Here is a 70,531-nt window from a genome sequence, read left to right as displayed (position 1 = left end):
GGGACCTCTGAAATGTGAATTTGATGTGCTGAGTGAGACATCCGCCTTTCTGTCCTACAGGAGGCGTGAGGCTGGAGGTGTTTGTGTGGTGAGGTAAGGGATATTGATATGCAGCAGTGTCCTTTCTGTAGGCAGGTGTCAGGCCTCGTAAAACTGGCCCGGGGTCTGATTAGCAACCAGAGGGGCTTTAACACCCACAGGGCTGTGGCTCAATGAAATGGATAATGTTACACCGTTTTGGGGATGGAGACGAGCGTGGGGGTGTGGGGGTTGCTTGCTGTTGGGAGTTTGAGTTTTCAGCACGACTGTTTTATCGACTGTGGGCTTTGTCTTCCATGTTTCAAGCTAGTGCAATCTCTCTCTCTCTCTCTCTGTCCTCTTTCTTCATTATTCCCTATTCCTAACCCACCGTTTCTCCTGTTGCTTTGCTTTTGGTCTTTGTTGTACAATACTGTTATCAGATGTGTATGGTGAAAACCACCAGTTTCACATTATTTGGCAAGACACCATGGTATCTTGCAAAGGGTATGGGAGTCAGTAGGCTACACAGTGCGAACTATACACTGGCAAACAGCCCAGATCAGTGCATTTACCCCTGGGTCAACTATGGATCTAGTTTAGTGTTGTAAGCGAAGTTGAGCTACGTCACTCAGCTTATCTGAATGCATTTTCCCACAACCCCTTAGCACTAAGGAAGTTCACCAGATTGAGTGGGTTGACTTGAGCTTAGAGTTTTATTGTGGGTTTTTGGTAGGCCTGTCTATTAATAAAGTCTTTGACCATGTGGCAGTCTAAATGGCATGCTCTGTAAACCCCAGAGAAACTGTGGGAATGGCTGTTAGCCTATTCTATAAAATGCTATGTAAAATTATGTTAGCCCTATTGTAATTTCTTGTTACGTTTGAATTGAAAATCAGACTTCTTTGATTATTTATGTTCTTTCTCAGGCTTTCAGAGTGATTACCAGCATAGGCCAATAGGAAATGTCATATAAAACTAAAGGGCTGGCTGTTGTAAGAGTGCTGTATCAAAGAATATTCATGGAATGTTGACCGGAAGGGGAAAGTATGGTAGGAAAATGTGCATCTCTTATTAGAGTTTATCCACCTCTCAAACAAGTTTATTCACCAATTGCAACTTTTGACATTTAAAATATCACAAAACTAATCAACACTCTAGGAATATTTTAATACCATTGGCATTGTTATAAATATTGGACAATAACCATACCATCATCAAACATGTTCTGAATGCCTTTTTAAAAATCCGATACCACATGGCACAGTCCACCGTACCATGATCACAGAATTCATAGTTTACCCACCTCTTATTTTTAGATGCACCTGTATGCCTCTACACGAAACCATTTAATGTATACTAAATTGTCCTAATGTGGGACACTAAATTGTCCTAATGTGGGACACTGCCTAATGTGGGACACCTAAGCTCCAGGGGTGTGGCTCTTCCCCAAAATAATGAATATCAGTGAAAGTATGGGAAAGCCCAAAGCTGTGGGGCCTGTCATCAAAATTGGATGTGGATTTCATATCCTCATATTGTAGCCTAATATAGCCTACTACAGAAGTCAGACGAGCAAAAAATGTCCCACATTAGGGCAATCCGCCCTTTGTAATTTCCAGGTAGGTAGCCTAGTTCTTTGGCCATGGATCAACACTTCACCTGGTAGTAGGCCTGTTATCAGCAAAGATTCTAGAACAGAGCTCCGCTCTAGAATCTTTGATCAGGGTAATTCTATTGCTATGGAAACCTCGAGTTATTTGAAGGTAGGTATCCTCTAGTTCCTCTTCATGTTTTTTATTGGCGTTAATAAGCCAGTAAAAACGCCCCTGTGGTGTTGTGCAAGACATGTTTTGCTACTTATTTCAACTAAAATCATACAATTGGATAAACTGGGTAGTTTGTGATCGCATACGCTGACGGAGATCTACAGTACTGATATTAACATACTATCGTACAGCTAGCGTTAGCTAATGTTATGACGTGCATGTTATGGTTATGATAACTTAACGTTAGCCATATTAGTTGACCTAACATGCTCTGACCTAACGTAACCCTGCTAGCTAACTTCAATTATTGATACTAAAGGTAAAGTAACTGTTACAACTGTTAATGTAACTGCTAAAATCAAGATTTTGCCTTTGTGACTAGGAGGACAAAACACCTTTGTCAAATATGTATTGACTATTAAGAATAAGATGTTTCTTAACGTAAGGACTGTCGAGGGAGAACATATTAATGCCTACTGTGAAACAAGAACTTTGAACATGACTTTGTTAAGATTTCTCATTCTTATGCAAAACATAATGCATCATTTGCATATGGGGAATTATATTTACCTTATGAATTTGTTACAGGATTATAGGAACTGGTGCACAAGATTTTCCAACAGTAGACCTACCTGAGATGCAGCATGAACAGTGCACATGTTGCAGTCTTGTCCTCGAAGTTCACACCTGAACGAGTTAATATGGACAGTAGTTACCAGTCTTCTATGGACAGAGAAAGGGAGATTCCACAGAAACTTACTTCATCACCTAGCAAAACATCCACACAGGCTTGGTCCACTGGAGCATATCCCTGTGCCAGAGAAAACAGTGCAGGTGATAGTAATAAGACAACTAACACCAGTGCCCAGCAGATAGAGGAGCTAGAAAAGTTAATAAGCAGGTTAAACAATGCCATGCTGACACTTGAGGAAGACAATTTGAAATTGCATAAGAGGTTACGAGTGGGCAAACCTGAAATGAGTACCCAGGAGGCAACACCAGATGATCACAGTTCAAATAGCAGTTTCAGAGACAAGGGGGTATTTTCCTCGGAGAAAACAGATAGAGATTCAAATGCACCTGTGTTACAAGAAGACACATACTCTCAGTTGACAATGGAGAATAACAGCTTGAAGAAAAAGCTTAAAGAGGCAGAGAAGAGCTGCAAACAGTGTGCCCACGACCTTCAGAGGCTCCTGCAGAAGTACGAAGATCTCAGAGCCCAGAATCAAATCCTTGAGCAGTACAACAAGCAGCTAGCCACTGACAAAAAAACTCTTCAAGAGAAACTGGACAGTCAGAGAAGCGAGAAGGTCCCAGATGAGAAGTTGGAGACGTCACGGGCCAGTGAGAGAGCTGGCACCAGGATGGGTGGCCAGGCAGGGGGTTGCCGCAGGCTCTCCTTCAGGGATGAGAAGTTCGCCACAACTGCCAGCTTCTCCGTGAGCAGTCACGCCACAGGCCAGCGTGAGGAGCCAGAGGCTGTGCCTGAGGCCGTAGCCCGCCTGACGGAGGAGAACCGGCTGCTGAAGGAGGAGTTGAGGCAGAGCACCGAGAGGGGCATCCACGCAGAGGACAGCGCTCAGAGGCTGCGGGAGGAGCAGGCCATCATGGAGAGCTGCCTTTGGACAGTGCAGCAGGAGAAAGACCTGCTCCAGCAGGAGGTCAGAGCTCTGCACCAGGACTACATCAACCTCAGTGACAGCATCACACTCCAGCTCAGGGAGCGAGCGCAGGGAGATGACAGAGCCCCAGAAGCTCGTGGATCTGGTAGTCCTGCTCTTAACCATGCCCCATCTGCTTTTACGCAGAGTAACAACAATAGCACTGAGCTAAAAGAGAATGGTCTCAGAGCTCGCAGGTCCACTGGCTCGGTAACAGAAAAAGCCCCTTCAATGAGACAGTGCACTAGTAGTGACAGCATCACCCTCCAGCTTAAAGACAGGGTGTCTGGTGCGCGTAGGTCTACTGGCTCTACACCTGACAAGGCCCCTGATGACCGCAAGAGAACCAGCAGAGAGGAAATGAAACTATCCACCAAGGGGAACCCAATGCAGACCGTCAAACAAGACCATATAGGTGGGGCGTGGGTGGAAATTTAGACAAAAAGTAGAGTCCGAAATTATCAGCCATTTTTAGCCACTGAGAGCAATGGTTGTTCATCACTGTAAAATAGAGCTTAAGTAGTTTATAGTTGTCACATTCACTGTGAGGCTAAAATAATAATAACCACATAGATAGGGCAGCCGTGGCCTACTGGTTAGCGCTTCGGCCTTGTAATCGGAGGGTTGCCGGTTCGAACCCCGACCAGTAGGCATGGCTGAAGTGCCCTTGAGCAAGGCACCTAACCCCTCACTGCTCCCTGAGCGTTGCTGTTGTTGCAGGCAGCTCACTGCGCCGGGATTAGTGTGTGCTTCACCTCACTGTGTGTTCACTGTGTGCTGAGCGTGTTTCACTAATTCACGGATTGAGATTGGTATACTTATACTTACTATATAGATTCAAGGTGCAGTCAGTGATTTCTGTTGAAAAAAAAATGGAATGCCTGTTATGCATAGATGTTATATGCGTAGCATAACATAGTTGAGAATATTCCTGTTATACATTTTCTATGCATGTTTTTGGGTGCCTTGAAGAAAATGTATTAGCCTACTTCATGTGCAAGGGTTGATTAATGTTGCTTGAGTGTGTGATGTATACTTTCTCACACACACAGATAAAGACACAGTCGAAAGGATTAGGATCCGATTTGAGGAAGAAGAGTTGAAGAGAGCCCAGAGACTCAAACGCCAATAATTGCAGTCGCATTGCGAGGCCTGTTTCTTCTTGTTTATTTTGTGTCAAGTGTCAAGCCATCTCCCCCTTACCCCTGCCCTGTCCTACAGGAATTTAGAATAGGCAGAGGAAGAGATTTTTAGTAAAACAGTAAAATCGTGTAATTCAGGATGATTTTAAACATGAAATCACTTGTCCTTTCATTTGTGTGTGTGTGTGTGTGTTATTCTTAGGCTATTAAAATGAAATTAGTTTCTGATTCTACACCACAGATAAGTCTAGTCTCTGCAGTTGCGGTATATTACCATTTGTAATTGTAAAGACTCTTACATTTCCTGAGCAATAAGACTTCATATAACATCAGACAATAAAGAGTAGCTCAACAAGACGGCATGTGTGCTTCTTTATTTCTCTCTCTTCACTGGCAGCCCTTGAGGAAAAGTGGGCGGAGACTTGAAGGCAAAGCCACGTTGATTTCCGGCTGTCAAATATGGCGGCCTCCTGATGTTTACAGTCAGAGCTATGAGTCTTAGTCGGTGTCTGACATTTTAGACATTAATGATCGATAGTAACACTTAATAGTTTAGGTTTTTGCTCATATCATGGTGCGTATATTGCCGTAGATTACATGTGCTGAGTTCGTAATTATATAGCCTAAAGGATAATCAGATAGCATGCATCTGTTTTTCAGTAGATCACGTTAGCCTGCATCTTTATGCTACATTACATTGATAACCCGAGGGAGGGAAATCTGTAGGCTAATATACGTGCAGCATTGATTTCTCTTTTCTTTGGTCCAGGCTCCGTCTGACAGCACTGTCATCTTCCGTGTCTGCGGATCACTGGAGTTTTCGTGTTGGTTGGAGAACTCTAACGGTAAACCACAATATTGACCAGCTGTTTGATGTTTTACATCTCGGTGTTCGATATATCACGAAATACTACACATGATTTAATCACGACTCCCATCTATTTCCTGTAGTCTTACAATCACAGAAATCGGTGTCAACGGCTTTCAATGACTTGCGTGCCAAAGTGAGAGAGGAGTCATTAGTTTTCCATGTGTGCAACAGTCCATTATTTATTTGGCCAAATCACGACTGCCAAGCCACTGCAGGAAATGTTACAGCCAATACGCCATGTGGAGACCTCCAGAAACATATTGAGTGAGTATCACAGTCACGCTATTTGTGAGGTTAGCCTAGGCTATACCTAATCCAGTTTGCAGAGCATATATGTTTACCTTTCTTTTTTCATCACAGAGTGGAGGACTGGAGTGGAGGGGGTAAGAAGAAAAGGAAAGACAAGACAAATGTGTTGGTGAGCTTTCATAGATAGCGCCATGTAATGGATGTTGGTGAAACTGATGCGTTTAAGGAGGGTTAAGCAGCATCATATGGTCTTTTCTTATCCTCTCATATTCCTTTATTTCTGACAACCCACAGACAGTCATTAATTTAACTTTGATGGCGGAGGTGACAGTACCAGGAGAAGAGAACTGTCCGGCTCCTTACCTTTCCACAGACAAGAAGCGCCACTCTTTGAGTATGATCCTCCCCATGGACTGTGTGATTTTCACAGCTGCTGATGAGAGTCTTGTGATGTGAGTCCTCTTTTGCATCTGTCTACATACTCTCTCTGTCTACTCTATAAACATCTAATATTTCTGGTCGGATATGAGAATAGTATACACAGGTTTACAGTAAAGAGGTGGCAACATCTATCCTGTTGTCTTCCCCCTGCAGTGTTTGTGAACGTCTCATTGGGGCATTGTGTTGTCAGCTGTCTGACATGGAGGAAGTTGTCACACAGCACATGAAGGGGACCGCCATTCCTGTTCCTCAGCCATTGCACTTCATGTTACCTGAACCTAACAGACTGGTCAGCGTGGTCCATCCTGCTAATATTCCTGACAGCCAACTGGAGTCATATAGAAAGGCAAGGCATATTTTTTCTTTTAGTCTTAAAAGTATCACAAAATGAGATTTTGAATAACTGACAGCAATGGTAGCAGCAGCTATGTGGTTTGCTTTCTATATGATGATTGCTCAACAACACACATACCATTTGAAAGTCTGTTAACTGCATGTTTATTGAATTTATCTGCATTTTTGCTATTATTTTGAAAAAATATGTCTCTAAAATATAAATAGTTAATGTCATGAGTTTAGCTTGATATTCATATTGGCAATTAACTGTCACCATCTAGTGGTGATATGACATTTTAAGCTACAATTACAATACACTGCACTATTACAATATGTAATATTATACTTCCTTGTCAAATTATGTTGTGAGGTAGGTGAAATAGAAGAGATATTTTTTTTTTAAATGCATCTATTTATATTTAGGAGCTACACAAAAAATACAACCTGCCAGAAGACAGACCATACTTCAGACGTGCAAATGCTTTTCAGTTTCCTGACCAGCCTTACAAAGATGGCTACCTCCGCAATCCTCATGAACACCTCAATCACCCAAACTTAGAGGGGGCTAATGTAAGTTAACTTCATTAGACATCAGCATAATTAGAAGGCTTAATGTAAAAGTATTTGTTATATGTTTATTATATGTCTGTGTTGGAAATGAGCAGACTAACTGTCACATATGACGCAAACGTAAATGTTGCAATAGATGTCGCTTAGCCGCTTGTTTTTATCTCTAGCTTTTAACCTAAACATTTTTCCTCTGTCTTACATGTACACATTTAAGAGTGCTTTATTGGCCAGGGCAAAAATCTACTATCTGAGTAGTCATCACATACACTACCTACTGTAGATGCATAGAAGCAAAGGGAGAAGAGAAACAAACATCCACATGTCACTTCCTCCTTCAGCTCTATCTGGTGCAGGGTGTGTACAGCTACCACCACTACATGCAAGACCGTGTGGATGATAACGGCTGGGGCTGCGCCTATCGCTCGCTGCAGACCATCTGCTCGTGGTTCCAGCAGCAGGGTTATGTGGAGCGGGCAGTGCCCACCCACAAGGAGATCCAGCAGGTATGTGCACACTTGAATTTCCCCTTGGGGATCAATAAAGTATCTATCTATCTGCATGGCCGATAGGTACGGGTCCTCGGGTTCAGAGATACTGACATCAAGGATTATGGCATTCCTGCTCATAGATATGATCATTACAATAGATCATACAGGAAATACATGCACAGACGTCTTACAGGTGCCCTCTCACCAGTGTAACTGTGCTGATTACAGGTGCCCTCTCACCAGTGTAACTGTGCTTATTACATGTAGCTACTCCTTACACACACTCGCAAACCTGGACACACACACAGAGCAAATGTCCCCAGTTTGCTTGTGTTGTGTTGACAGGGTTTTTGAATACATTTGAGAAGGGAGATACAATGTATGTTGGGTTACCTTCCAGATATAACCATTTTGTTATATATATATATATATGTGTGTGTATGTTATATAACATATATGTGTGTATGTTATATATATATAACATACACACATAGTATTTTCTTACTGTTGTATGGGATGTCTGTGAAGTTAAACCAGGTTTACTCTGTGCCTGGTAGGCACTTGTTGATGTGGGAGACAAGCCTGCTGCCTTTGTGGGCTCACGTCAGTGGATTGGCTCAATTGAGGTGCAAGCTGTGCTGGATCAGCTGCTGAAAGTCACATCCAAAATCATGTTTGTCAGGTAAATATAGTTTCACTGCATTTGAGCGTAGAAATGAATGCTGTCAGACATTAGTGTCTTTCACTTTATCAGTGAAATGTCTTCAGTCAGGTCAGTTTGTTCTTGTTTTTCAAGCCAAGGCTCTGAGCTAGCCACAAAAGGACGAGAGCTAGCAAACCATTTTGAGATTGAAGGAACCCCAATTATGATTGGTGAGTGGCCCATTGAGATGAATGGCATTACACATGCCACAGACAACAGAAATTGTTCTTTTTCACTTATTAGAGAACCTATTTACATTAACTGCATGTTGCTGTTGTCACTTCAACAGGAGGTGGCGTACTAGCACACACCATCCTTGGTGTTGCGTGGAGCGAGAGCTCGGGGGAGATCCGATACCTCATCCTGGACCCTCACTACACTGGCGGGGAGGACCTTCAGACCATTACTGAGAAGGTAGGATTGAGATTGAACTCAGCCAGGCTAAATGGTCAGATGTGATGCCTCTAGAAAATGATTAAGAAATGAGAGCAAGAGAGGATTGTAAGTTGACTGAAACTTAAGCTCTGTAATAAAAGCTGATAAAACTCTGAGTGGGAGTTTCCCTTGAAAGGTGACAGTCGAACTTTCGACTTTCAGGGCCCTATCATGACATTCTAAAGTGCATCGTCACTCATCAAAAGCTTATTCAAATTTAGTAGGATGTTCAGTCCACATTGGGAGGGGTTTCGTTATCAAACGTCGAGCGCATGGCGCAACAAGGTGTTCCTAGGTTTTTTTAATCAGTCATATGGGTGTGTTTGGGGCGTAAAATCATTTAAACCAATGAGAATGACATCTGTCATTCCCTTTAACGGCGCAAAGTGCGATATGTCAAATAAATGCATCGGTATTTTGGCATTCAATGGCGCATTTGAAGGAGGCTGCTTGCGAGACCGTATGGAATAGTAATTCCACTAAACCATGCTTTACTAAAACCTAGCATAGCCTTCACGCATTTGCAGTCGTCTATTATTTGAACTCATTGGCAAAGTGAAACTAACTTCACCAAGATGTCAGTCAACGACAAGACAGTTATATGCAGTTACTTTCACTATTGACTGACAATGGGTTACCATCGAAAACATAGGTTGAAAAAAGCAACACTTACCCAAATATTGCTCAAATGACTAAACAAAACAACATTTATCCTGCAGAGGAGTTGCTTATATCTCGTGACAGTGCGTCTTCAGCTGTGCTCCATACGTGTCTCTCGCCTCTCCCCTAATCACTTTTAACCGTTATTACCAATTTGCAAATGATGGTGAATAACTATCATGAGATGTACAGTATTTCGTAATATCCTTATTCTAATTATGTTTCCCATTGTAATCTTGCAATTTGTAATGTTTTGCATGGACGTGCGTTGGTGTGCGTTCATGAATGATAGAAGGATGGTGCGTGCACCTGCCAATATGACTGTTGACAATGCACTCTTAAAATAACATAAACAACTCGTCATAGACTTCTGACCAGGTGTACAATAGCGATTTTTAGACAATGCGCCAGGCCCCTCCCTAGGTTGTTAATTCCCACACCCCTGGGCGCATTGTTTAAAAAATAAACATGCAAAATACCGAATTAAACTGCGCAGGTGGAAAACGAGTTTTTACGCCATGCGCCAGTGTGCAAAATACACCCCTCACCCTTCTTTTTCCTCCTCCCCTTTAAGACCGGAAGCCACTACATCTGGGTGTGACTGATATGACTGTAATTGAGCTGAAAACGAGTATGAAAATGATTTATGAAGTTGATTGAACATAAAATACCTTTGAAAGCAAAGCTCATCGGATAGCCTGGGCTGCGTTGCACATGTATTTCTAGTTGAGGTGTCAGCTGAAGCTAAAAGTCAGGGATTTGCTGCCCAGTATCTGTTAGGTTTGGACATCTGTTAGGTAGTGGATAAGTTCAGAAGGACAATAAGAGAGTATCAGAGGGGTATTTTTTTCAAATCTCTGACCAGTGCTATTTTGCTTGGGAGGTCAAGCATTACTTTATTACATCATTACATTTGTATGTTGTCAGACAGAGTTTTTATGTCATGACAAAATTAGAAGTATACACTAATGAAGACAGCGCTGCAACGTTGGAGGACAGTACACATTGGTCGTAGTGTTATCCGATTGCGTCGAAGTCCGAAATCATTCAGAGTAAACATGGTCTAGTGTTATCCAATTGTGTGCAGTGAGATTTTTAAATGCATGCTTGTTGCCGCCCCTCGAGTTGGGCCATTACATTGTTCTTCGCCAGACCCTTACTCTTTCTAGATTATCAGGGTCTGGATTTTCCAGGCTAGAAACTTCTACTAACCCCAGCTAAAAGACAAGAGACAGAGGTTGAGACTGACTTACATAATAGTGTGTGACACTGACTGCATAGCAGACTGTTATAGTAATTCATTCTGTTATAGTCATGTCATTCATGCCCACTGCTATAACAATTCCCTTTTGTGTCAGGAGAGGATTATCATAGTTTATAATCAGTTTCATATCCTAAATATATTTATATTTTACTTGTGTGTATGTGTGAAATATGTTAATATTATTAATTGCTGCTAAAACATCATAATATCCCTTTGGGGATGAATAAAGTAATCTATCTCCACCAGTAAAGCATACACTATGTGTTGAGAAAGTGCTTGTTTTTACAGGGCTGGTGTGGATGGAAAGGGCCTGATTTTTGGGACCAGCAGGCATACTACAACCTTTGCCTTCCTCAAAGACCGAAGACCATATGAGTGTTAGTGTGAGCGTATGAAAGAACTAGAGAGAGGGATGGAGAAATCTCTCTCTGTAGGGCCTGTGGTGAAGTATGTGTGTATTGTATGTGTTCACGCTTAACCCACCACATGGATCATCAACACAAAGAAATTGCGAAAGGAAGACATATCATGAGGCTGGCTATTTTTAAAAACAGAGTCCTGTTTTATTTCACAATACTGTACAGATATTTTCAGTTTTCTCAATCCAGGACAGGTGGACGCTCTGGCCCCAGCTGTAAGCTGGCACTGCTACTGTCAGCGGACTGTAAAATGCCAACAGGCAGAAATGTTATTATAAAAAATGCCCATCCGTCTTCTCTGAGGAGTTGTTCCAGTCCCATTAAACTTACATTTCTACCTTATTCTTTACCTTGTCTTAGACTTTCACCTCGCCATTTTTTACCCCTTTCCACATAAAACCCCATCTCAGAACCAGACATATTGTCCTCCCTCACATGGGATCGAATCTCCTTATTGATAGTGCAGCCATGGGGATGGACTGGGCGGGTAGAGTGCGTTAGCAGTCCTTCCCCGCGGAGCTGGGGGACACTTCCTCAGCTGTGGTGCGGAGCTATTATGGCTGACACTTGCTCAGTTTCCCTTTTTTCTGGTGTAGGCTAATACGTCACCAATCACGAGATTTCTTTCCGTCTTGGGCGTCAGGACTGACCCGCGCCCTTTTCTGTCCGGCCGCTGTGCAGCTGAGTGTATCGGGCCGTGCTACATGCGCGCTCTCCCCCGGCACACCAATGCAGCCTTTGCGGTGTCGCGTGAGACGCATCGTGCTTAGGAAGCGACCGCACTCTGTGAAGCCGTATTGCAACGCCACATCCTCCGCAGTCTTACCATCGTTGTTACAAATCCTGTTGGAAAAAGGTATATGGTGAATATGTATGTGAAGGTAGCCTAAATATTTATTGACAAGTTAACAGTTAAAGATTCCAGGAGTCCTTATGATAAAACGCTCTGGCAACACATACTCAAGTTGGGCATCGCTGGCCACTAGAGCGCTGAGGCATTCTAGGCTCCCCGTTCGGGCGGCTTTGTGAACAGGCGTCTCCCCAGAGATGTCCTTTAACGAATCCAGGGAGAAATACAGAAACAAACATACAATACATTATTTTAGTGGTGTGTCGAGGTTATGTCCATACATTTTTCATAAAAGCTTGATTACGGTTCTGCGTTACGCTTTATAACATTTTAAAGAACAGCCTGAGAGCTCACCTGTTGGTTAGCGTCTGCTCCTGTCTGCAGAAGCCAGAGCAGGCAAAAGGCCTGTCCGCCGAAAGCTGCTAGATGCGCGGGAGACTGTCCCCAGCTGTCCCCACCGGAGTTTACTGCGTACCCGGCTTGAAATAAGTTGTCAGAACAGCCCATCTGCAGACACAGGGTGCAGAGACAATAAATGTGAATGATGAGCTGATGTTTTTTCCCCTCAAGATAAAAATTCTGTCTGAAGCAACTGCTCTGTTAAAACCCAACGAATTAGCTGCAAAATCACACTAAATTCAGCACGCCTACAAAACAGCATTACATGCAATCTTACAATCTAGACCTATACAAAAATAATTGCAGTTATACTGCAGCTTTTTTCTAATGCACTGCGCTATACTGCAATTTTTTCGAAGTAGGCCTAGCCTACAACAGTACAGTAATATTTGAATGTCCAAAATATTGCATTTCTGCAGTAAAGTACATGTAGTGCGATGCAGTTTTTTCATGTCCAAAATATTGCATTAGAACTGCAAATAATTCCTCCAAAACTGCAGTTTTGACACATGACACAATTATGTGTAAAGGGAGGGAGCGACCATATGCGCCACTGTCATTCACTCATTGGACCTCTTGTCCATATAAATTAGTCATCTTGACAACAAACGTTTACTTTTCTTTTCTTTTCTTTTCTTTTTTATTTCCCTGGAAATATCAACCAGCGCAACGGGGGACGCTAACTTCTTCCAAATGTTTACAGTAGGCAAGGTGTACTAACACGTACTTGGTAACAATTCTCATTGCCTAAATTAACCATATATCTTAAAAATATTAATTCATACCTGTGAATCTGAATCCAGCAGCAACATGGTGCAATCGAATCCCTTTCACACAAACAAGATTGAACGTATTAAAGTCTTGAGAAGCTTATTCCTAGAGATGCGTCTCGTAGAAAGGGTCTTCCTCCTCTCGTAGCTTAGGTATCTCTGGCAGAAAAACAGATGCACATGTAGCCTAGATTTTGCCGCGCCCCTGGACAGTTGGCAGTGTGCTCTGGTTGGACCACGTGACCGGTCCTATTAGCCCATAGAGCGAGAGCGCATGCTGCTCTCCACACGTAACCGGCAGCGCGGCTTCCAGAGAGTTGTGCGAAAGCTCACGTACGCACTGGCTGAGGCTGGGCGATGTCAATCTTCATGGGGAAAACGGGGGAGGTGTTGGCGTTCTACATTTAGCGCAGAGAATCTGGATGTTAATCATTCAAAGAAATCGTTTTTTAGAAGGGCTGTATTTACAAATATTAAAAATGACATGGCATCGTGTTTCATTATCTGTAGGCTATAAATGTACCATTCTTCATGTCTTTACAGACGGTGAGTGTTGTAGCTTGACCCAAGGCCGTAGTCATGATGTCAACATTGGGGGGGACCAAATCTGTGGTGGGGTCTGTGGGACCACCAAACAGAATTTCAATACATTTCCTACCATGCAAAAAGTATTATTAAAAATCACAAACAAGTCGTTAGTTAAGTCAGTCAGTTAGAGTATTCCAAACTTTTGACGGATATAGGCATGGCATGGATGGATTATGAACCCCTGGGCACAGATGCCCCCCACCCCTCCTCCAGCTCCAGATAGAGGGGTCCTGAGGCATTCTCCCTCGGAAGATTTCTTTTTTTTAAATGACCCTTTAAATTATGACTTCTGGTGCAACTTCACACAGAGGCTTGGGCTTCAGGACCTCCTGAGCTCTTGGGCCCAGTAAGCCCATTCAGTAGTCCATCCCTGGACCTGTGGTATGACTCCATTTGTCTTCAAAATGTATACTTAAAAAGAAATGACAAACTAGAGTATCTTTGTTAACCTCTATATTATTACACAGAATGTGGTTCTTTGACTTATTACTTACACCTGAAGGCTTAGACTCATAGGTTTAGGCTCATAAGATTTTGTCTTTTAATTTAGATTTTATTACGCTGGCGGCTAATCACACAATTTTAACGTTGAAGGGAACAGGATTCAGGAATAGGCTACTAACACAGGCCCTCTTCTGTCTGACTCACCTCATGTTACCCCCTGCATTATAGACTGGCTTCTGACAGAAATTACGTTTTGTGCCAACATGTATAAACACTAGGCCTACTACAGCCTTTAATTGGTGAATGGAGGTGCAAATTCCTTTCTTTGGTTATTGTCCGTGATTCACATTAACTGTAGGCTTTCACCGCCAGTGCATTGTAAACGTTTTTTCTAACTTGTGTGCCATCGCCACATTTAATTCCTACGTTTTGCCTGCATGGATGCGCGATTGAGTGCGCATCTAAATAATATGCAAGATGCAACAACCATTTCTAAGAGCCAACGGCAATTTCTGGCAGTACTACTAGCATATGAATGCATTATTTATGACCTTTGAGTCTGATCGGCTCCAAAAATGTATGGGATTTCCTTAGCCTGTACACCTTTCCAACAAGTTTTGTGAAAATTGTACCGGCATAGCTTTTGCGAAATTGTTGACAACCCTACCTCACGCAGTAGGGTGCAGTAAATGGAAGCTTTCAATAGCGCACGCCACTAACGAAAAAACGGAAAACCACCAGGCAGGGGCGGAGCTAATGGTTCACTATAGGGGGTGCGACGATCTTTAGTGGGCCCCTATACTGTCGGTGTTTAATCCAAATTCATGTTTTTATTTAGTCCACTTCATATTATGCTTATTAGAGGCTGAGGCATTTGGTTTATGTCCTGATGACCTAGCCTACCGTTTAGTCTGTGCATCGGGGCAGCTTAGGCCTGCGACGATGCGAACTGTAGTGAAGGCGCGCCTGCAGGTGTAGGCCTACGGCCGTACGCACTGTGCGTACCATCAGGCAAGTCAACGAGAGAGAATGTTCCCTGTGTGTGTTCACACAAAGTTAGCCCACCATAACTTCCCAACTGCTTCACAACTGTGCAGTATCCCATTAACTGCTCGACAATAGGCTATTTACAATTTTCTTTAAAATTTGTAAACACGTTTTCAAAATCAACTTTAATGTGAGCAGGAGAGGGAATAATAGCCTAACAAACGCACGCAGCAATTACAGACGTTGGGCTAGGCTACTTGTTGCTTTCTTTTACTATGGTTGCCTGTTATCAACACACAATGTTAAGCTAATTCACTAACTCAAGACTTCAAGGCTATCATGGATATAAAACGTTTTTTGGAAACAATGAAAGGGTGGAGGTAGCAAGGATGGAGGCAGCAAAACTAGAGGAGTTTTTTCAGATGAACAAGGTAGGCAAAATGCTTGTCAAAACGTTAGCATTACATCTGGGTTGTACTGAATAATGTTTACTGATGTTAAAGCACGAACGCTGTTTAAAGCCATACACAACGGTAAACTAGAACAAAACTAAAGGTAACTTTACCCTTTATAGGGCCGTATAAAGTTGTCCAAATGAATAGGTCGTTATTAGGCGTTGTTGTTGTATATTGCATATGGATTTTGTAGGCTACTTTTTTTGTAGGCTACTTTTTAGGTGACCAATGCACGAACGAAACCGGGAAACTGACAAATATTATTAAGCCTTTCAATGTTTTGTTGCGCGCGCTGAGGGGTAGATGGTGCGCTTACCATTCATTCCTGCTGGCGCGCCTGATAGTGACTGCTGTTGTCGCGGCAAGTGCACAGTGTAGGCACAGTGTAGACTAGACCTACATGCTATGTCGCTGATTTTCTGTAGGCTAATAAATGCAGCCTGTAGCATAGGCTACTTCGGCAAACCCAGTCCGGTTGTGGCATCAGTTTCGCTTTTAAAACGCAACAGTGTAGCGAGAGGGAGAGTGGGGGCTATTTAATTTGCAGCATGACAGACGAACTCCCATTGTGAGCGCACTCTACGGACCAGTGGCATCTTTAGTAGGCCTAACATTTTTCATTATTATTTTCCCCCAGCAATCAGTACAAATAAGCATCGGTAAATATAACAATTAATCAAGATAGATTTGGCCAAAAATGGGCCCCGTTTGCGGTCGTGGGCCCGGAGCGACCGCCCCCCCTGCCCCCCCGCTCCCTCCGCTTATGCCACCAGGACAAACCACTCAGGGGTGTAGACTACTCTGGAACCATCACTAGGTCACTAATTTGTGCGTAAGTTACGTTTGATTACATTTCAGATGGTGGTGCGTGTTGGTTTCCTGTAGGCCTATATAGCGCTTTTTTCTTTATTTATTTTTCTATGTCCGTATATTGGGGGGGACATTTTAGTCATATTTGAATATTGGGGGGGACACGTCCCCCTCAATGTCTATGGTGACTACGGCCCTGGCTTGACCTTAGGTTTACTGTGGTGAGTTATTTTTGCAACAAGATCTGACCCATTGTCTATTAATCAGAATATGAAAAACCTAAATGAGTCTTACATTTAGAAGAACTATGTTTAGGTGCTGCTGACCTTGGTCATACCTTTGTCATGCCCTGTGGCCCTGGAGGGTTTCATTTGCACTTTACATAGACTGTCAGTGAGTCATCCCTACCCAGGCAGGTTCCTTTATGTATCAATAGGTGGTTTTAAAGGGAACATTTATTTAAACCGTGGATCTCTGTGTTACAGATCTTTTGTAAGAAGAGATCCCAAAATGAGAGGTAACTTTACCCTTACATATCTCTCATTGGATCACATGACTGCTAATTGTCAGTCACAATGTAAGTGTCCTGCAAGTGTCAACTGTCCGAGCACACCAAGATTCCATTGACATCAGTGGATGGGTGTCTCGAGTAGAGAGAGCAGGCTATTAACCCTGTTCTCATTCCTGTGCCCATGTCCCTTCTTGGTTATTGTATGCCACATCCACACACCAGCTTTCTTGGCACTCTCTCCCCTTTCTGTTTCACAACACTCTACCCACCCACTAAATGCGTCCACGGGCATTCAGAGGATAAAATGTTCTCAATGCCTACGACCCCTGAAGCTACACACTCATCAAGGCGAAGTTGTCACACTTACACACTCATAGATACAAATACCTGCAAGTATACTGCATATTTGCATTTATACCATCTGGAAGGTGTTTTATCATATAATTTAGAAATGCTATTTTTGTTTACAGAGATGTGTGGGAGAATGAGAATAAAAGAAAATAGGATGAAATAAAAAAATAAAATAAGATATAGTCTAATGAATAACCCAGAAATAAAAGGCAGTAAGTGAAGAAGAGAAGTGGTTGATTTCATCTTGCCGTGGCCCGAACACCGACCGCTGTTGTTGCAGGCAGCTCACTGCGCCGGGATTAGTGTGTGCTTCACCTCACCGCGTGTTCACTGTGTGCTGAGTGTTTTTCTCTAATTCACGGATTGGGATAAATGCAGAGACCAAATTTCCCTCACGGGATCAAAAGAGTATACCGGTATACTTATACTTACTTAAATAAAAGGACAAAGGAAAAATCTTGTTTGAAAGATCTGATGTTGGTAGGCTAATTAAAACAAAACCATACAAATCAACACAAAGAGCCAGTAATATTTTATTTGGAATTTATTTCAAGTTTTTGTATAAAATAAATCTCTGCCTCTACACATCACAGTGATGCATCAAGACATACAAAATAATAACGTAAAAGAATGCTTTAAGTCACCTCTTTGAGTCCAAAATGTAAATTTTTTTCAAACAATTATACAGAATAAATACATTATACCTTCCAAGGAGGTTTCATGCAACATCCTCAAATTAGTTTTAAAATGAAACAATAAACTGAACAAGTGGTACAGGTTATCTGTGCACATACAAAAGCAGAAACATTAGAAAAAAGGAGGGAAAACAATATGTAAAACATGACAATAAGACAGTAGGACCTGCTTCCTGTAAGGACTAGAAGAAAGGGCACATACCCAGCATTTAAAAATAATTCACTCAAAACAATTCATGTTGCCCAACAGTGAACGGTGATCCAAACCGTAAAAGATTCAAAGACAGGGCTTCACCCACTGGGGTAGGCTATGGGCTAAGGGGCGAGGCGCTGCGCTGCGTCTGGCCAAAAGCCAGTCAGCTAAACAAAACAAAACAAAGTGAACACCTGTGCAGGAAAGTGCATGCCCTCAGTCCATCTAGCTTTGCATGACTGCCAACATTTAGCAGCCTTGCAACGCTTTTTTCTTTTGAAAAAAAATATTATTCAGTATAAGCGTTTGATTTGGTTATTATTTATGCATGTGTAGTTTGAAGTGCATTAGTGTGATCAGAAAGGTGAGAGGTGAGCTGCCACTCTGTGCATTTCTTTTTGAATGTGTACGTGGGGTGGGGTGGAGTTTGGGTCGGTCTGTGATTGTGTGCAGTGATTAAAAGAATCTGTTTGTGATAAGTTGGTGACAACTAGGAGAGTTTTGTTATCGTTTTCTCGGTGAAGAGTGAATCGGATCCAATCTGGTCCATTTCAGCAGACAGCTCAGGACAGAGCTCTCTTAGCAGCATTTCCATAAGGATCTAGAAACAAACACACACACAACTTAAAGTCCTCAATTCTCAATTCAGTTCTAAATTCAAACAAAAAGTTGTTGATATGCATGCTCAAAAGGCATTCAGATGACACCCCTCCCTTCCATGCATCTGAAGCTACATGTTGATTGGCTGGAATGGCTGAATGACATTTCCTGTTTCCCAGATTTTCTTTCTTTTCTTTTTTTTTGCACTGAATGGCCAGCTAGAGGAACATGAGAAGATTGTTTTTCTTTCGGCAGTGTAAACACAGCAGATATCACTGGTCAACTCATTTGTTAAGTTTGTAGGGAGCCAGAGCTGAAGGACAGAATGATTAAAAGCACATAGATTTTGTGTGACCGAGATCCTTCTTAATGAAATTAATGATATTTCTTTGTATACTGACATAGTTCATACTGCTAATATCCCATGCTGCAAATACTGCAGTCCCACAAGTTGTCATTAGATGGTAGTGTGGAACATTCCATTTACTTTTGACCTCAACAACCAATACAGCAATTCAAACATCATCATCATGTTAGAAATGTTAGTAAAAGCTTTTAATATTTAAGGGGAAAACACTCTATGCTCAATCTTTGACCCCATTGCTACCTGAAACACAATTTGGAACAGGCACAATATAACCAATTACACAAACATCCACATTTATCTCAATCCAAAATGACCAACCAGTCAAAATATCTGTTAAGATAATTTAAATAGCAGAGAATGTCTAATAAGGGGACAACTTTCACTCTCGGGAAACTGGTTGCAGTTACACTCTGGTTCCCATGTGGGGGTGCTCCCGGGCGAGTGCAGAATGAATGGAGGTCTATGGAGCTGTACCAAAGTCCTTTTAGGCAAGTCCCTCCACTCGGCGGCCATATTGTAACGCTTTTTGGGCACTCATCGGGCATCTATTTCGGCAGAAATGCGCGTGCGCAAGGCTTCATGACACCAATCTTGCTCCAGCAGCGAGATCACATGATTGGCACGATGTCTTCACAACACACCACATTATTGGCTCAATGTATTCACAACACAGCACATGATTGGCTCAATGTATTCACAACACAGCACATGATTGGCTCAATGTATTCACAACACAGCACATGATTGGCTCAATGAATTCACATGTCAACGTTTTGCCGCGGAAGGGGTGTGATATGTGTAGACAACTGCCATATTGGCGTTACAAACTAACCCCATGCATTTCTATGGAGGATTTTTTGAGTGCTGTGTCCCCTCATTAGAAATCCTCTGGCTCTAGTCATAGTCACCAATACTGTTAGAGAAAACTATCCTTAAATATAGTACAGATAAAGCAAAAATATACTAGAACAGATAAACAAAATAATCAATAACTGCTTACATAAATTAGGTGTCGGTTAGCATTGACCTCCTGTAGGGCATTGAAGACACGAATGACCCCAAAGCGGGCATTTTGTTGCCCCACTAGGTTCTGTAGGGCATCTGAGGAGAGACCATAGACGTATTAAAACATACTGCTTTTTTTGGACAAATGGCAGACACTGGCTATTCACTATTAAACTGATGAAAGTGTAAACTTTATGAAAGACCACAAGTTTCTTACAAAAGCCTATACAAGGCTCTAACATGTAAGGGATAATGTATAGAACGCCTGTCATTATTGGGAAAATAAGTCTCGACAGGGCGAACCGGACCCCGACGCGCCAGCGGAGGGGTCTTGCTTTGCCCTGAAGGGACTTATTTTCCCAATAATGACCGGCGTTCTATACATTATCCCGCTTATGATAGGACTACTTGCCAACACGACAAAATAAACTCCACGATATGTCTCTTTACATTAATTGTTATCGTTTCGTTGTAGCTTTTGCTGAGAAACAAATAGTTCGCAAAACACACTCAACTTGAATCAAACATTCTTTAGAACACAGCTGATCAACCGTCTGCCTTCACTTTTGAATGAAAATCCGTTGCCATTGACAGCGGTTATTATTTAGAGGTCCTTAGACGAAAATAATGACCGGTAGAACTTTGGGAAATCCCATTCAATGGAGTCAATGTCAATGGAGCATTCTACTTGCATTGTGAAGAGCCGTATAATAAACAGTGTAAATACACAATAAAGACTTTTTTGAGTCAACAATTCTTAGGATGTTCAGTCTTACAACAGTTCTCTCCTAAAAGACAAGACCTACAGTAGCAAGCAGCGGCTTTCCTAAAGCAATGTAAGTAGCTGCTATGAATTATTCAAGGTATTGGATCAATTCAGGTTGAATAGACTGAAATGTTTCTGTTAACGGTAGTTGCAGTGATATATGTTGTTGTCAGAACTGAGGTTTCTGAGTGTGTGTGTGTTTGTGTTTGCATGGATATCTGTTAGGAAGAGGTGGCCTGGCAACAAGCTCGAACTAAGTCTAGGGAAATTAGATGTGCTGCCCAGACCAGAGTCCCTAACCTAAGTGTGTGCAATGGTGGGGCAGTCAGTGTGTACGAACTAATAGGAGATGAAATGCAAGAGGACACCAGCTTAACTCCAAGTCCTGGACCAGCCCGCGCATTGCCTTCTCTAGGCGACCAGCCCATACGTAATTCCTAATTCCAAGAATGTTCATAGAAAAAAAGTGTGGAAAACCCCAACACAAAGACAAAACAACGAAAATGTGTCCAAACACAAAATATATCCAATGGAAGAAAGGGAATATTCATCAAAAGGGTCCAGGTGCTGGTAGGCCCCAAGCAGGCCTTTCCTCATGCCAAACTGAGTTCCCTCCATTAAAGCCGCTTCATGGCTTTTATTGCTAGCTCACAGCTACCAGGTCAAAGAAACAAACTGGTGCCCCCTTGAGGATGAGATGTGTTTGTGAAAGTGTGCTGTCTCACAAAGTGCAAATCACAGGCAGCACATCGTAACAATATCTGTGTCTCACTCAGTGTTTTGTTTTAATTAGTGAGTTATGAATCTGTGGTAAGCAATCATTATAAACACAGACAGACACACACACACACACACACACACACACACACACACACACACACACACTGTATGAAGGGAGCCATGAGTAATCCAATGCAAGTTTGATTAACCTGTGGGGTTAACTAAAGTAATAGGATTTCAGAAATGACGCAAACTCTACATCTGGTCTAAGTGACTGAACACTTCTTTTAGACATTTAGAATCTACTGAATATTCCACGAGTGGAGTGCTCTACTCATGCAGAAAACACCTTTCAGGCACAATAAGGTACTTGTTTTGCATGCCAGGTTGTATTTTTCCATGTACCTGGAACACTTTCTAGAAGTTTCTTCTGAGCTCGCTCTCTGGTCTCCTGCCTCTCCACCTCTGTCCTCGCGTTACAGAGGAGAGCACGTGTTCCGTCAGGCCAAAAGGTGTCTCGAAATATGCTAATGTAGTAAGCGATCATCGGCTCCCCAAAGATCCAGCTCACTGTGTCGCAAATCTGCCTATAAATCCAATCAGAAAACAAAGGCAGTTTGAGGAAGCACACAAGTGTATCCATTTTTTACTTTGAAATCAGTTAAAGGGACTCTGATGACATTCCTCAGTGACTAATGGTGGCAGCACAAAACCATCATCTTCAGTAGTCTGACATTTTTCTCTCTCTCTCTCTGTTATTTACACATTGAACAGCATAGCTCTGAGTAAAATATGTCCACTGTTCAGTGGACCACAAGAACTCATTGTGTCATCAGCCCATTGTGCACATGATTTCAGCAACTGGGAAGTGAGACCAATTTGATGACGTCCTGAGCATCCAGTGAGAACACACACACAACTGTACTAACTCCAACAAACTAATGTCTTTTTAAGAAATTCATCAACAAAATTTAACATAAATATGAAAGACCAATAGCACAAAAAGTCACAGGTATACAGACACTGTATGAATAAGTTTATATTTTTGACCTTTGCAATGAATTGTAACGAGAGTAGCTGTGACAACATTAACTTAGTTATGAATAAGCGTAGTGACCCAACAGAATCTAGATTCTTTGAACAGCTGCTGGGGAAACACAGGTGACACTGGAACACTCACTCTCTGAGGCAGGCTGGCCCAAATGTTTAATCTAATTCTACTATGTCTTCCTCACAATGGTGCTCTCTCTCTCTCTGTGTGTGTGTGTGTGTGTGTGTGTGTGTGTGTGTGTGTGTGTGTGTGTGTGTGTCTCAACACAATGAAGTGCCATTGGACATTTATCTAATTCATGTGGATGAAGACACTAGGATAGTTAGAGTGTTGCAGATGGCATCTGCTTAGCTGTTTGTGATCACTGTGGACATTGAAAGAAAGAGAGAGAGACTATGGACGGATAAAATCTTCAACAACACTCACTTGTTTATGGTGCGTCCGAATGTGACCTGGACCAGTGAGATCAGAGTCTTCCTCACCCATTTAAACACTACAGGAAGAAGCCAGGCGCACGCACACACACACAGACACGCATACACACACACACTGTGTTACCCACATTCAAATAGATAGATTATAGAGCTATTACATACTAAAACCCTGCAGAAACAAGCAGGATGCCACAAATAGACAGAACCGATATAGCAAGCCAACTGTGGATAGTCAGTTATATGTTCTTTAATAAGGTTCTGAATGGAACCATGAGCTATCACAGTACACACAGCAGTATACTTACTGCCCCTGAGCTCAAAGATCTCTCCTATCAGCATGAAGGAGGGCTCGGCCAGTAGATCCCTCCTGCCCTCCACCTCCTCACCATAGTCGGACAGGTCACTGTCGTCATCACCATCATCCTGGCAAGCCACAAGCATTGAGTAAGCACAGCAGTGTGTGTGTGTGTTTGTGTGTGTATATGTCTGATTATGTGATGTGTGCACATGGTCATCAGAAACTGTGTTATATATACAATGTTCATACAGTAAATGATTGGTGTGTGCCTTATTTTTGATTTGAGTTGTCTGCATGTAGCGGTATTTGTCAGGGAAAGAGAGTGTGCGTAACAGTGCTTATGGGATATTGCAACATTATCACAAATGTTGGTCTATTGGCATATCTTTGCAATGTTAAACTGGAAGAGATTTTGTGTAAATACAACAACATACACAACTGTGTGCGTCCATGAAAGCATGAAGAGAGAGTGAGCGACAGAGACGGAGAATCAGTGAGCGTGTGTGTGTTTGGTGTGTGTGTGTGTGTGTGTGTGTGTGTAACAGTGTGAGGGACATAGACAGAAGAAGAATCAGTGTGTGTGTGTGTGTGTGTAACAGTGTGTGTGGGACATAGACAGAAGAAGAATCAGTGAGCGTGTGTGTGTTTGGTGTGTGTGTGTGTGAGTGTGTAACAGTGTGTGAGGGACAGAGACAGAAAGAGAATCAGTGAGTGTTTGGGTATTTGTATTTGTATCCTTCACCTCCTGGTGCGAGAAGAAGTCTCCAGGCAGTCTCTCTAGTAACGAGGCAAGGGTGAAGTTGGACTTCTTGTGTGTGTCGATCACTTTCAGGTGCTCAGGGGACGGGCTAAGGAACGCATATAGGGCCTCACTCTGACACAGACACTCGTCCGACAGCATTTTCTAAACACACACACACACACACACACACAGTTACAGAACATACACAGACACATGTGAAATGCACACGTGCACACAGACATTTTGAATTTGGTTTAACATCAAGTGTGTGAAAGCTAATAGCATTGAGGTTTTTTTTACTGGTTTGATTTGAAAAGCATGGCCTATTGTCGGATACCTGCAGGAAGTTGTTGAGCTGGTTTTTAGATTTCTCCAGAAACTTCTGGTCTATGGACTTAAACGGAAGCTTACTGACCGAGGGGAGCTGTACCTTCTTCAGCACAGGGAAACACTTCAACAGAGAGAAGAGACAGAGTAAGAGGCACACACACAATTATTTACACACACACACACACACACACACACACAGAAATATAAACACAAAGATGTGCGAATTAGCACCTGATGATCTATACCCTGCTGACACAATAGTGTTCCCAGTTGAAAATATACTGCAATCATTTCATAGTATCCTGTAAACATTACAATCATATTTTAATATGTTTTATCAAATATATACCTTAGAAAATCATAGCTGATTCCCATGCACACCTTAACGCAGTAAAACCCCTTCAGAGAGAGAGGGGGGGAGGGGGTTGGGGGAGAGTGAGTGTGTTTGCGTGTGTGTACCTCTGTGAGTTTCCTGTGTAGTATCTGGAACTCGCTGAGCTTGCGTGAAACAGCCCAGCGGCTGTGTGTGGAGTCGTCTGCATGTGGCAAACTCACACAGATGTAGAAACAAGCCGTGTGCTCACCGTTCTCCTCTACAGCCTGAGAGAGAGAGATTGAAATTGAGAGAGAGAGAGAGAGAGAGAGAGAGAGAGAGAGAGAGGGAACAGGAGAAGAGGGTTTTACCTGACATGACCCAACATGAATGTACAAATGCACTACAGTGCAAAATATAATACTGTATGCCTAACATGTCCTAGCTACACACAAACACACACCATTACCTCTCCACCAGTGACCGAGGCTCTCCACATGCCCAGGTTGGTGCACCACCAGTCAGTGCGCGAGATGTGTACCTGGAGGTCAGAATGCTCCTTCTCCATGGTGCTGATCTCATCCATCAGCTTGCATACAATCTACACATGTGCACACACACACACACACACACACACACACACAAACACAAACACACACACAGTTAATGCATAACACACACAGACATCGGTAACACATGAGATGTGTAGCTAAGTCTGCTAGCCCCGCCACCATTATGCTGTTGTAGCAGAAAGCAATATAAAGCAACAGAGTGTAAAAGTGACAGATCATCAGCCACAGAGGAATCAGTTCTACTCCCACGTCCTAGGACACACACACACACACACACACACACAAACACACACACACACACACACAGTGGTCCCCTCTTAAACTCACACTCTCCCCTGCACGGCTACATCACTCAAGCCCTGGTGTAGATTGATTGATTAATTGATTGATTGCACTTTATTAATCCCCAAGGGGGAAATTCTTTTGCTTCCTGGCAACCACAAACAACAACATACATCAGTAGGACAGTTGACACTTAAGATGTACTGTATATTGTTGTGTGTGGTTGCCAGGTCAGAATAGAGGAGTGCCTAGCCTCCAGCCTCTCATTCTGTGCATGGAGGACCAGTCACTGCGCAGTGATTTAAAAGTCCAGTGGCTACACTGTGTCAGTTAGATAGAATGATTTCCTCGTTGTTGTGCTACTGTGCCAATCAATATGCCTTTTGTCATTTGTATTATAGACTTCTAAGTAGTCAAACAAATGTGGAAAGTACTGCATAAGTGCGCGATCATGAGCGTGCCTTTTTGTCGGGTTTGGGGGAGTTCTGGATGGAGCCCAGGGCCTGGCGCTTGTACTCCAGCCGGTCGGTGATCTGGCGAAGGCGCGTGGCAGCGTGGCTCGCCTGCTCGTTAATGCCCACGCTGTCCAACGACGTGTTGCTACCCGACAAGGACTGGCACTGTGGGAGGAGGGACAGACAGAGGGGAAAGAGACAGAACGAATGGAACGGAACGGAACGGAACAAAAGGGTTACAGTCAGGTTCCACGCTTGTATTTTTGGACAGGGATAGACTTTGTGTCACTTAGCAGAGCAATTACAGGAATAGCAAGGATCAATATTTGCAGGCCTTAATTAGTGACTTGATTTAGCTAATGGAATGCTTACTCCACTGTGGCGTTCACAAAGAGAATAGGATGGTGACCTCCTGGTTTTGACCTTATTAGATTCCCCACAATGTTGTGATTTTATTGCTCACTTAGAACTGAGTTTTCCAATTATAAATAATGATGACAACAGTTCTTACACTCACCAAATCAAAGGACTTAAAATCATCAATAGTTTCAGTGCTTATGTGAGTTCTTACTTTCTTGTGGCCACACCTGTATGTTATTCTGCAACAAACCTTTTTGGATATCCTGATCCTGATGCTTGGTTCTGTTTATAATTTTTTCCCCCTAAACTCTTAAAATTATGATCTAACAAAGAACTGTTGACCAGATAATGTGCATGACATCTATCTACAAGTCCATATGTACTGTATTCCATTGTGCTGGACACATGCCCAGGGTGACCGGTGTTTGTGAGTGTCTGACGCTCTAATGCCACTCACCATGTCCTCCTTGTCGTCGTGCGGTGGCACAGGTGTGGCGGCGCGGTCACGCTGCCCCTGCCGGTGGATGAGACGCTCGTAGAGATCGCTCACCAGGAAGGAGGGGTAGTAGCGCTCCCTCATGCTCTCGTAGACCTCCGCCTGCAGCCGCACAAACACCTCGGTGCCCGTGTCCCCCACCAGCGCCTGCTGGATCTCCCGCAGCAGGGCGCGCTCCACCGGGATCTCCCGGCTCTCCACAAAGAAGTTCTGGTAGATCTCCCCCACCAGGTACGGAACCTCATTCTGAAGCCAGATGTGCAGGATTAGATGCGTATTCGACCAGAAACAACACCACATTGCATTTATATAGACCCTTTCAACAAGAAAAACAAAAACAATGCTTGAACGTTCTATTTTGTTGCCAATCTACTTCCGAGAAGGGTCTGTCTGCGTCCTGCAAGACGGAGGCGCAACTTGTAGTAGGCGTAACCTGTGGGGCCAACTATGATGCTGATAATGGAACTCTCTTGAAAGGGTCTATAGACCCTTTCAACAAGGTAAACAAAAACAATGCTTGAACGTTCTATTTGGTTCCCAATCTACTTCCTCTGTATTAAGATAACATATGGAATGTTAAAACGGAAGCCTTGTGGGGCCAACTATGATGCTGATAGTGGAACTCTCTTGAAAGGGTCTATAGTCAAGTCAAGTCAGATTTATTTATAAAGCGCATTTAACATGCACATAGTGCAATCCAAAGTGCTCCACAAACAAGACACATAACAACAAGACACAAGATGCCGGATGGAGCGGCGTAGTCGCCAGCGTACCCATGACATCAAGACAAGACATTTAAAAAATAACAAATACAAAAAAATGCCGGACGGAGCGGCGTAGTCGCCAGCGTACCCGTGACACCAAGACATACAAGACAGACAACAAAACAAATAAACAAATAAAAAAAGAAAATATATTTTAAAAGGGGAAAAAGTGATGTTAAAATTAGTCCAATTTCCAAACCAGCTGAAAATGTCCAAGGGCAATGATGATCCGTGAAAACTGTGCACAGAGCTGTGTCTTCACAACCGATGCAATGCCAACAAAGTTCTTTAGCAACTGACCAACCCGGTGAATTCACTGGCAGTCTGGAGATAACGTTAACGTTAGAAGCTAGGCCTGCTAGACTGCAGTCTGGAGATGATGGAAGCACAGTCCAAAGTACTGAGCGATCGTGTAGATCTTTTATACAATATATCTTTTATCTTTCTATAGCACTTTTCAAGTCACTCAAAGCACTTAGGGGAGCTACCTGGGTGATGCATGATGGCCATTATACACCAAAACACTCACCACACACCAGCTTGAGGAGTGTGAGGAAATGAATGAATGAATTAGTATGAGTATGCCAATTACTAATTGAAGAGGCCAGATTGGGAATGAGCCAGGCTGGGAAACTGGGCAACCCCCTACTCTTTGTAATAAGTGTCAAAGGATCTTTAATAACCACGATGAGTCCGAACAGGTTAACGTCTCACCCAAAGCACAGTATCTCCTACAGAACAGTGTCCTCATCACTGCATTAGGAATTGAGTCTTTGGCCCAAGAGGATATTATACATCTACTAGTAGCCTCCCAGCAACACTACTCCCAGCAGCAACCTAGTTTTCCCCCAGAGGTCAGGTCTCCCATCCAAGTACTTCTACTAACCAAGCAACCTGCTTAGCTTCACTAATTCAGCAGAGACTGGGTATCCATCCACTGGCTGCTAGCTGTACATACTGTAGACACGGACATACATTACATGTCTATATTCCACATGCCTCCATAACCTAGAACACACACAGACACACACACACACACACACCACAAAAATAACAACATTTGCTCAACAGCTTGCTGTTTTTGAAGATTGCCAGAAAACATGAGTAAAGCATTGTATTGTATCATCTTCAGGCTCCGATTACAAACAATGAATGGCCATACCAGTACTCAACTGTTGAACTAGTTCTGCTATTTAGCAAATTAATATCTATATCTAGCCTGACGTTGTCATATTCAAATTCTAGTCAGAATATGAGTCTGATACTGCTCCATTGGGATGTGATTATGGGGCATGTTTCAAATGATACAGGGGTTCTTCTCCACAAATTCCTCCTTCTCCACAAATGGCTTAACATTGTTTTCTGGTTATTGCACTGTCAATATCTTGTACAACTGACATGAAAGCAAAGTCTAAATGTCTACCTTTTAGCAACAGAGTTTTTGTTAGGAAGAACCGGGAAGAAACACTTTTTTATTAAATGTCACTTACAAAGACATTGTAGCATACTAAAAGCTAATATTTTGTCACTAGCAACCTACATCTGCCCTCTGTCAAACACAGTTGCATTTTTTAGCTCTGAACAAAACCGTTCAGGAGTTCTGGTCCGGACCGTGACTCCAAACAGCTCTGGTTCGGGCATAGTTGCTCCACAGCGGAATAAGTCCAGACCGAACTTCCCGACCTCTAATGTTGTGGGCAGGGCTAAGTTCGGCTGGCATCCAGGCTAATCTACATCAGGTAAGTTAAGCAGAATTGGGCTGATGGAATATTTTCATGTCCCTGCTGTAATTCCCCTGATGCCCTCACTGCAATGACTCATTACCCTTTATTGGCTGACTCCACCAGCTCCCAAGGCTACCAACCAGTTCTGCTACACACAGACTATACTAGACACTCATTATTCTATCAGATAAACTGATAAAAATGCTGTAATTTCCAGTAATGCCCTCACTGAAGTTCCTCATTCAGCCCTCTACCTTATTGGCAGTCTTCAGGGTCTCCACCAGCTCCCAGAATTTAATGACGGCTGCCTTATCCACTCGTGCCATGTAGACCCGGAAGTATTCGCGGCGTGTTGGGTTGGACATGATCTCCTCAAACTGCAGGATCTGGGCACATGGACAGGCCGGTGTTAGTGCAGACACACACACACACACACACACACACACACACACACACACACACTGGGCAGTTCAGTATGATGAGTCAATGGCACATGAAAAGGTCCTGTTCATTTAGCAGGAGAAAGAAATGGGTGTGGTGTCAATACCCTCTTCTTACAAGCCTCCAACATTAATTACAAGCAGAACCTATAAACTATAAAACAGTGACCTTTACCAAAGACTGTGAAGATCCATTAGAGTGTGTGTGTGTGTGTGTGTGTGTATGTGTGTGTGTATGTGTGTTATGTGAGCTCAAAATGAATGTCAGTGACTGCTCCCTTGCAGTTCTCAAGTTAATATACAACACATACCCTCTGTGCCTTGTGTGAGCCGTCAATCTGTGTGCCTGTTGTCTGAACAGCTAAGTCCAAATTATGTGGGCAATAACCGCCTGACAGGAAACCCATAGTAATGCAACAACCTGCCCTAACCTTCATGGTTCACTTTGTTTTGAATGAAGATCTACATGTGATGCATGTTTGTACTTCACAGTGTACAGGATTACTGCACGTTTGAACTTAACTACTTGTCTAAGTTATGGATAGGAGGTGACCGGACATAACTGGAGTGTCAGGAGAAGGTCTAACTCAATGAAGCTTAGGTTACTTGCATGTCATATAGACACAGGCAGCATGTCTCCACAGCTCAAGGCATTTTGGTTTTTTCCTACAGGGGTGACCTTGACTCTCTCTCCACACCACCCCTGGCTCTGTAGCAAAGGGCTCTGACTCAGGCCTATGAGTGTAGACTAAACTAGCTACTACCCTGGAGCCTGGGCCAGGGCCCTCCTGCTGCTCTTTGCTGTGTGCCGATGGAGCTGAGCGCCCAAACCAGCCGGCCCCTCTACCAACCCACCCCCCACCCCGTGCCCCCCTCACCCTGCCCCCCTCACCCTGCCCCTCTCACCCTGCCCCCCTCACCCTGCCCCTCTCACCCTGGGAGTCTGGGCCCCCTCGGCCCCGTCAGTGGCCCCGTCCTCCTGCTGCTCGTAGCTGGGCCCCCCCAGGAGCCAGATGCGTTTCTCACACTGCCTCTTGGCCACGGTCAGCTGGTTGATGTAGCGCTTCATGTTCCGCGCCCGCAGCAGGTTCGTCTTCATGGCCTTGTCCTTGCCTTTGTATAAGTATAAGTATAAGTGTGTGTGAGAAAGTATACATCACACACTCAAGCAACATTAATCAACCCTTGCACATGAAGTAGGCTAATACATTTTCTTCAAGGCACCCAAAAACATGCATAAAAAATGTATAACAGGAATATTCTCAACTATGTAATGCTACGCATATAACATCTATGCATAACAGGCATTCCATTTTTTGTCACAACAGAAATCACTGACTGCACCTTGAATCTATATAGTAAGTATAAGTATATATACTCTTTTGATCCCGTGAGGGAAATTTGGCCTCTGCATTTAACCCAGTCCGTGAATTAGTGAAACACACTCAGCACACAGTGAACACATAGTGAAGTGAAGCACACACTACTCCCGGCGCAGTGAGCTGCCTGCAACCACAGCGGCGCTCGGGGAGCAGTGAGGGGTTAGGTGCCTTGCTCAAGGGCACTTCAGCCGTTCCTACTGGTCAGGGTTCAAACCAGCAACCCTCCGGTTACAAGTCTGAAGCGCTAACCAGTAGGCCACGGCTGCCCCAAATTGTTGTCTGCAGGCAGGAGAGAGAGGGATACAAAAGGAATGAAGAAAAAAAGAAAATAAATATTTTAAATAAATTAAAAGATAGACAAGAGGGACAGGGTAGAAAGAAAGACATTTGTTTATCTACATGCTCATATAACTCAATAACTCAAAAGTGTAATTTAACAATTTAACTGATGCCAATAACTCTAGGCAGCACCGTATGTCTAACTGGTACTGGTTAATCAAGCATGAAATAATTCTCTTTTTCTCTCATACACAGAGAGAGAGGGGGGGGGGGGTGAAAGAAACAGAGAGAAAAGGAAAGAGAGAGAAAGGAGGGAGAAAGAAAGAGAGAGATATATCTTTGATTCCCTCAGGTCTATGTGAGAGATTGCATCATCTTTCATTCTGTTATATTGCGGGTGACACAGAGCGCTGTCCCCTGTGGCAGAGAGCAGAGGGACCTGGTGAACAGAACAGAGAGGAGGGGCAGCCTGTCCATCAGCCCTGCTGCCCCCTCTGGCATCTCGCACACCCCCCACCCCACTGCACCCCATTACACAGTTATAGCCCTCACCACTCCTCTGGCACAAAGCTGTGACTGGAATGCCAAGCATCATGTCAAAATCACAACAATATATAGACACACACACATACACACACACACAGATACACAAACACCTACACACAAACATAAATATTATACATGATAGCAGACAAATTATCACACACAGACACACACACACACACACACACACACACACACACTGATACACAAACACCTACACACAAACATAAATATTATACATGATAGCACACAAATTATCACACACAGACACACACACACACACAGACACACACACACATCAATAGTATCTGAGGCTCAATAGCATGTAATTCAAAAATGACCAGTGTGTTGTTACTTTTACATGAATCTACAGCAGACTGGTGAGCTAGGACTTTCCCAGAATTCCCAGCATTCTTGACCCAATGCTCCAGAATGAAGACTGGGAATAGATCATGAATCTGTGCAGATGAACGTCATAAAGAGGCCAGTGCAGTGATCGATGGTGAGGCACCAGTGGAGGAGTGGGGGGAGGGGGAGCTGGAGGGGAGTCAGACCCACCTTTCTGCTTCTTCATCTGGGGCAGACTGCTCAGTGTGGTGGCCTGGATGATCTCCACCACTATTTGGTACCTGTGCGAGAGAGAGAGTTACCCAATCAAATGAGTCCATGGGAGTCAATCTTCAGCTGCAACTATCCTATCACAAACAGGCTACACGTCTTCCTTATTCCATTTGGCCAGAGACTAACCTTTACATAACCTACTAATATCCACCCACATTCATCTGACATGCTCTCCGCCCTAACAAAGCTCCTGAAGAGTTATTTAACATCTTATGGGATCAGTTGTTTTTGTTTCTGGAGCCTTGCGAGCTCATAAACAAACTCTTTGTATGTGTGTGTGTGTGTGTGCGGAGAAGAGGAGCAGTTACTCCCGGGGATGCTCCGAGAGGCACACTGTCGTCATGGTGAAAGGCCCCCAGCCTATTATCATGCAAGTGTGGTTTGCAGCGACCAAACCCAAGTTTATAAGTGACACTTCTCTTTTACTCTGGCTTTGTCGCTCCCTCCAACATGAGGATTTCTTTTGGCTGCTAGCGTCGGGGAGGATGCGCCTATTAAAAACGTCTGTGACTAATTGTGATTTCAGGCGTCGCGACTCAGGCTAATCCCCTTTGCTTGTAAATCCTGAGGCTTGGGACACTGCAACCCCCCCCCCCCTTCACCTCCCTAGTATTGAATCTGCCATCTGAATCGTGTTCGCATTTTAATACTTATCTGTGTTGTTGATGAAGACCAGGGTAATGTTTCTGCCATTAGTTTCGAGTCAGATAAAGAGAGTGATAACTCAGTTTATCCAGCTACTAGATTTTTTAAATTCACTCTTTTCGTTCAGTTAGGTAGTCAGAAAAGGAGATCACAGACAAACTTACTATTTTGTTTCTCAACTTAATCATCTATGTATTAATGTTTAAGAGTGGTTGTCGTCATGGTGATGTACCTACACTAATTTTCATCCACTTTAATTAAGTGTTGTTCCCCTCAATGTACAGTTCTCTGTTTCAGATCATTCTGCACCCACCATGCATCAAAGATGTTTTTGATTTAATTTGGGCCGAAATCCTGCAGCTCCGGCTGATCTTCTCGAGACCCAAATCAGCTGCTGTACAGCTGCACTGCAGACAGAGACCCAGACAGCAGGTGGGGCTAGAAGGCTTCCCTGACTAGGCAGATCACTCGGGCTACGACACGCTAAACAACAATTCACTGCAAGGTTTATCTCCTTCTGTTTACTGCACTGTAGTTACATTTGTATCAAAAAGGTGCAGTTTGAATGTAACGGTCCCACTCACCACAGAGCTAGTGTAACACTCATCCTTGCACTCTGAAATCCAACCAGGCCATTTCATTTTTGGGGATGTTTGAATCATACAGGCACTACATACTCAATTGTCAAATGAACCAGAGAGACTTTCTAAGTCAGCGATGTGTTTTGCTTGAGTAATAAGCTTGCATGCTTGTGACTGGAGGGGAATTACATTTTGGGCAGATGGAAGCTTGATTCGGTTATGCCCTGGCTCTGCCTGATGTTTCTACAAGCTTGCAGGACTAAGAGGCTGGAGAGAGGCAGACAATGAGCAGCTACTGTGTGTAAAATATTTCACATTCTTCTTAACAACCCCATTGAAGTCAGACCCAGTCCCACTGAAGAGCTATCATGAATAAGGTAAAGTAAGCACTGTCTGACAGCAGCTCTGACAGACACTGAGCGCAGCTCTGACAGACACTGAGAGCTGGTGCTGCTAATGGGCTGAGCTCCAGACTGCAGCCAGACACGCACTGAGAGTATAGGTGACAGCTCAGTCTTAATACACAAAATACACAAGCTTTAATCAATGAAAGTGCTGCTACAGACAAGTCTCCCCCCTATGCTAATGGAGATGAGTCCTCACTGTGTACAATTCTGGTTGAAGACCACAGCCTTCCTCACCACACACAGTGGAACACAGACCAATCTCACAAAACAGGGAAAGGTGTCCAATTACCAGTCCAATTACTGAGACTAACGCCAGGCAGACACCATACATTTTTTTGTGTTTTTTTTCAGCTGCATACGATGGTATGTGGTACGCTGTATGTGTGACTGTGTCTATGTCTGTGTTTGCTGTGCTCACACTGTACATTTGACTGCTCACACTGTGAGAGCATCCAACAAAAATGTCTGACATGCCACATTGGATCAGATTGGAGCTGGAACATTCATTGTTACATTTTCAGCCATTGATAGCCTGCTCAAGCTACTCAACAAATTGAACTTCAATTTGGCCCGAGTTAAATAAAATCATGTTAAAATCGTGTCAAAATCACAGTGTCTGTTTGGCTTAAGGAAACAGAGCAAAACAGTCCAGGGCTACATCAGGGGCACCATGTGTGTCAGAATGTGGGGCCTCACAGATGCGTGTGTGTATATGTGTGTGTGTCTGCAGGTAGTGGAGGTGTGGACAGGGGAAGCGAGTGGTAGTGTGACAGATGTGTGTGTGTGTGTGTGTGTGTGTGTGTGTGTGTGTGTGTGTGCAGGTAGTGGAGGTGTGGACAGGGGAAGCGAGTGGTAGTGTGACAGATGTGTGTGTGTGTGTGTGTGTGTGTGTGTGTCTGCAGGTAGTGGAGGTGTGAACAGGGGAGGTGAGGCTGACCTGAGCTGCTGCAGGAAGTCGACGTCGGAGCTGCTGCTGATGAGCTTGATGAACTCCTCGTAGGAGGGCGCGTAGGTGTAGGCCTTCCGGTGGTGCTCCATTAGCTGCTCGCGCTGCTCCAGCCGGGACAGCAGCGTCCGGTTGATGTAGTCTGGGTCACTGAACACCTCCACCAGAGGCCTCAGCACTGAAAACACACACGCACGCACGCATGCACGCACGCACAGGCACAGGCACACACAGATGGAAATATGTAAATAAATGAAAGGAACTTTCCCACGTAGGTCAACAAATACAGACAAAACAGAACTTTAATTACCAGCAAGTACCACTAATTCAGACCAATATAAAAGGGCTGGGAGCTCTAGAATAAAAGACATCTGTGCAAACTGTAAATTGGTGCAGCAGTGTCCCCAGGATGATACTGTAAGTGCTTGTCAGGGGTGGCTCCTCTGGTGAGATGCGCTCTGGAATCTAATTATGCCCGTCTCGTCTGCCCGAGAGGTGTCTGAGGTCCAGTCCGCCCTCATCAATCTCAGACATCTCAGCTGTCAATCACTGGTGCCAAGCCACAGAGACCAACACAGGTAGACTCTCCTCCTCTCCTTCGTCCTTTCACTCCTCCTCTATGTCTCTCTCTCTCACCTCTCATCCTGTCTATCCGTCTTTCTGTAATCGCTTTTTTCTCCCCCTTTCCCTTCCCCTTCTCCTTCTCTCTCCACCTAGGTTCCCCCCGCTCTAGAGTCTCTCTTTCTCTTAATCTCTATGTGTCTGGGTCGCTGTCTTGGAGGAGATCCACTTAATCTCCATGAAATCCACACTCTTAAACACTTCCCCTGATTAATGAGGGAGCAGGAAATGGCTGTGCAGAATTACACCGTCGACTGATCATTCCACCTGATTGGCACATTCATTAGCACGGTCCCTGAGCTACTGAAGTGAGTTCACTCTCTGCAGCACTCTCCTGCTTGCAAGGTCATTCTTGTTTGGATGTTGGGACATGAGTCACGTTCCAGTGTAGAGTCTGCAACTCCCGACACCTGAACTGTGACACACTCAGAGAGCATTACCACAGCATGCACATGTACTTGCAACTGTAACAAGGATAAGCAGGAAGCTGATGCAACACCACAACATGTGATGACTTCCATAATCAGCAAGGCTTGAAAAAAGCCTCATTTGCAGCATTTAATATTCTCATGATTAATTCTCATGATTCTCATAAATCTCAATTCTCAACACAAATTTAGGAGCCATGTTGTCTGAAGAGATATTGTTGGTGATCAGTGACCTCCACAGGCAAAGTGTTTTATCACCTTTAGCCCTGCTGGCACAGTTAGTGAGGACTATCTAAATTGTAACAAATGCAGTCAAAGGCCTCACTCTCTGTTTCTTTAAGCAACACATGCTGTTTGCAAACAAACTCCTTTTTTGCTGGCCATCAGCTAGTACAGGAGTTGTACAGGAGAGCTACAGGAGTGGCCCTGCCGGACAACACCAGCTCACCTTTGACGGCGATGACCTCGGAGAGCACCAGGCGCAGCGTGGGGGAGCGGGCGTGGCGAGCGGGCAGCAGGCTGAGCAGCAGCAGGCGGGCACAGCAGCGCAGGAAGCGCAGCTCCTCCTGCCGACTGCGCAGACACGGGTGCAGGGCAAAGGGCTTGGGGAAGTCCTCCAGACTGGAAGAGAGGGAAGAGGGGGGAAAGAGAGGAGATGAGAGAACAGCCAGAGACCAACCGGTGGACAGAGGAAGAAAGGGTGTGAGACAGGAAGTGGGAGATGAACATGATGGAGTGATGAAAGGTGGGGTTGAGAGATGGCAAAGAGAGTTCATATGACAGAAACAGTCTTGAGCTACTTTAATGAGTGATTTGACATGACCGGTTTGTCTTCAATTTTGTTTAACTATTTTATCTAATAATCAAAAACAAGTGTGACGATGTGATCCACACTGCACTATTAATTTAATTATATTCAGTTATTCTAGTTCTGGTGGTGGCAATTCGTAGAGCTCTATACTTTAGTCCGAAATATTTTCATTACATAGTATTTGTTTTGCTTAAGTAGGAGAAGGAAGGTGCCGCACACTCCGAGTAAATGAAAAAAATGTTTAATAGGCGATTCTGATGAAGGCCTCGTAGGCCGAAACGTTGTCGCCTATTAAACGTTTTCTTCATTTACTCGGAGTGTGCGGCACCTTCCTTCTCCTACTTCAGTTATACACACCGGTAGCCAGCACCTCATCTTGGTGTGCGTTACATCTCTCCTCCATAGTATTTGTTTTGAACATTTAAAGAGGAAACCCTCTAGGGACAGATTGAAAGGGTCTATATGTCTTTGCTTTGGTATTGCCTTGTTTTCACAGTAACCTTGGGTTCTGTTCCATTTGTTCATGTATGATTACCTTTCTTGTATTTGATTAGAGTTGCAAATGTTACATGGTGGGGCATGTTATGCGTTTCCCAATAAGCGGGAATAATTGGCTACCCTGGCTGACAATTGCACCTGGTCTGAATCCCCTTGGCAGGAGAATATGGATGCTCCTCTGTTGCGTGCGAGTGGTTTTTGTCTGTAGTGGCAAAAACTTTGTTTGTTTGTCCCTATGACACTTCTAATTGTTCGTCTCACCACTTCTAGGGAATACCGGTGCTTGGGTTTCTTGACACGTAAAAAGATTGTCCGACCAACGTCGTCCGGGAACTGATGGTATTTATTTGTTGTAAAAGTGAAAAAGAACTTAAAACATAAAGTATAGTCTCTATTGTCTGGTTGAGCTGAGCTGAGCTGAGTTCATTCCGCGTGTTCGCCTTGCTCCTGTCACGCTCACGTTGAGTTGATGTTGACGCAGTTGACGGTTAATGATAGTTGGCTCAAGCACCAAAAGCCCTCCTGTGGCCTTGGCTTGACACCCCTTTTATCGTTGCACCCCCACACCTCTAGAGGAAAGGTAAACTCAAAAACATTAAAACGTTCTAAATCAAATGTTGAAGGGAAATTGAATTAATAACTATTTATACATTAACTAAAACTGAAAATATGAATATGGCTCCTACATTGTCTGTGGCTGCCTCGAGCTGTTAGGCTTACTGCAGTGTTTCAGTCCGCTGTGCGACTCACCGTGTTTTCTTTATCTGTTTAGTTAAGTTGTTTATTATGTTTGTTTGTCCTTAATTGAAATTATTTGTCCTCATTCTCCTTGGTTTTAGGACATAGGTTCAAATAATAATAAAAAATAATAATAATAATAAATAAAAAAAATATATATATATATAGCCCCCACTTTTGTTGTCAAAGTCTATGTTTGATTTTCTCAGACCAAGAGGCTTCCTATCAATACAGAATATGGAAATGACAATACCTCTTCTAGAATTTGACAGGCATGACAATTGATCCACATTGATTTTCTAACACTTTATCTCTTTCCCAAACAGCCACCTATGGACCCCACCTGGTGCTGGCTGCTTTGAGGTCGCAGAAGTGGGCGTGGAGGGTCTTGACCGTGCCGTTGCACACCAGGTCCACCACGTCTATGTCTGCTAGGCGTCCTCTTAGCTGCCTGATCACCTCCCAGAAGTCCTCTGACAGCATCTGGTACAGCTGGCCCTCATCACGACTCAGACGACCATACCACGACTGCACGTAGTCCCTGTAGCTGTAGTCAAACACTGGGAGGGTGGTGGTGGAGAGGGTGATGAATGGTGTTTTGTGAGGGAGAAAGAGAGACGTCACTGAACATGTCACCATCACAAATATTTGAACAATCCTAAAAACGCACAACTAATGTTTTTACTCATGGTTAAAAAATGATTGTTTATTTTATATTTTTCTTTGACATCATATGAATTAACATAGGTTAAAATGATAAGAGAAGACGGCATAGCTGTTCATCTTCTAAGCTGATATTGCTATAATGCCCTACTGTTTAGGTTATTATGCTTTCTCTTAAGTTCTTTCTCAATTCATGTTTAGGAGCTTGTCACAAAGTGCAAGTGCTCTGCCCAGGGTTGTGAGCTGTTATTGAATCAGAGCAGAGACTTGGCCAGGTTTCCAGCTGATTCAAAGACGCTATTACACTAAACAGGGTTTCATCAGAGAAGGGCAAATCACAACAGAAATGCTGAGTAGGCAGCCCATTGCCACGAGTGAGAATTAGAATGCATTCTAATTATGTAAGTCTAACTGACCATTTAAAGCTATGTGGTGATCCCCCCCACCCCCCACCAAAAAAAAAGATCTTGACATTGCCAGCCTTGTTAAATCATTTGTAGAAATTCAATCAGAGTGTGTTACATATAACTCTGGTCATTACCACTCAAATATGTAATGAGAGAAGCATGGCATCTTTGCTATTTTCTCATACTGTGCTTCATGCTAACTCTTTAGCAAAACATCTTATTCAATTTCAATCAAAGAGGAACTGTGAACACACAGGAGTCGCTGTAATGGACTTTTTGCAACCCTTTTTATCACCATTGACAGTCATCAAGAGTCTGGTGAGTATGAAGGGAATGGTTTTGCCCCTGTGCAAGTCGAATCAGTATTTCTCAGCTCTGGTCATGAAAGGGTCAAGTCAACTTGCTTTGATGGTGCTAATGTCAGCAATTAGTAGGCTAAGTTTGACACTTCACCAAACACAATCAGAACCTTTGCTATGTTAGCTGAAGCATAAACAAGACTAACATTTAGGCTTATTTGAGGCTACACTGCCAAACACACTTCACTTATCTTCACTTCAGTAGAGCAACAGACACCATTACCCCAGACACACTCTTCACTGAAAGTTTCACCATCTGAAACATCATTAGTCATCTGAACAGATAATATCAAAAGACGTGGGGAAGTGGCATATTTTGTTTCTCATGGCTGGGTAAGCTTACACTCATTGCTGATGCTCATAACGTTAATATAATGTAATATAATATAAAGTAATGATATGATACTTTGAGTGGTCACATGCAGACCTAATTCAAACTGAATGTAATGCAACCCTACTGAATAATAACTCAGAGGAACACTAGCACAGAGATCAATTAAATCATCTTTTTATTCTGTCATCATGTCACGCGACAATGAATGTGAGGTATGGGAATTAGCCACCTGACTGCACAGTTCTGTAGACTTGCCAAACATCAAGTCCTTCCAAACACAGCAGATCAGCCAAAATATTGCGTGAAATGTCTGCCCGTCACATGTACTCCATAATCTAAGATATCTGTAACTAATCTGTATGATTTTTCTCCATTCTCTGTCTTCCATCTCAACTCCTACCTCTGTGGAAAGATTAAGGCATGAGGCAAAAGACATCAAGAGAGGAAAGAAAGATGAGTCTGCCACAATTACATGCAGGTCAGTCTGCACAGGTATGTAAAAAAATGGGCTCACATCTAACACAGGATTCAGTTCAATAGTCAAATATCACTCACTCAGATGGTAAACCATAGAAAGGGATTAGGGCAGGAGAGAAAACAACAAAATCAACAGCATGTCATTTTTAGCATCATCAGTACATTGTGACTTGGGCTGTCTGCAAGAGGGACATTTTTGTAAGTACACTGTTTATACTTGCTAAACATCCGAAAAGAAATGTTACTGGTAGCTTACACTGACCTTCTTTAAGTACCTTGTCCACATTGTGCGACACCACTACTCGTCGCATCTGCGATGATTCAGACAGTGGCAAAGAGGACCCATTCTGCCAAAAAACGTGATCAATATTCATTTCATAAAACAGTAGGACTGTACAACCTACAACCACTGCCTACCACAACAGCACTGTACTCTACCTCTACCTCGCTCTCATTCAACCACCCACCACACCCTGACTCCATCCCTGCTGTGGACCACATCTGATATCCAACATCTCAACAGTCCATCTCTCCTGACTGATCAGTATTGAAGTTATAACACACAGCATCGGCTGTAATGCAGCACTGTTCATGAATTTGTGAATAGTATAACACGAAAATCAATCTGTATGTAGACTACAATTAAATTGTAGGTCCTCCTCTGTAAAATCATTGCTTCCAAAACAGAGGAATTAGGTTTACTGTAAACAAACATCCTAGGCTAATCAGGCTAAATTGTGCAACTTTTTGCAAATTAAGTAAATAGGCCTAGTTCATAATGTTCAAATGATCATGTCAACGTGAGACTGGATGTAAAGTACTTGAAAAATAGCCTTTCAACATTAATTGCTAGCATGAACTAAACAATTACCTAATAAACATATTGAGATGATAAGGGATAGGCCTACATAATTTGCAAAAAAAAACCATTGTATTGTAAAACCAAGGATAGCACCCACTTTGCTTGCTGTTAATGTACTGCCCACTAGGAGTATCGCGAATTCCATTGCAGTGACCACTTACCAGTATTTTGTTAAAGAAGTCCAGCAAGTACGGTGTGTGTGTTGAGGTGTCAAAGTTTATGAACTTTATGGGACTCTCCTGTGAGAGGAACCCAAAGCATCCAAAGACAAAACAAAGCAAAACAAATGACACATAGAGACAAATCTGAAGAACAAATGAGGTCACGGTGAGCTCCCCACTGGCAAGCTGAAACGATACAAGCGTGACAAATCCAATACCGATAAATAACATAAAACGTTGGAAAGTAAAGCACGCATATTCCACTTCGGCAGGCATTGAGGCATCTTTGAGATCGCTCTGCTTGTCGATACTACCGACGCCAACATGCATTCTGTTTGAAATAACATTTCCCTCGCCACTAGAACTCTACCTGATGGATTCTTTCATGCTACCAATGAAACGTTAACTCTTTGCACTAGAAGATTAAGCTAAGTAGCCTAGGCACGACGAGGTTGTTTGTCTCGTTTGCTATGATGACAGGACATTTAAAGTGAAACAGTTAATGAAAAGTTTTAGTTCTCGCAATCATGCCGTCGTCAAACAAAACATAAAAGGTTCGCCGAGTTAGACATCACACTAATCCATCGTTAGCCATCTCTTTGCTGATAGTAATGGCTAGATAACACCTGAACCGAAATGACCCACTCCTGTAACGGTTATAACGTAACATTAGAGTGTATCCGCTCAGCAAAAAGACTACAGTATTCTAATTCAATTAACGTTTAAGTTATCCTTGATGTGTTCTCTCTGCGTATTGCTTCGCTGTCACGCTTAAATGAAATGTGGAGAGTGACAGACGGATAATCTCATGGTCCCGGAGTTTCCTGTCTGGTTTTCAAGTACAGCCGATTGAGCAGACCGAGAGGAAACAAACCACCAGCAGAGTGTGCACGCATGGGCTTGGGCTACTGGATGAGAAGATAGATACGTCAGGCGCGCACCAGATGGGTCAGATGCCCCCTCCTCTTATCAAACCACAGCGCAAATCGGGTTGGAATCTGATTGTGGGTGTGGGATGGAGTGCCAAAATATTTTATCTCTATCGACATTTTCAGATAAATGAAAAAAGTCATTGTGCGTTTGTGACTGACGTGTTTTGTGAGTTGCCTGTATCGATAGCTCTTTTTATGTGTGTCGAAGATTAAGAGGCTGGCAGAGAAAATCATAGCGTCAGGAAGATATATTTCCCTCCCAAGAAACTCTTCTTTTAAAAAAAAAATATGTCCATCATTATTCTAAAATGTTGTTAAATCTTTAGGATCCCTTTGTAACGGCTCTGGTGTTAACCAGATGAACCAGCTCCATCTACTGGGCTATTTGGGTAAATCATAGGGCAAACGTGATCTTTAGGAAGTGACGTTGCTTAGTTACCGTGGGTAGAGATGTGTTCAGTTCGCCAGTAGCCAGTTCGCTAACTTCAGGCAATTCTACCAGAGAGAATGTCTAGAACTAATAAGGGATTCTACTGTTTGTGCAGTTTGTGCTACTCATGAAAATTAGGCTATTTTTTCTTTCTTGGAGAATAACACTTCAAAGAATTTCTGGTTCAAGTGGCACAGCTCGTATACTCAAACACTCAAGCAGTTGAACATCATGGCGTCATATATCTGAAACGTGAATGACAGGTAGGTGCTAACGTTATGATTTTGTGTTCAAGCTAACCGATAAGTTAGCTAATTTTCCATGCTAACCTAATTGTCCACATCGTGGCATGTGCATAATAAACACGCTAACGTTAATCACTCTGCTAGTCATTGCTGACTGACGTTTACAGACATGTTGTATGTGAAATAGTCAGTAGCATCAAGGATGGAAAGCAAGCACAGCTATGACAGCTAAGTTAACATAGCCAAACGTTGGGTGGTCAGGATAGGATGAGGGGCATCTTATTTTGTCAGGATATTTACAGAGTAGGGCTTCATGACAGCAGGTTAAGAGAGCAACATTGGTGCATAATATTAGCTTGCTAAGTTATTTCTGCTTTAAGGTGAGCTGAAGCCTCTGCTATTACCATTACATATTGGCAAACGTAATGTTGAGTTAGTTGGGACACTGGTGTTTTAAAAATATATACTGTATACGCATTTCCTTAGGCAACATCATTTTGTTTTGGTGTCAGTCTTACATTTAACGTTTTTGTAATATGGTATTATGACCGTGTTTGGCTACATTTTGGTGTAAATGACATTGACTGTTCTTGTCTCTCCTTTGTCCACTTGTTGCACAGGAATTCTTTAAATAATGTACAGCCCGAAAGAGCTGGAGGGGGAGGTTGACCATTCCTTTTTTGACAGTGACTGTGACGGTGAAGATGGTCAAAATCCGAACCATGGGAACTCAGAGAGCATACAGCAAAGTCCGGTGCCTCATGGTGGCAGGTCCTCCAATGAACTTTCAATTAATGATAAAAGGGATGACAATAACTCTCAGGTAGAGGATGCGTCCATTGACCTGAAGGAGATCAGAAAGGCTGGATCAGAAGTGGAGGACTGGAATGGAGAGGAGAAAAGTGCTGTTTCTGACTCGAAGAGTATCAGACGAAATGAAGAGAAGGATGGTACAGACCCGGGCGTTGAGATAAGGGGTCATGTGTCCTCAAAAATGTCCTCTGAACAAAGGGCAGCAGATAATATTTTGGCGCATGATGGATGTGGTGAAACAGCTGATGAGGTAAAAGGAGGTACATCAGTTTTACTGAAAGCTAGTGATGAACATGATGGCTCAAACATTGGAGAAGAGGACAAAAGTCAGGAGCAGAGACAGGGTAGGTCAATAGCAGACACTGGGAGCCTGTGCTCCAGTGTGTCTTCACTTCATTCCGGCCAGGAAAGGGACTCAGAAGACGATAAGCGTCCACGTTCAAGGAGTCCCTCCTGTGGGTCGAGAGTTTCCTCAACAGACGAGAGGGAGCTGGAGGACTTTGATGACCTTGATGATTATGCTCTCGACGATTTCGACGTCAACGCCAATGAGGATGGATACCAGCGGAGCGAAGAGTCAGGGGGAAGCGACGAGGAAAGACCCCCAGAACCCCCACCGCCAAGACATAAGACCCAGCCATTGCAGGGCACGCCGAGGAAATCCAGTGGAAAATTCCGGAAGCACAGCCCTCGGCCTTCCTCCTCCTCTGAGCTGGAGAGCTCTTGCAGTAGCGACGCAGAGGGCTACGGCTCCTCCTCCTCCTCCGAGCTCTCGCCCCCCAGGAGAGCCCTGGCAGCCCTGGTGACGTCGTCCCCCAGACGGAGGCCCCGGCTGGGCTCAGCGCCCGGCGGAGAGAGGGCCCGCGGCCTCGCGAGACCTGCGCTGGAGTCAGAGGACACGGTGACTGACGTCACGCCTCTCTCCACCCCTGACATGAGTCCTGCACAGTCCTTCGACCTACCTGTGTTCGCTGTGAAAGCCGATGAGCCAGTAGCAACAGCAACAACAACAGCATCAGCAGCAGCAGCACCTGCATGGGCCGGGGAAAAAACAAAGCAGCACAATGTCACCGTCGACCTGAATGTGACTGCTGACGACAACTTAAAAAGGGAGGATTCAGATCAAGAAGGTGAGTGAATTCCTAGGATTACAGAATTGTGGGTCATGATATTGAAGACTTTCAGGCATTCTCTTTTAAAGAAACTGTATGTTGCAACACTATTTAGAACCCTGTGTTAACAATGTCTGTGTATAAACCAGGGCTGTAGTACTCGAGTCCGGATTCGAGACGTTTCTCTGTGGTCTCAATCACGTCTTGGACCTGCTGGTATTATATTCAAAACAAAATCATTGATTACTGTAAGTGACCTTTTTCAGAAAGAAAATGGAAAAAGGAAAATGGTGGACATGATGTCCTGACAGGCTGGAATTAGTGCAACCAGCACAAACACAATGATAAACCATTATGATTTTCCAAAAAAACGACAAACTCGCTCACCACTGCTCAGACTAGTATCTATGCTTACAATGAATGCAGAGCTCAAGCGCCAATTTAAGATGTTAACCTTCTCTTACGTAATATGACGTGTTTGGAGCAGAGAGGCATATTTAGGAGCCTGCTTAAAATGGGTACACTTTCTTCTGAATTACTGTCCATAGGTTTCGTAAAACATATTAATGCATACATAACATATACATTTTTAAAGACATTTTCAGACAAGGTGAAGTATAAATTCAGTTTTGAAATCAACCTGCAAGTTGCTCTTGCAAGTAAGAGATTTTTTTCTCTCTCTGTCTCTTTCATTTTGGCTTTTTCATTTTGACTTGGACTTGAATGTCTTTGGACTCCAACTCGGTCCACTCTAACCTCTTTTGACATTTTACATGGTTTTGGACTTTAGACTTGATTGCCGCTAGTACGAACCACAGCTGTGTGTATGTGTGTGTGTGTGTGTGTGTGTGTGTGTGTGTGTGTGTGTGTGTGTGTGTGTGTGTGTGTGTGTGTGTGTGTGTGTGTGTGTGTGTGTGTGTGTGTGTGTGTGTGTGTGTGTGTGTGTGTGTGTGTGTGTGTGTGTGCGCGCGTGTGTGTGTGTGTGTACTTGTGCCTGTGCCTTACTCAACTGACTGTTTCTTTTCATTTCCTTTATAAATAGACATTTTTGCCATGGAAACGAAGGAGACCAGTTCCCTGAACCAGAGTGTGAGACTGGAAGATCACGTAGATAAACCCAGGAGCTCTGAGCCAGAAGGTGAACAGAAGGCCCCATGGGTAGTGCGTAGGCGCTCATGAAGTAGAAATCATTTGTGCTTGCTTTCCCCACATGCATTCATATGTAATACTGTAGATGGTGCTGTTTTCCAGAGCTGCATACGCATGGGCCTCCATCAGGTATCACATCTCAATCTGTGGAAGTGCCAAAAGTCAACAGCAGTATTTATTTGACTATGGAGGAGAGACATTTTTATGGTTTGCAGCTCATGGGAGATCCCTCAGAAGTTGTACATCAAGTCCTATGATTATGTGGAACGCCTCTTATTTTCAAATGCCTTCCTAAACCAGTTAAATCTTAGATGTTTTTTTAGTGTGTGCAGAAAAAGATCTATAACCTATGTGGAACCAAAGATCCTTGATGACTACTTCGCTTCAACCCTCTCTCTCTCTCTCGGTAGAGCACTCCCAGGTGAGCTCAGCCCGTGATGAGCGCAGCCTGCTCAGCATCGGCAGCTCACAGAGCGACTGTCCCAGCAGCCGGCAGCAGCGCCGCAACTTCAGCTTCCGCAACGACGAGGTGTGGCGCATCGACCGCGAGAACCAGCGGCTGCTGCGGGAGCTGTCACAGCCCTGCCCACGCTCGCGCTCTGCCAGCACCAGCGCCGGCTCGGCCCACACTGCGTCCACCTGCGGCCCACGCCGGGCCAGCGGCCCCCCGGCGACCCCCCGCCTTTACCACAGCGCCATCAACCGCCAGCGAGAGCAGAAGCGCATCGAGAGGGAGAACCTGGTGAGTCTGGAGAGAGGTCGCAAAGTCCTGTAGGCTTAACCTCTTGTGTCTGGAGAGAGGTCGCAAAGTCCTGTAGGCTTAACCTCTTGTGTCTGGAGAGAGGTCGCAAAGTCCTGTAGGCTTAACCTGGTGAGTCTGGAGAGAGGTTGCAAAGTCCTGTAGGCTTAACCTCTTGTGTCTGGAGAGAGGTTGCAAAGTCCTGTAGTCTTAACCTGGTGAGTCTGGAGAGAGGTCGCAAAGTCCTGTAGGCTTAACCTGGTGAGTCTGGAGAGAGGTTGCAAAGTCCTGTAGGCTTAACCTCTTGTGTCTGGAGAGAGGTGGCAAAGTCCTGTAGTCTTAACCTGGTGAGTCTGGAGAGAGGTCGCAAAGTCCTGTAGTCTTAACCTGGTGAGTCTGGAGAGAGGTTGCAAAGTCCTGTAGGCTTAACCTCTTGTGTCTGGAGAGAGGTTGCAAAGTCCTGTAGGCTTAACCTCTTGTGTCTGGAGAGAGGTTGCAAAGTCCTGTAGTCTTAACCTGGTGAGTCTGGAGAGAGGTCGCAAAGTCCTGTAGGCTTAACCTGGTGAGTCTGGAGAGAGGTTGCAAAGCCCTGTAGACTTGTTTTAACTCAGTGACCAGAAGGCACATGGATCAGTCACATAGGCCTTTAATAAGAGAAAGGTTTAGACATTGCCGCTAATTTTCTTACAGGGAACGTACCAGGCTAACTGTCTCTATTTTGGTCTGGGCTGTTGATAACATGAGCTATGAGACAGACCAATGTCAATGTCATTTTGATCGGCCCTCATTATTGATGCTTTTGGCCCAGTCAGAACCCAGAGGGGTATTTACAGACCACCATGAATGCACTGGCTAATAGATTGATGTTCCAGACTCAGAATGATGAGGCTTTGCTGGAGGCTGTGGTATTTGCAGACCCATCAGGTGTGGTCTGAACGCAGAAGTATTTTCATTCAAGCATTAACAGTTTTATTAATTTCTTCTGAATTTGCTTCGAAATTATATAGAGGTCATTCTGTTTGGAGGACAGGAGTCATTTGTTTGTGTTCGAATGACATGTTGAATAAGGTGCTTATTTGTGTGCATCACATTTCCAGAATCATATCTGCAGTAACCTAGAGGTGAGAACCTGGCATGATCTCTCAGCAGTCAGTCTGGCTTCCAATGTCAGTGGCAGTTTCCATTTACTCTTCAGCTTTTCAGGAAGCTGCCTTCTCCACGCCGGGCCTGATCTTATGACACTGATGTCAGTGATGACGGCCAGCTCTGGGCAGAGGGCTCGCGCTGTCCCCTTCAGGTCAGCTCCTCATGGAGTTAAGGGGTCAGTGGGGTTTGGACAAGGTGAAGGCATGTGGATGCAGGGTCAAGTCCACCATTCACTGAGGTGTTAAAATCCAGGGATCCACAACTTCTCTTCTGATTTTCTTTTATTGAATAATACAATTATTATTATTAAATATTATACATAATATTATTATTGAAATAGATCTGAGAGTATTTTGATTGGTTGCTTCTGGCTTAAGCACTGGCTTACAAGCTGTCAGAAAATGTAGAAGTTCCTCCATTGGATAACAATACAACAATGATAATTCATTGATAACCATTGACGGGTGCACAGAATGTTCAGTCGCTCCGTAGGTGCAACAGAAATATGCAGTAGCTCTTGTAGCTCAGTTGGTAAGGCAGGTTGCCAACAACAAACAGCATAGTTTCCATTCCCAGGGAGCCCAGTTCTCTAACACAATATGTGCCTGCCTGCACTGTGACGAAAGGTAGCTTCAGTGAAATGTGTTTATGATCTACAAGAGATGATTAGGATCTAATTTATCCTAGCCTTCATAGCCACCGCGCTGTACAGTACCTGGTCGCTTAGCTCAGTCGAGTCCTGGTCAGTCGGGTGACGTCGGACAGCCGAGCCAAGAGGGCAGCGCCCAGAGCAGGGAAAGTGACAAGGAGTGAAAGTAGAGATGGCCAGAGAAGCCAGAGGAGACGAACCACAGCAGGTGGAGCGGAGGGCTCGGAGACTGGGGTGGGGTGGGGTGGGGTGGGCTCTACGCCACTCTGCTGGTGTCTTGACATTCTAGAGAACTAACCCTTACCCCACAAGATGTCTACACAAAGAGGAAATGACTGCTTTTTACATTGCTGATATGAGTCTGAAGCCTCTTGAGATTGCTCAATAACCAGATAAACCAGTACTTCAAATTCATAATTTAGTTAGCTCTTGGGATATTTTTTTGTCTATCTTTAGGTGTTGTGGTCTTTGTGGAAAGAGACAGTGTTCAACTGCTTCAGCACTATGAATTAGCTTAAGCTACCAGCTGTGTTGAGGTCAGTATTAAGCGGAGCTGCAGCTGGTTGAGTCTTTTTTCCTGTTATTGTGTAATGCGGAGTCTGTTCTTAAATCAAGGACACACTGTACCCTGTCTTGAGGGTCCAGCTCACCCCCACTCTTATATACACACACACACACACACACACACTCATACTCACACTGTCTCTCATCTTCCCTCCCTCTATTCTTAGTTTTAAGGAGTAACCCTATCCTTCATGGGATCATTTTATTCCTCCCTTCACTCCCTCAGTCACTCTCTCCACTCTCCACGTGACAGACATTTACTCTGAGCTGCAAGTTCTGTTTGCCCCCCTCTCAAGACCTCCATTTGTACTACTCATTTCAAACTCTACTTATCATACACACTGGTGTATGTCAGGCTTTTACAACTCTAATCATACACACTGGTGTATGTCAGGCTTTTAAAACTCTACTTATCATACACACTGGTGTATGTCAGGCTTTTACAACTCTAATCATACACACTGGTGTATGTCAGGCTTTTAAAACTCTACTTATCATACACACTGGTGTATGTCAGGCTTTTAAAACTCTACTTATCATACACACTGGTGTATGTCAGGCTTTTAAAACTCTACTTATCATACGCACTGGTGTATGTCAGGCTTTGAAAACTCTACTTATCATACGCACTGGTGTAGGTCAGGCTTTTGTTTTTAAACTCTACTTATCATACACACTGGTGTATGTCAGGCTTTGGTAATTTTCTGATTGGTAAACGAATGATGATGGACTGAACCAGAGTTGTCTAGAACAGAGTTTGTTTTAGCATTTTTTTTGTTTGATTCAAAACATACATATGATGTTGGAAATCTCCACACATATATAAAAAAAAACATTCACAACTCACCCCATGACTTTCTTTCTTTTATTGCTTTACCAGTGTAGCTACAGGGGCTCAAATAATATCCCCAACTATGGTATGATGGTAATATTCAGAATGAGTAGTGAAGCTTTATCATTGCATAAGGTCAGTCTAGCCTTGGCCTTACGAAAGAGAATATGTCCCCTTTCACTGTTTTCCACTGTGTCCTTTGCATTGGGGTTGTGCTGACTAGGATGTTTCCACATGGCAGTCTCCAGCACTACAGTGTGGCATGGCCACTCGTGACATTTTGGTCTATGGCCATCAGCTATTTTTACATGCAAGCCTATGGTTCTCATTCACCTCTGGGCTGCACACAGCTGCATTTACAGATCTAATGGTTCAGAGGTTTCACACTGTAATATAAATGAATGATTATGAATAAAGGTAAAACCAAAAGATTATTTTAAGCATAAGATTTTCCCCCTGCAGTATTTTTTTTTTTTCAAAAAGTCTTTCTCCATCTTGGAGGTGTGATTGGTAAGGCACATCATGTTCAGTCAGTTGAGAAGGTGAAGTTATGGTGCCCACATGCACAAGCTCAAAGTTAAACAAGGTTATGGCTTTGGCCACCATCAGACTACCTATCGTGGAAAACAAATTCAGTTCAGTACTGAATTACACCATAAAATTATATCACCCTAAATTATATCTTTAGGGTGATCTAGTGCATCATCTGATTACTATATACAACCCTCTTTCCAAAAAAGTTGGTACACTGTACAAAAATGTCAATAAAAACACAATGCTATGATTTGTGAAACATGTAAACCCTTTATTATGACCGCCAGCGAAGCTAGCAAAGCGGTCATATAGGGATTGTCAAAGTTTTTTTTTTTTTTTTTTTTTTTTTTTTTTTTTTTTCGTCATCCACTTCCTGAAATTTTGGTCAACGATACCCGGGGCACCGAAACACCGGGGCACATGAAATGTGGTGGGTATGTAGCCCCACTAGACTTTTACGGAAAATTTTCGTTTGGTCCCCGGGGGCCACTCCCCCTCCGCACTGGGCCCCACGAAACCCAAAAAATGCAGTTTTTCCTAAATAACTACCTGAACCGTGGCACCGAGGATGAAGAAATTTTTATGGTATATCAACTTAGCCCATAATCACTCATTTGTGATTTGCACCCCCCCGGTAAAAAATGAAAATGCAATATCATTCTGCTTTAATCGCCCCTCTCTTCAGTAAAGACGTTCAGAACTGCACCAAATTTTATGTGTATGATTAACCTGACATTCTCTGGGGGTATGCCAAGTTTCGTAGAATTTCTTCCATGGGGGGTTCTAAAAAAATAAGTTATGTGTACATTTAGTGACTCTACACTCATTGGCCTGTAGATGGTGGTGCACACATATACACATGCACACACACACACAGGCACCCACATACTATCGGTATTAGAACGGCCGATACATAATTACAAATTCAGTAGGATTAAAAGAAAGCCAAAATAAATATTCATCATCATCATCATGGCTGCATTTCCAGTATTGGCGATAAGTAGTCGTTTGTCCACTAGATGGCGCATCGTTGCAGTGAGACGTAATTTTGTTGGAAGTTAATCTAAAGTGGGTTGGAAAGACACTATGCTTCCTACAAGGACAAGACTGTAGGCTACAGTAGTTTACCGCAGAGAACGTCTAAGGGTAGGATGATTTCTGCATGACATGTAATTCCCATTTCCTCTTGAAGCCGAAATAAATCTGAGAATGTTTATCGGACATGCTTGTTTTTTACTGCAGGTAGGCTACGTTAATCCTATCAATAGCAGAACGTAGGTAAAATAATGTTACCGTTAGCATGGTTGAGTGATGGAGGCCAATTTGATTATTGATGTATTTGTAGAAAACCATAAATGCGTTTATAGGCTACCAAGCAAATCGATAACAGCACTAATTGTATCTTTCGACTGTCATCTCATTTGCTTATGACCATAACCTAGGCTACTAACAGGAGCTAAGTGAGTTAGCCACAACACGTTCGCTACGTGATGGTTTTTTAATGGAAAATATATAGGCTACCTGAAAGATAACCTGTCTATGATCCCGTGATGATCTACATCTCCATTTAAACCAGATGTTTTAGAGCGCACGTTGAGATGTATTCAGGGCAGGGCTGTACCTACACATATTTGTTGCACGTGCTACAAAAATCATTCTTTGCGATGAATGATTTAGTACCAACGTTACACCGGTCAGATACAGTTTTGCCTATGGCTATTCCGTGAGACTGAGGCGCTTTTTGTTTGTTCGAAGTGCGTGTTTAGGGTGTGAGAGGGGAGTCGATGTGCTTTGATTCCAGCTTCGTAGTTGTAGTCTATGCGATTAAAAAACACGTGTGTGTGAAGTATCCAAACAATGATAACGCTTTCATTATGGCTGCTTTAGCCACAGACCTTGAGCTACTGTACAGTGGGTTGGGTTCCATTTAGAAGTGTCCACTTCATTCGCCCTTTCCGTGATTCACAGCTACGTGAAATTTATTACTACTGATATGCAAAACTATTAACTTTTCGCCAAGAGGTGGCAGCTTTATTCTGTAAGGTGTAAGCCATTGGTTCCAACGGAGATTTTATTTGGGTCGCCAGCATAGCCTAGCGACAATTTGTGTTGTGTAATAGGCCTAGCATAGGGCCTACCTTATATGGCTTATAGTTTGTTAACAGTCACGGTTTTGTCATAACTCCCTCTATGCATTTTTGCATTTAGAATAGCTCTAAAACCGGGGGGCGAACACGTCGCAGGGGGGGGCGCCAGTGCGTGGATATCTCAATCGCAAAATTAAACAATATTTTCTATCGGGCGCCTACCATGGACTAGGCTGGGTGAAAATCAAAAGATTGCGTCAAAAGATTGAGCTTAACCATTAACCTCATGGTTGCAAAATGCAAGGGAACATGAATCAGCATATTATTTGCACAAACAATAACGGAGAGTAGCTCTTCAACTTTGCCCGTTAAAATGTGTATGAACAGTCTCGCAACGCATTTCATGAAGGCCCTTTGGACATGTCAGTTATTTGCACCACTGGGTAAAACGGCATTTTGTTTTAGACTACTGGTATTTAATTTGTGCATTGACAATAAAGCTGAATATCATTTGAACTAGATGACTAAACTTATGCATATGTAGAAGAAGAAACATTCACAAAAATCCATGACATGACCTCTCTTCTTGATAGCTGTTGAAAACTGCATGGAACTGACAGGGATTGTTTTGTTTAATAATAAATAAATAAATACATTATGCTGCTACCTTCTGCTTTTCCCAAATACAATGTAGCCTACAGGTGTACCTTTCATCAGTCCAGTTGCAATGGATGGACTGTGATGAACTGCCCTACTTGTGATTGTTTAGAGATTTTAAAGGTTTTATAACAATGTTACAGATTTTTTGGCCCAGAAACAAATCTATTCACCTTTGCAGCGCCAGTAGGCTACTTTGTGTGCGGAATGTGTGCAAACACACATTCCAAACAAGCATACACAAAAGTTTCAAGAGTGGGGGATGGAGTAGAAGATGGAGACAAATTCATTAATATGATTTATTTTCGCGGAATGGATGTGCAGGACTGAGCGGCGGTCATATTTTGTACCGCTACGCTAATTTTGAACAGTACAAAGTGAACATCTATCTATAAATTACAGGAACGTCTGTCTGTCTGTGTGCCAGTGTGTGTGTGTCTGTGTGTTATACGCATATCTGTCGAACCGTTCATTCATTTCAAACTTCCCAGGTGTCTTGCTACGGACATGGGTAAGTGCAGTGCCAAGTTTGACGTTGTTTGGAATAGAAATGCAAAAAATATTGTTAAATATATCAGTAAAAGAAGCGCACATTGGCTTTCTTCGCTCTACTGTATCCACTCCTAACCTGACAATAGCCAGATGAATGTCGTTCCGCTTAGCTCCGCCTAGCTTCACTCACATCCATCTGAGATCTCTTCCATTGAGAGTGATTTCTGCAACCGACTTTATGGTTCAGCCAATCAGGACGCAGGGCGGGAGTTTCATAGATGTGACATAGCGTAGAATCGACTGTGAGACTGTAATCAGCGTCACGGGTTGGATTCGATGTGAGTGGTTGAAGTAGCACGTCAATAGATGACGGACAAGTGGCTTATTCAATCATATGCAAGCATTTTTTGATTAGGCCCAGCCTTCTGAAGCAACACTTTAATGGATCGGTTCCAGATGGATGAGTGGAGCTAGGCGGAGCGAAATTCATCTGCCTATTGTCAGGTTAATCCACTCCCCCCTCTCACACAGCACTGTAGGCTCGCATATCTGTCAAACTGTTAGTCGAATTGATTTTATTGAATACTTAGCTGGAATGAAGTTTTTCCCCATCATCATCTTATTTTTAAAGCAGGCATCCCTGCGGGCATGTAATTGGGCTACGGGTTTTCTACAGGCATGTTTGGGCGGGCACTGCACTAGTATACATAATGTCCCATTCTTGTTTTTCTTGTTTTCATGCAACCCTAAATGTGGCAGATTTGGACTGCAGCCAGAGCGCTTTTACAGACTCATACTGCAGTAATATGTGCACAATACATTTTGCAAATATTCAAGGACTTCCCCGAAAAAGTCATTGTCTGGATAGCAGTCTATATGTTGCTCAAAACCTGTATCATTCCGAATTAATTGTGTCTTTCCAGATGTCCACGCCATAACCATAAATGCTCCCCCATACCATTATCAAATGCTGGGTTTTGAACTGTGCAGTGATAATAAGTTGGACAATCTCTATCTTTAGTCTGGAGGATGTGGAGTCAATGATGTCCAAAAAGAATGAACTTTTGGATTGGTCTGACCACAGGACAGTTTTCAATGCTTTTCCAGCCATCTTAAATGACCTCAGGCTCAGAGAATACGGCAGCATTTGTTGATCATGTTTAAAGGTACACTATGCAAAATGTTTACCTTAATATAACCTCTATGAAGCCAATTTGATGATAAACAAACTTGTAATACCGGAATAGTTCTCCTAGCATAGCAATAAATAGAGCATAGCCGTAGCGGGTCACTACCGAGAGAACTAGCAACTGCAATTGCCGACCCGAAGACATCTCGCTAGAATCGTGAAACAATACCTTGTCAGTAAATACCGCTCTTTGGAGATAGTGTACAGGGGGAACAAGCCATGAGAAGCAGGCTATTTACAATGGTAAAGTAAAATATAAATATATCATGACTCTAGGGGGAGCTCTTGAGTTACCAAAAATACCTGAAACTTCATATTATGCCTTTACAGTTTTTCTCAGTCTCTTTGGTACATTTCCTCGAATCCTCCTCGACATTTGCAAAACAGTAAGTGCATTTCTCAAAATCGTCCTTGTGTCATTATGTACGTAAAAGACAGTCAAATTGCTTAGTCATGTTGTCAATATAACTGTATTCTGGAGGAATGTTCTGATGTAAACTATGGCTAAAGTTTTGATGACAAGTACAGTACTGTAAATTGTAGGTTACACCTTAGTGTATGTGGTAGTTTGATTGCAAGACACTGGACGAGATTCCCATTTACGCTTTTACTGTCTGTACTGTAATTTGTTGACAGACCATGTTATTGTGATACAGAAAGGAAAAGACAGCACATAGCACAAAGGGAAAAAAAGTAGAAATGCTCCGGCTATATATATACTTGCCAGTTGATGGTTCATGAGATGCACCTTTGTTAGAGAAAGTCAAGATTCACCTGGGAGCAATTTACCAATACAGGAAAGATTTAGAAAAAAGTCTGAGCGACTGAGAAAAACTGTAAATATGGTCTCTTATTTGCATGGTAGAGTTTTAACCAGCATTTGTGGATGGGGCACCAAACTGTTTTCATAGGCAAATTGTTGCCAAACGTTTTCCTGAGCCCATGCAATGGTTTTCATTACAAAATCAGGTCTGTTTTTTAATGCAATGCTATATGAGGCTCTAAAGATCACAACCATTTCATATTGTTTTTCAGCCCTGTCCAATAAATGCAGAGCTTTTTCTTGATTCTCTGAATATTGTTCAAATATCATGTGCCTCTCTGGCATGCCCAATTCATTTCATACCCAATCATGTCGCCAGTTGACCTAATTAGTTGTGAAATGTTCCTCCTTATGTTAACTTTACCAGCCTTTTGTTGCCCCTGTCCCTGTCATCAAAATGAGTTTACATTTTTCATAAAATAGTCAAATTTGACCCCAGCTGTGGCGCAACTGGCTGGGGCACCTGCACCGTACGCCGACGACCCGGGTTCGATTCCCTCCCCGTGGTCCTTTCCAGATCCCACCCCGATTCTCTCCCACTCGCTTCCTGTCATTCTCCACTGTCCTGTTCTTTTTGCGAAGTAATATAGGTTTACGTGATTTGCAGATCACCAAATTCTGTTTTTATTGACATTTTACACAGCGTCCCAACATTTTTGCTAATGGGGTTGTAGGAAATCCCATTGTACACAAAGACCCGATTCATTTATTTTCTATTTATGAACACATTAAACCGATCGAGGCAACAACAAATGTATGTAGCTGCTTTCACAGTTCTCTGATCGACACTGAGAATGTTTATAAGTTATTACTGCATCACTGCTCTTCATAGGTTTCATAGAGGGAAGGAGTAAGGTATTGTAATTTGGTCCGTGTGTGTGTTTGTGTCTGTGTGTCCATTCATCTTAAATACGGGTTCGATTTACTCTAAAGTTTCAGACAATATCTTGGTCCTCCTAAGTGGTCATGGGTCACAATATCTTGGTCCTATTACGTGATCATGGGTCACAATATCTTGGTCCTCCTACGTGATCATGTAGATTTAGATTAGGATCTGCATGCTAGAATTTGATTTCATTGGGGAGATAGGACTGAGGTTCTGAAGCCACCTGACTGCTCTTGTCAGTATAAAGCTCTTGTAACAGTGATTTGTTCTGCGCTCCACTGTGTTTGCCTGCAGGCCTTCCTGAAGAGACTGGAGTCAGTGAAGCCCAGCAAAGGCATAACACGGACAGAGCAATTGGCAGACTATCAGCGCCAAGCCAGATACCTGTGCACCCCCCTCCCGACCTCTACCATCGAGGACTACCACTCCAAACTAGAGACGTCTCTCTCCAAAAGTTCACAAGGTATATATTCTAGAATAGTTGTGCTCCTGTTAGTCAGTGCGTGTGAGCCTTTATTTCCTGAGAGCCTATATCTCATACCTGTCCTGTTACCTGCCTCTGCCGTCACAGGGGGGAGCAGCAGGCCTTACAGTGCAGGCGTGCGCCTGGGCCCCAGGCCTGGCTCTCGCCCTTCCCCTGCCCCCACCAAGCCCAGCCGCAGCACCACCCCTCGGCCTGCCTGGTCCTGAGGGGACAGCGGCCAGCCGCCAAACGTCCACTGGGTGAAATGAGTTCACCATGCCAAACCCTCCTAGACCATTGCAAGGTCAGGAAGTTACCAGGGTAGATGTCAGCTTGTGCCACTGGTCTTAAATGTTGGGATCACAATACCATTCCATCAGTTTACAATCCTACTTAGTTCAGTTGAATTATTATTGACTTTCTTGGTCCTGGTTTAAAATATGTGTACCGTAATATTGCCATTAACAGAGTAACGCTCAGTTGGTTTGATGTCCTATGTTTTTTTCCCGTAGAATTTACCACATGTGAGCCTCTGTAGAAATCTGTATGGTGAATCATCTAGGAAAATCCAATCAAACTAGTGCTCTGTATTTGCATGTGCACCAATGCATTGCTTCAGGTGTCATAAGCCTTCTATCTGCAGCTTCATAGGTGGTACCAATATGTCACTCACACAGCCTCTGTATCTTGGTGTCAAAAGCTAATCGCCACTCTTTTTGCCCCATTTTGTACAGATGTAATTTGAAAAGAAAGATATATAAATTAATATTTATGTACATCGTGTTGGTACATATGACCAACAAATCAGTAACCATGGGTCAAAGTGGAAACAGATTTTATATTGTGCACCTGTGAGTTGTATTGTTTTTCATTTTTATTCAATAATAAAGCTTCTTGTTGCTTTATCCAAGTGTGGAGGATTTTAAATAACACTCAACCTGTTATCTCTACTCTGTTGTGTCAGCGGATATCAATAGTGTGTTGACAGCATCTACTGGCAGAGGTTCTAAAGATGTGCTCTTGTCAGTTAATGGCAGGTGCCTTTATCATCACCACAGCCCTTATCCATGCTATCAGATGTGTCACTATTACTTAGAGATGATGAGATGTTGCGATATTTCTGGTACTGATTAATGATGCCAGTTAGACTTGGTGAAAACGTAACAAATAGAGCCAGAGAATAGCAGTAAGATGTATTGTTTAGGTTTATTCTTATTAAAAGAACATTCAGGTGTAATACACCACAATAAATACTAGGCCTTCAATACAGGGTCTCATCGCTTGAAGGAAATTCTGTTTATGGGACAAAAGAGCAACCAAAAACATTTCAGGCAATGTTTCACTGGAGCATAAATTTGCAGTTAATTGTGGGAATAAATAAATGTAGCTTCCAATCAGCACTTGTGGTGCCCTAGACTGAAAGATTGACTGAGCTTTTTACAGTTGGCTGGCAGGTAGGATATATATATATATACACATAGAGGTTTCAGGGGAGACACGCCCCACTCATAGCCAGTGACCCAAAGGCTCAACAAAATACACATCTACCCCAGAATCATACCCAGTTGGAGTCAATCATACACTTAAGACATAGATGGCATTAAAAAGGTTTCCTTTAACAGAAGGGTGCTTAGAATGTTTATACGACTTTCTTGATCTCGTCGTACAGGACCAACACGAATGCGCCACCCGCGCCTCTGATCACGTTGGACCACGCGCCCTTGAAGAAGGCTTTGGCACCCTCATCCTTGGTGATCTTCTTCCAGCAGTCGATTGTGCCCGAGTACATAATATCAGCTGATGGAAGGAACAAATATAACGAGTGTTAATTCAAAAACGTATTTAGTGTGCGTAATTTCCTGAGTAAGTTTAATACCGAGAACACTTATTTCGTGTGCGTAATTTCCCTGCGTACATTTAATGCAGAGAACGCTTATTTCCTGTGTGCGTAATTTCCATGTGTAAATTTAATTTCAGACAACATAGTCAAGCAGGAGAATTCTTGGTTTCCATTGTTTGGCAGTTGGCTTTGTCCACCTACATATAACGTTTGCTCTGTCAGGACTTACCTCCTTTACGTCCAGACTGCATCATCATACGACGTCTGACTGTGTCGAAGGGATATGAAATGATACCAGCGGCCGCGGTGACAGTCTGAGCAATCATCCAGGTGATGACGATGTGTGTGTTCTTAGGGTCTGGCAGCATACCTGTAAAAAGATGTTAAGTAAAATAATTTGGACATGCTCCTGCTTCTGGATAACCAGCGCTTAATACTTGAAGAACTGACCATGTTAAATGTTGTGGTTATCTGTATATTGGCCTGGCGCACTCTTACCCTTAGCTGTGTCGAAGCAACCGAAGTAGGCTGCTCTGTAGATGATGATGCCCTGCACGGACACATTGAACCCTTGGTAGAGGCCTCTGAGACCATCGGACTTGAAAATCTTGGCGATGCAGTTGCCCAGACCGGTAAACTCTCTCTCTGCTCCGCTTTTACCGATGTCAGCGGCGAGCCTGGTTCTGGCGAAGTCAAGGGGGTAGACGAAGCAAAGGGAAGTGGCACCGGCTGCTCCTCCAGATGCGAGGTTACCAGCGAACCAGCGCCAGAACTGTGTCTTCTGATCAATGCCACCCAGGAAAATCTTCTTGTATTTGTCCTTGAAGGCAAAGTTGAGGGCCTGGGTAGGGAAGTACCTGATGACGTTGGCCAGGTTGCCTCTCCAGAAGGACAAGAAGCCCTGCTCTTTGGGGATTCTGACCACACAGTCCACAATACCTTTATATTGCATATCTGCTGTGATTTGTTTGCTGGCATGTTGTACCTGCACAGTAGAACAAAAAATGGGGGCAGAAACAATGGAAAAGCTTTACGTATTGTGATGGAGGAGAGTTATACCAACAAACTCAGTGCGTTCTATTACAAATGCCTGTAGTAAAGCGCTGGTACAGACCACGTGCAGCAACCCTTAAGCTGCACTTGTTCGCAGGGTGAAAGTATTAAATTGCATGCCTATGGTTATTTATAGGAACAAACTTACACCAAATATCACAGCTCTTTGCAAGCACGTTTTACAGATCCCACATGGATGTCTGAACTTAGAAAGACTTTTCAATATGCCTTGAAATATCAAAATCGAGGCCTCAAACAACAGTGCAGTGTAATTCCATGCAAACAAATAGGACGAAATCGTGCACCACAATAAGACATCACGTTTTTATTTAAATACGTGTTATAATAAAATACCGAAACACAGAGACATCATTATTTCTTCACATTATGCATGAAACCTGATAACAATAGCACCTTGGATAGCGACCAGATTCAGCACCTCGAAGATGTCCAAATAGAGATGGCACGCGCGTATGAAAGTTACAACTCTACCCACCAACAGCTTTGTTGTTAGAATGATTGCATGCATGGCTGTAGTTACTTTAGCTTCGCATGAATGTAATATCTACCACCAGCTAATTTGGCAAGAATTGTACATAGAGAAAAACTAGTCTTACCTGCAGCAGAAGTTTTACTCTCTCGATAGGGGCAACGGCGGTCTTGGAGATGGCAGCGGCGACACCACCCGCCAAGAAATCCTTCATGAAACTAACCACAGCGTCCGACATGACTGCTGGATGCTCCGCACCTTAAGGTCAAGATAAGAATATGCCTCCGCTAACGGACCCTTAAGGAAACCCAACGCCCCTTCAAGTGGACGAGTGCTGGTTTTCGCTCTTAATATATATCCCCTTTCTATCGCGAGATGATAGAATGATGGATATGAGGGCGACCGAACAGAAAGTTGTGCTTGAATAAATATCCCAGGTTAGAGTTCAAGTCCCTCGCCATGTTAAAAAAAAGAGGAACTTGGGGAAAGGTACTGGGGGCGTTTAAAGGACAAATCAACATTTTCCCACTCATTCTTGTCATTAATGATAGGCTAGATTTCTTTTTTCTCTATCCACTTTAACGCTAAGAAACCAATGTACAAAAATTGCTTCACTTGATAAAGTTAATTGCGCTTGGAAGTTTATCATTCAAAGTGTCACAATGAAGTTAAGGTAACACAGACATTGTATGAAAATTGATTCTTGACTTGGCCAATTTAATTGCACATCAATAACATCAAGTAGACTACGTTCTTAACATCATTATTAATAAAAAATGGTTTTGGGATAGCCAATCTAACAACTGGATAGCGTTCAACCTTGGGCCGGGCCTCAGGCCTTAACTGAATCAATTGAATTGTGGATTTTTTTTTAACACTAATTGCCAATGTGATCAAAATGTGGTCATCTGAAATCTTCTACTGGACCTGTCATAAGAATTGAATTGTGCATTGTTGAATAACATGTTTTGATAGAGATGTCTCCAAATGTTCATGACGCTTTTAATAGAGACTCCTGGAGTCCATATTATTGTTTATTCGAGATGCTCTATGCTAAATGGTAACCCACATTATCTCACTGTATGTGGCCAAGCTCATTGTGTTTGGCCAATAACAAATGCGTCACCACTGACGTATATACCGCAGGTACTCTCCAATTTCTCGAGATGGGTCACTCAGTTATAGCCTGACACTCCAAATGCGTCCAGTAAACGAGAATGAAACTAGAGTCGTAAAGCCTCTGGGTTCCAAGGTGTTGCTGCTTGTGTAACAGTGCTATAGCACTGTATTTTCACATCGAGTTATTTTCCCGCATGTAACCAACCAAGCTATTATGGCAGTATGATTTGCTAGCATTCTTGCACATTATTCGTTTTCCAGAACAAGGCGAAACGATTGGGTCTGTTGCCCCGCTACAGTAGCAGGCTCTCTTCAGTCACTAGTGTTAATAGCCGTCTCCAAAACAATGACTCTCTACACTTACTCTGCAATAAAAAGGCTGAGCCAACTGCACTATTGTTCAGATAGACTACCTCTATGTCCTCTTGGGCTTGAAACTCCGACCTGGCATTTCTGCAACATAAATTACGTTATGTTGATTGAGTCAACTTCTAGGCTATGCCACCATAAGTCAGTTCTGAGCGAGCGCGCACAGAGTGAGAAAGAGAATGTTGCAGAATATGTAGGCCTATAGTCTCAACTTGCCATATATGTCACCAAGGGTCCATTTTTCATTGTTTAAAACTGATCTTGAGACAGTCCAGTAATTCAGTGGAAATGGTGATGATGATGATGCTGCAGACGGTACAGGTGTACCGCACCATAGTGGGGGCGTCTTCTCATATTTCCTTGGATTTGCTCCTGTAGGCTACCCTCACTTTGGCAACTGTTTAGTTGCGGCATAAAAACACTGTCGAGGCACATTGGCCACCAAGAAAGGGGCAACACTAACTAAAACGAACTCTTGGATAATTTTATACGCAACGTAGCCTAGTGTTTCTCCGATGGCATGTTTCATAGCCCACACCTAAGTAACGGCACAGCCTTAACTGCATGTCTTTTGTTTTAAATTAAATTAAAATATCAGTTAATTCACAAGACTCATCTGTAGCCACGTTTTACTGGCTAGATTTAGCATGTCAGATCCGATATTATCAGATTTTGTTTCCAGTTGGCATGCCACAAGTGCGCATAGGTATTACACTTTGTAATGTACTGGTGTCAAATCCCTCATAATTGCAGCTCTGTTGATCCGCACCAGAGCAACTTTGGCTGGCAAACTGGGCGCTTTTCGTCGCCAATGGCAACATTCACAATGTTCGCTCGACAGTTTGTTGAGTTTCAAGCCACATAAAACTTTATCGTCTTCGACGACTTGGGGGACTTGGCATTTATCGGTTTTACGAGGGTCTACACCAAAAGAAGGCTTCTACAAACTAAGTATCGCAGAAGGACTACACACCCATTGGTGGGACAGGTTAAAATATTTTACTCTGGCCCAAATCATTTTACTCTATCCTAATATCTCCTCGTCGACACTACAACGATGTCAACCAGCGTATCATCAGTTGCCTCCATGCGATTACCAGAGATTCAGCATCCCTTAACAAAGCTTGGCAATCTAGAAATGTTATCACTTACTGGCTGCTCCACCGATCGCAATGGGGATCAAAATAGTTCGACACGCCGCGGCCGACCAATGTTCGAAGAGGAGAAAAGTCTGGATTCTGCGTTACGAAGTCAATCGTCGAAATGTCTCCAAAGTCTTCGTGAGGAGAAAGCAAAACGAGCTGACAGTTTCACTGTGCCTCCAAGGATTCCCAAGGAAGTGGAGGTGATCTTAGCCCCTGATAGACACACGCCAAGGTTGCCCATCTTTGGTAAGTAGCCTAATTGCTTGTCCCGTTGTTAACTGTCTTTTTAATAAATCAAAAACACGAGAAAAAGAATAATCTTTCAATTCAACACCACACACAGCAGCACCATCATTTTAATGGCCACATATGCAAAATTGGCAAACCAGTAGCAAACTAAACTCATGTCACCCCAATCACCTGTGCGTTTTAGGTAGAAGTATACACACAGTGCCACACGTCGCCATGGCGGCTCACATTAAGACTAGGGTCAGCTGGGAATATTTCAGGATACGGATTCGAGATATAGGTCTACTACTAAAACTGCTGTAGCCTACTAACATAGCCTACTTACTGTAACACACGGGTAGACGGAGACCTCTGGCGCACTGTCGAAACCCAACATCTTCTGTTTTGCATCTCCAAGAGAACATAAACGTTTTGGCTTGAGCATTGTGTTGCCATCACGGCTTAGATAATTGCACTTTAGTGAGCTTTTCTGAGTCCTCACAGTTTAGGTGTGTGATTCTGTGGCGAGTGCTTCACTGGTGTAGCTGTAACTGGTGTGTTGGATTAGGTCAGAGGGTGGCGCCAGAGAGCCGCGCAAACAGCCGTGTTAGCGAAGACATCAGTATCACGAGCAGCTCATCCTGTCCCGGAGGCCAGTTGAGGATACAGGTCGATCAGGTAAAGAGCCACATGGCATGTCATACAGACACATTTTAAATACCGCAGTTTGGCATGTTCCATGTTAGCATCCATTTACAGTCTAGTGATCCTGGAGCCAAATTCACTGGAGTTTTGAATATTTCTTTTCTAAATACAAAAATCTTGCATTTACTTGAATTTTCTACAAAACTACCCTTCAGTGTCCATCTGTTCCTTTTTCTTTCTTTCTTTCTTTCTTTCTTTCTTTCTTTCTTTCTTTCTTTCTTTCTTTCTCTCTCTCTCACACACACAAACTTTTATGACATGAAGAAACAGTCTAACATAAAGATTATTGTTGAATGTCAACTGCTGGCTTGACATGATCATTAATGAAAAAATCTTAATTCCAGGAATTAATTACAGGAAGACAAGATTGCATATTCCAGGTTGCCGTACAAACTTCATGTTCTTCCACACAGCTCACAAACAGGACGTTCGAGCACAGAGAAACCTACTATGAGAGATTAACAAAAACTCTCCTTGTTTTCCGCACTGTTCAAAGAAAGCTGAGCTACTACACTATTCATTTTTTTTTCAGTGATAGAGGCCGCACCATTACAAAGGCAAATATTATCCCAGTTTGAAGCACCAGTGTGCCGCGCACCACAACTATTCATCAGTGGGAGAGGGGAGCCCAGGAGTCACGGCCTCAGCGGCCAGCAACTGTTAGCAGCACAGAGGCAGGGGCCAGAGGGATTAGCCTGAGTGTGTGGGAGAGAGAAAAAGACAGAGAAAGTGGGAGACAGAGGTAAAGGGAGAAAAAGAGAGAGAGACAGCTCCACAGACACAGTCTGTGGGTGCCACTGCTGAGTGATGATGAGGTAGAGGATTTACCCCCCCCCCCCCCCCCCCAAACACACACAAACTGGCTGACTGTCAGAGGGGACCAATTGTCCTGTGTTTTATATAAATATCCTCCTCCCATAGAACATACCATATAAATGCTTTCCTATTCAACGTCAAAATAGAACCCCTCCCCACCCCCCAACACACATCCACACACAGCATGTCAAATATGACTAATTACTCCACCATCAACATAGGCTTTCTTGACTCACACAAGGTTTCATACTCCATTAGTTACCCTGTTGTAGAAGCACTTTAATGGTGATCGTTTTGTTGTCTACTTAATTAGTATGAAGCGTTCACCATCTCACACTGTGGCTTTAAACTGTAGCTAGAGCACAAACTCAGACAGAGGACACAGGCTGCAGGATCCGTCAGCCTTAAGAACATGTTCAAGAGCAACAATCCAGAGGGCAAAGCCGCAGTCAACAGGTACACACACAAACAAGCACATGCACACTCCCATCAAAATGCACATGCTCAGTTCAGTTACTTAATTATCCTAAAGGGAAACAACATACATACACACATTCAGAATGTATGCTGCTGACATTTAAACACTCTCTCTCTCGCCCTCTCACACACACACACACACACACACACACACACACACACACACACACACACATATACACACAAACAAACACACACACACACACACACACGTGTAAATGTACACTTTATATGTTTTTCAGGGATGTGTTGCTTATGGTGCTAACCAAGTTCCTGGGGACGTTCATCTCAGTTAAGCAGTTCAGAGAGTTGCTTCTAAGGTAAAGAAAGAAGGAGAGGAGATAGGACTCATGTTTGTGTGTTCAGAGCTCCATGTTCATGTTTTCCTTGCAGGCTGCACCTCTCTGAGAAGGCTGTGATTGGCTTCGATGAGCTGTGCAGTGCCGTCCGAGAGCCGCTGCTCACTGACCCAGCCGCTTGGCTGTCCCCGGCTCGGCCTACCAACCCAGGGGCTCTGCTGCGGGCGTCCCAGGCTCTCTCCCTCCTCCGGGGCCCAGCCAGAACCAGGTGAGGCCAGAGGGAGGACTGCACTGGCCCAGTGGTGGCTGTGCCGTCCGTGGAGGTCCTGTCCACTGCGTCTGTGTCCTGTCCTTCAACCTGCGGCACGTGACTGACAAGAGCACCTGGGTGTAGTGCAGCTCCATTGGGCTGCCAACAGGGCAAGTGTGTTAGCACAGTTTTTAGCACCCTCCCCGAGGTTTCAAATAGCACAGCTAGCTATATGCATCTAATCTCTGGGTCCTGGATGCTGTGCCTGGTCACTGTTTGAGTCCAGGGCATTATAGTCATTCTAAAAAGATAGTGCTCATCAGTCTCCCAAACCTATTCATTATGACTCAAATGGCAGGAGTGACTACGAATGAGGATATACAAGGTAGCATAATCTCGACACTGTGTGTGTGTGTGTGTGTGGTGTGTATGTGTGTGCGCATGTGCCTGTGCGTGTGTGTGTGTGTGTGTGTGTGTGTGTGTGTGTGTGTGTGTGTGTGTGTGTGACAGTGATCTATGTATCTGTTGCATTTCTCTTTACTTGGGGCCTGCTAACCATAAGGAACAAACAAAAAATGAAAAGCAGCTTATTTAAGTGCTTCCCCATGCGCCTCAGGGCCATTGTTGTGGACAATGAGAGCAAAATCTCTCTCTCTCTCTCTGTGTGTGTGTGTGTGTGTGTGTGGTGTGTGTGTGTGTGTGTGTGAGAGAGAGAGAGAGCGAGAGAGAGAGAAAGAGAGAGAGTTAGTGGGCTTACTTGTTTCACCTGCAGTGTGGGTCATCTACATCAGACAGAGACACATATGAGTCATTTGGCCAGTGAGGCAAAAGCTCTGTGACTAATCAGCAAGATCTATGTAAAAGAGAGAGACAGAGAAAAGAGAGAGAGAGAGAGATTGTTAAAGAGAGCAGAGTGAAAGGGGGAGGAAAGTCCAGTGACTGTGAATTCTTTAATCTCATTATCCCTCTCCACTGATGTTTTGACTGGCAGGTTCTGTGAGTATGTGTGTGCCTTTGTGTGTGTGTGTGTGCTCCCTTAAGATTCTGTCCGGGCAGGATTTCTTGCACGCCTCTTGGGGATGTTGTCTTTTGAAAGTGTCCGTTAGTAACTCTGCAGGCAAGCACTCATCCATAATCAGACTGTCTCCCTCTAGCTGTACAGACTATTTCACATACTGAAAATGCTTTCACCATAAACAATCTCCTACTTTCACTTATATTAGATAGTTCTAGATTAAATTACAAATGTTTCATTGCCTCTTAAGTACAGACAAAGAAACTATCCCTAAACCCATCACATTTTCACATGCTGAAATATTTTATGTCATCATAAAGCTTCTGGTTCAAACATATGAACCATGTAAGAAGAACAAGGAATTCAAAAGTAGCGGTTGTACTTTAAAGCATATCCTGGTATTTTTGTATTGTAGGTTTCTGGAGGCTGTGGAATATCTCCCTATCCAAGAGCCAAAGGGACCGGGCTGGATGGTCGCTGCAGAACTGAAAAGCATTCTGGGACAGCTTGAGATACACATGCAGGAGTCAGAGTTTGACAAGTTGTGGAAGAGGTGCTTTTTTAAAATACAGTGCTCTCTGTGCAGTCAGACGTTGAAGGGAGATTAGATGTGAATCTCTCTCTGTTTCTTTATCTTAATAGGTTTGATATTGACGCACTAGGAGCTGTGAGGCTTAAGGTTTTACTTAAGAAACTTGGACTTTGTAAAAGAAAGAGACTGGACACCATTGATGATAACATTCCGAAAAGCACAATACCATCCCCAAATGAAGATTTGAAAAGTATGTATTTCAAATGTATCATCTATGGAAAATATAGTGTTATACAAACAGTCATTTTATTGTAGGTATGTATTGGTATTTAGTGTTATACAAGCAGCTATTGTAGGTATCCATGTTTACCATTTACGTCCATTTACTGTAATGATACTCTCTCTCCCATAGAGGGCACTCAAACACTGACTCCCTACTATTCATTCATAGAATGGCAAATTATATACATTCATTCATTCATGGAATCAGAATCCCACACCAAATCATTCACTAATGGGCAGTTTTTTAGACACCCAGCAGCAAAAGGTTAATCTTAAGTCCCTAAAATCACACCCTTCATCTCTCCTCAGCCACAGTGCGGCCCAGGACCCTGTCCAAGGCTGAAGAGGACCGCCATTTTTCCATCACCATGGAAACCTGGCTCAAGGACAGGTTCAGGGAAGGTGTTCAGAAAATGAAGGTGGAGTTTGAACGACTGGACCCTGAGCATTCTGGGAAGGTAAAGCTTCAATCACCCAATCAGACTGCACTCAAGTTGCAGTGACAAATGAATGACTGCATTCATTCACGAATATCATTCTGATATGCATACTGTACAGCAGAGTAAGCCATGTTGCATTCATTCACAAATATGATTCTGATATGCATAGAGCAGAGTAAGCCATGTTGGTTGATTGTTGGCCACGTAGCATGTGTACTGCAAGGAGTACAGTGAAGTATATTGAATTATAATAAATATGTTATAGATAGACAGGCAGTCAGATAGACAGACAGACAGACAGACAGACAGAGCTCATTTAGCGTGTACCTCCTGTATATCTCCTTTGACAGCTGTCCTGTCTCCTGTGTCCAGGTGGGAGGGGAGGAGTTTCTGCAGGTGCTGAGGGGCTTTGATCTGCGTCTGAAGCGCGAGCATCTGGGTCTCTTCCTGGCCCGCTGTGGCATGGAGCTGCGCAAGGACGGCATCGACTACCCACAATTCCTGCTCCGCTTCCTGGATCGCAGCCAAGACGGCCTCACACACAGCATCCTCTCCAACCCTAAGCACAGGTTAGAGGTCAGAGGTCAGACGCCCTCCAGAAACCAACAGAAACGGATCAGACTTACACATGACACAAGCTTTCCAGTCAGACATACTGTACAGTCTAAATCCGTATCCTAACACTAACCCTGGGCAAGTGCACTGCCAGTCCTTATTCAGATTTACATACACTCACCAGAGGCCCATGATGATCTGTCACTCAGCCAGCTGCAGCTGTCAGCTGGCAACCCTTTGTGTCACTGCCTATACAAACCCCACACCACCCCACCCCACACCAAACCACACCAGCCCACCCCGCACCGCACCACACCACCCCACACACCACACCACACCACACCACAGCCCCTCAGCACGCGGGCCCTGGGCCTGTGCAACTCTACTCCATCTCCACTCTTTAACTGGGGCTCATCATCCCTCTAACAGGCTTAGGCCCTGTAGTCTGACATTGCCTAGGGTCACCTCACACACACAGACAGAGAGAGAGAGAGAGGCAGAGGCCACGGCAGCATCTCCATGTCGCTCAGTGTTTGGTGTGGAGTAGACTGAGCCGGTGCTGCTGTGTTTGGGCTTCCCCAGATTAAGGGATTGGACTCGGGATCAGGAGGCGCAGGCAAACACAGGCACTGGGCAGGAGCTGCAGCCCCCTCCACCTCCCCCTCCCCCTCCACCTCCACCCTTCCCAAGCCTTACACCCACACCCATGGGATGTGATGTACCCTATGATAAAGAGAGGGGGGGTTGGGGTGTAAGCTTAGTAGGGTCTTGAGGGACTGTGATGTGGTGTTTGGGTAGGGGGTGGGTGGTATTAGAGACCTCTGTGTGTGTGTGTGTGTGTGTGTGTGTGTGTGTGTGTGTGTGTGTGTGTGTGTGTGTGTGTGTGTGTGTGTGTGTGTGTGTGTGTGTGTGTGTGTGTGTGTGTGTGTGTGTGTGTGTGTGTGTGTGTGTGTGTGTGCGCGCGCGTGTCTCTGTGTCTTTGTGGTGTGTGTGTGTGTGTGTTAGGATTTGGGCTTTTAAAGCAGGGTGTCTGTGTCTGTAGGCAAGAGTCACTGAAGCATTTTGGGATGTAGTTTGGGATTCAGGCAAATAGGTTTAAAACTAAATCTGTACACTCTTCTGTACATGCATAATTGTTATATGTCTCCAATGACAACAGGAGTTTATTGTTGATGTGTGTGTGTGTGTGTGTGTGTGTGTGTGTGTGTGTGTGTGTGTGTGTGTGTGTGTGTGTGTGTGTAGGTTTCATCAGGCAGAGAACATCAGCCATGCTTCCTCCATTACAGCTGTGGAGGCCAAACTGACTCAGCTGTTCCAGTCTGAGTACCTGTCCCTCCTGCAGACTTTCCAGTAAGTGGGGAGAATATGGCAGCATCTGTCTGTCTGTCTGTCTGTACTGATGGTTCTGACTCTCTAATAGGGACCGCAGAACAAGCCGACGGTCGATGAGCATCTGTAGGTCCAATAGGTCTGGTGTGCGCATAATAGCTCTGCTATTGCGACAGGTCTCCGTCGACTAGTTTATGGCTAAATCGGCATTGGAGCTATCGAGGAAAGAGTTGCTCTAATTGGCTGTTTAGCTTGACTAGCCCATTTGTGGCTAAGGAGCA

At 43.6% G+C, this 70,531-nt stretch overlaps 5 protein-coding genes across 6 annotated transcripts; 2 read left to right on the top strand and 3 right to left on the bottom strand.

Annotated features, from left to right (window-relative positions):
* Window positions 1-5,053: 5,053 nt before the first annotated feature.
* On the top strand, window positions 5,054-11,371 carry ufsp2 (ufm1-specific peptidase 2). Its single transcript, XM_076294994.1, has 12 exons — window positions 5,054-5,167; window positions 5,363-5,438; window positions 5,545-5,728; window positions 5,825-5,882; window positions 6,008-6,165; window positions 6,308-6,500; window positions 6,914-7,060; window positions 7,399-7,563; window positions 8,106-8,230; window positions 8,345-8,421; window positions 8,541-8,665; window positions 10,899-11,371. The coding sequence occupies exons 1-12, from the start codon at window positions 5,165-5,167 to the stop codon at window positions 10,983-10,985; spliced, it is 1,398 nt and encodes a 465-aa protein (XP_076151109.1). The 5' UTR covers window positions 5,054-5,164; the 3' UTR covers window positions 10,986-11,371.
* On the bottom strand, window positions 11,152-13,217 carry ankrd37 (ankyrin repeat domain 37). The gene is made up of 4 exons (XM_076294995.1): window positions 13,064-13,217; window positions 12,234-12,386; window positions 11,990-12,081; window positions 11,152-11,872 (listed from the first exon to the last, which is right to left on the bottom strand). The coding sequence occupies exons 1-4, from the start codon at window positions 13,088-13,090 to the stop codon at window positions 11,635-11,637; spliced, it is 510 nt and encodes a 169-aa protein (XP_076151110.1). The 5' UTR covers window positions 13,091-13,217; the 3' UTR covers window positions 11,152-11,634.
* A 4,506-nt stretch (window positions 13,218-17,723) lies between these two features.
* On the bottom strand, window positions 17,724-42,412 carry LOC143135280 (sorting nexin-25-like). Its single transcript, XM_076295990.1, has 19 exons — window positions 41,565-42,412; window positions 40,804-40,888; window positions 38,645-38,861; window positions 36,703-36,875; window positions 35,197-35,383; window positions 32,564-32,634; window positions 30,736-30,914; window positions 29,616-29,747; window positions 26,835-27,119; window positions 26,024-26,182; window positions 25,178-25,309; window positions 24,855-24,995; window positions 24,403-24,516; window positions 24,066-24,227; window positions 23,331-23,448; window positions 23,018-23,084; window positions 21,946-22,127; window positions 20,050-20,150; window positions 17,724-18,683 (listed from the first exon to the last, which is right to left on the bottom strand). Exons 1-19 carry the CDS (start codon window positions 41,892-41,894, stop codon window positions 18,573-18,575), a joined length of 2,946 nt encoding a protein of 981 aa, XP_076152105.1. The 5' UTR covers window positions 41,895-42,412; the 3' UTR covers window positions 17,724-18,572.
* Window positions 42,413-42,946: 534 nt separating this feature from the next.
* On the top strand, window positions 42,947-58,211 carry cfap97 (cilia and flagella associated protein 97). 2 transcript variants are annotated; one of them, XM_076294992.1, is made up of 7 exons: window positions 42,947-43,189; window positions 43,792-45,114; window positions 46,139-46,234; window positions 46,348-46,374; window positions 46,656-46,987; window positions 57,138-57,306; window positions 57,415-58,211. In XM_076294992.1, exons 2-7 carry the CDS (start codon window positions 43,806-43,808, stop codon window positions 57,531-57,533), a joined length of 2,052 nt encoding a protein of 683 aa, XP_076151107.1. In that variant the 5' UTR covers window positions 42,947-43,189; window positions 43,792-43,805; the 3' UTR covers window positions 57,534-58,211. The 2 variants fall into 2 exon arrangements, with proteins under 2 accessions (XP_076151107.1, XP_076151108.1); XM_076294993.1 differs by lacking the exon at window positions 46,348-46,374.
* Window positions 58,212-58,493: 282 nt separating this feature from the next.
* On the bottom strand, window positions 58,494-61,061 carry slc25a4 (solute carrier family 25 member 4). Its single transcript, XM_076295989.1, has 4 exons — window positions 60,817-61,061; window positions 59,645-60,131; window positions 59,376-59,516; window positions 58,494-59,103 (listed from the first exon to the last, which is right to left on the bottom strand). The coding sequence occupies exons 1-4, from the start codon at window positions 60,925-60,927 to the stop codon at window positions 58,946-58,948; spliced, it is 897 nt and encodes a 298-aa protein (XP_076152104.1). The 5' UTR covers window positions 60,928-61,061; the 3' UTR covers window positions 58,494-58,945.
* Between the last annotated feature and the right edge of the window lie 9,470 nt (window positions 61,062-70,531).

This window comes from Alosa pseudoharengus, unplaced genomic scaffold, assembly GCF_046254945.1.
Source record: "Alosa pseudoharengus isolate Yale_2024_CS ecotype anadromous, Long Island Sound unplaced genomic scaffold, YU_APseudo_1.1 YU_APseudo_1.1_scf_2, whole genome shotgun sequence".
Lineage (NCBI taxonomy): Eukaryota > Metazoa > Chordata > Actinopteri > Clupeiformes > Clupeidae > Alosa > Alosa pseudoharengus.
The sequence above is the reverse complement of the archived record's forward strand: the minus strand, read 5'-3'. Positions and strand labels throughout refer to the sequence as shown.

Bases quoted from the DNA above. Each gene is read 5' to 3' on its own strand.
- slc25a4 (XM_076295989.1), bottom strand. From the start codon at position 60,927: ATGTCGGACGCTGTGGTTAGTTTCATGAAGGATTTCTTGGCGGGTGGT. The intron at 59,517-59,644 runs GTAAGAGTGCGC...ATCTTTTTACAG, and splicing joins TTGCTTCGACACAGCTAAGG to GTATGCTGCCAGACCCTAAG. The intron at 59,104-59,375 runs GTAAGTCCTGAC...TCCTTCCATCAG, and splicing joins GCAGTCTGGACGTAAAGGAG to CTGATATTATGTACTCGGGC.
- LOC143135280 (XM_076295990.1), bottom strand. From the start codon at position 41,894: ATGCATGTTGGCGTCGGTAGTATCGACAAGCAGAGCGATCTCAAAGAT. The intron at 24,517-24,854 runs GTACACACACGC...TCTCTGTTGAAG, and splicing joins TACACAGGAAACTCACAGAG to TGTTTCCCTGTGCTGAAGAA. The intron at 23,085-23,330 runs GTAAGTATACTG...TTCTTCCTGTAG, and splicing joins GATCTTTGAGCTCAGGGGCA to TGTTTAAATGGGTGAGGAAG.
- ufsp2 (XM_076294994.1), top strand. The intron at 6,166-6,307 runs GTGAGTCCTCTT...TTCCCCCTGCAG, and splicing joins GCTGATGAGAGTCTTGTGAT to TGTTTGTGAACGTCTCATTG. The intron at 8,422-8,540 runs GTGAGTGGCCCA...TCACTTCAACAG, and splicing joins AGGAACCCCAATTATGATTG to GAGGTGGCGTACTAGCACAC.
- ankrd37 (XM_076294995.1), bottom strand. From the start codon at position 13,090: ATGTTGCTGCTGGATTCAGATTCACAG. The intron at 12,387-13,063 runs GTATGAATTAAT...CTGTGTCTGCAG, and splicing joins TGCTGGATTCAGATTCACAG to ATGGGCTGTTCTGACAACTT. The intron at 12,082-12,233 runs GTGAGCTCTCAG...GATTCGTTAAAG, and splicing joins GAGCAGACGCTAACCAACAG to GACATCTCTGGGGAGACGCC.
- cfap97 (XM_076294992.1), top strand. From the start codon at position 43,806: ATGTACAGCCCGAAAGAGCTGGAGGGGGAGGTTGACCATTCCTTTTTT. The intron at 46,235-46,347 runs GTGAACAGAAGG...GCTGTTTTCCAG, and splicing joins CAGGAGCTCTGAGCCAGAAG to AGCTGCATACGCATGGGCCT. The intron at 46,375-46,655 runs GTATCACATCTC...CTCTCTCGGTAG, and splicing joins TACGCATGGGCCTCCATCAG to AGCACTCCCAGGTGAGCTCA.